We start from the raw sequence: 72,089 nt of genomic DNA on the forward strand, positions 1-72,089 counted from the left end.
AACATAGTAACATAGTTCATAAGGTTGAAAAAAGACCAAAGTCCATCAAGTTCAACCTATATACATATTGTGTCCCTACTGTGTTGATCCAGAGGAAGGCAAAAAAACCCTTATGAAGCAGATGCCAATTGCCCCATACCAGGGGGAAAATTCCTTCCCGACTCCAAATATGGCAATCAGAATAAATCCCTGGATCAACGTTCTGTCCCTATTAATCTAATATCCATAACTTGTAATATTATTGCTTTCAAGAAACACGTCCAGGCTCCTTTTGAACTCTTTTATTGAGTTTGCCATAACCACTTCCTCTGGCAGAGAGTTCCATAATCTCACCGCTCTTACTGTAAAGAACCCCCGTCTGTGCTGGTGTAGAAACCTTCTTTCCTCCAACCGTAGAGGATGTCCCCTTGTTATAGATACAGTCCTGGGTATAAATAGGTCCTGGGAGTGATCTCTGTACTGTCCCCTTATATATTTATACATAGTTATTAAATCCCCCCTAAGCCGTCTTTTTTCCAAACTAAATAACCCTAATTCTGATAATCTTTCTGGGTACTGTAGTCCTCCCATTCCCCTTATTACTCTGGTTGCCCGTCTTTGAACCCTCTCCAGCTCCACTATATCTTTCTTGTACACTGGTGCCCAGTACTGTACACAGTATTCCATGTGTGGTCTGACTAGTGACTTGTACAGTGGTAGAATTATTTCCTTGTCGTGGGCATCTATGCCCCTTTTGATGCACCCCATGATTTTATTTGCCTTAGCAGCAGCTGCCTGACACTGGTCGCTACAGGTAAATTTACTGTTAACTAAAACTCCTAAGTCCTTTTCCATGTCAGTCGTCCCCAGTGTTTTCCCATTTAATACATATTCCCAGCCTGGATTTTTCTTCCCCATGTGCATAACCCTACATTTATCTGTGTTGAACCTCATCTGCCACATCCCAGCCCAAGCCTCCAACCTATGCAGATCCATTTGTAATCGTGCACTGTCCTCTATTGTGTTAACCACGTTACAGAGCTTAGTATCGTCTGCAAAGATTGATACTTTACTATACAATCCCTCTACAAGGTCATTAATAAATATATTAAAAAGAATAGGACCCAAAACTGACCCCTGTGGTACCCCACTAGCAACAGTAACCCACTCAGAGTATGTACCATTAATAACCACCCTCTGTTTCCTATCACTGAGCCAGTTACTTACCCACATACACACATTCTCCCCCAGCCCAAGCATTCTCATTTTATGTACCAGCCTTTTATGTGGCACCGTATCAAATGCTTTGGAAAAATCAAGATATACGACATCCAGCGATTCACCCCGATCCAGTCTTGAGCTCACCTCCTCATAAAAGCTGATCAGGTTAGTTTGACAGGACCGATCCCTTGTAAACCCATGCTGATATGGAGTCATACACTTATTTTCATTGAGATACTCCAAAATAGCATCTCTTAGGAAACCCTCAAACAGTTTACACACAACAGAAGTTAAACTAACAGGCCTGTAATTCCCCGGGTCACTTTTTGTCCCCTTTTTGAATATTGGCACAACATTTGCTATGCGCCAGTCCTGGGGAACAGACCCTGTCACTATAGAGTCCTTGAATATTAGAAATAGGGGTCTGTCTATTACATTACTTAACTCCCTTAGAACGCGGGGGTGAATGCCATCTGGACCTGGTGATTTGTCTATTTTGATTTTTTTTAGGCGGCACTGCACTTCTTCCTGGGTTAGACAGGCGACATGTACTGGGGCAGTTATCTCATCCTGCTGTATTTTACCTGGCATTTCATTTTCCTCTGTGAATACAGCAGAGAAGAATATATTTAATAGATTAGCTTTTTCCTGATCCCCGTCTATAACTTCTCCCTCATTACTTTTTAAGGGGCCAACGCTTTCATTTTTAACCTTTTTACTATTTATATAGTTAAAGAACATTTTGGGGTTTGTCTTACTCTCTTTGGCAATGAGTCTTTCTGTCTCCACTTTTGCTGCTTTTATCTGATTTTTACATATTTTATTTTTTTCCCGATAGCTTTTTAGTGCTTCCTCACTGCCTTCCTGTTTTAGTAGCTTAAATGCCTTTTTTTTGCCATTTATTACCCCCTTTACATTTTTATTTATCCACATTGGTTTTCTTTTGTTCCTGACTCTTTTATTCCCATACGGTATGTACCTTTCACAGTGAGAATTTAAGATATCCTTAAAAATCTCCCATTGAGTGTCTGTACTCTTGTTTTTGAGGACATTTTCCCAATTTACAGTGTTAAGGGCTTCTCTTAGTTGATCAAACTTTGCCTTCCTAAAGTTCATGGTTCTTGTGGCTCCTCTAAGAGTTCCCTTATTGAAGGACAAGTTATAATGTATCATATTGTGATCACTATTTCCTAGATGCCCCCTGACCTGCACATTAGTTACTCTGTCAGGTCTGTTGGTTAATATTAAGTCCAGTAGGGCACCCCCTCTGGTCGGGTCCTGTACCATTTGGGACAGATAATTATCCTTACTTATAGTCAGAAACCGGTTTCCTTTATGAGATTCACAGGTCTCTGTTTCCCAGTTTATGTCGGGATAGTTAAAGTCCCCCATAATAACCACCTCATTGTTATTTGCTGCCTTGTTTATTTGCTTTAATAATTGATCTTCTGCTGCTTCCATTATATTTGGTGGCTTATAGCAAACCCCGATCAGTATTTTATTATTTTTCTTTCCATATATTTCTACCCATAATGACTCCACATTATCATTTCCCTCACATATATTCTCCCGCAGTGTGGCCTTTAGGCTGGACTTTACATAAAGGCAAACTCCTCCCCCTTTTCGTTTTTTTCGATCCTTCCTGAATAGACTATAACCCTGTATGTTAACCGCCCGGTCATAGCTATCATCCAACCATGTCTCTGTTATACCCACTATGTCATAGTTTTCTTCAGACATTATTAACTCCAGTTCGTCAGTTTTATTGGTCAGACTTCTGGCATTAGTAAGCATACAATTTAGAGGTGTATGGTTTTTTTCCCTATGAAGCCTATCCCTATTGACTATTCTAACCCCTCCCTCCGCTCCACCCCAGGTACATTTATAAGCCCCAGCTTTCTATCTACACTATCTTCCCCTTCTATATTGTAGTTTCCCTCCCCCCCTTTACCTAGTTTAAACACTCCTCCACCCTTCTGGCCATCTTATCCCCGAGCACAGCTGCACCCTCCCCATTGAGGTGCAGCCCGTCCCTACCGTAGAGCCTGTATCCGACAGAGAAGTCGGCCCAGTTCTCCATGAACCCAAACCCCTCCTTCCTACACCAGCTTCTGAGCCACTTGTTTAGCTCCCTAATCTCCCGCTGCCTCTCTGGTGTGGCACGTGGTACAGGTAATATTTCAGAAAATACTACCTTGGAGGTCCTTGCCTTAAGCTTGCTACCTAAGTCCCTGAAATCATTTTTAAGGACACTCCGCCTACCTCTCACTTTGTCATTGGTGCCAATGTGCACCATGACTGCTGGGTCTTCTCCAGCCCCCCCCAGTAATCTGTCAGCCCGATCCGCGATGTGCCGAACGCGAGCGCCAGGCAGACAACACACTGTTCGGCGATCCCGGTCTTTGTGACAGATCGCCCTGTCTGTCCCCCTAATAATTGAGTCCCCCACTACCAGCACCTGTCTGGCCTGCCCTGCGCTCCTCCTTCCCTCCTTACTGGAGCAGACACCCCTCTGGTGGTCAGAGGCAGTGACTTGCTGCAGTACTGCTAACTCTGAACTAACATCCCCCTCATCTGCCAACCGGGCAAACTTGTTGGGGTGTGCTAGATCAGGACTAGCTTCCCTGGCGCTTTTTCCCCTACCCCGCCTTCTAACTGTAACCCAGCTAGCTGCCTGACTGTCCTATACCTCCATCCCGCTATCCTCCCCCACCTCTACCCCCGAGAGAGCTTGCTCAGTGAGCAGCAGACTCCTCTCCAAGTTGTCAATAGATCTCATTGTTGCCAGTTGCTCCTCTAGACTCAGGATTTGTGCTTCCAAATGAGCAACCCGCACACATCTCGCACAGCAATATGCACCCTCGAAGCGCTGATCAAGGATTGCATACATTGAGCAAGATGTACACCTGACCGCATTGTCAAACATGGAGGACATCTTGGCAATGGGGATAGCTCAAATAACTGGCAAAAACAGACAGTAAGGTGCAATATATATATATATATATATATATATATATATATATAAATATATGGAATCACAAGGATTTATACTTTACCCTCCTTCTTGCTTTTTATCTCCTTCTTTGCTTGTAACTCCTCACTTAGAGATGTCACTTAGGAGATTCGCCCCAGCTCAGGATTCGCTTGTGTGTCCAAGCTAAATGCAACTGCAAAAGCCAAGCAGAACTCACAGAGACTTAATTACTTAATTAGCAACACACCTGAAAATGTAATTGGTGATGTGAGGCTTGCATGTAGCTGCTTGGCCATGTAAACCCATTTCATGAAGCTCCTGCCACAGAGTTTGTTTGCTGATATTAACGCCAGTGGAAGTTTGGCACTCTTTAGCTATGGAATTAGCAGATCATTGGCGACTTTTGTGCACCATGCGCCTCAACACTCGGTGACCCCGCTCTGTGACTTCACGCGGCCTTCCGCTTTGTAGCTCCTGTTTTTAAATGCTTCCACTTTTCAATAATTCCACTTATACTTGACCGTGGAATATCTAGCATCCTATGACAGCATCATGCTTAAATTCACTGAGCTCTTTGTAAATGCAAACTACATGGCTACGTGCTTGATTTTATACACCTGTGGCAATGGGTCTGATTAAAAACACCTGAATTCAATAATTAAGAGGAGTGTCACAATACTTTTGTCCATATAGTGTGTGTGTATGTATATATATATTTATATATATATATATATATTTTTATATATATATATATATATATATATATATATATATATATATATATATATATATATATATACAGTGGATATATAAAGTCTACACACCCCTGTCTCATGAGTTGTTTTTTTTCACCCTCAAAGATTTCGGTTTGTTTTGCTGGTGAGATGAGTGATAACATCTCAACTTAGCAACCTTCCTATGCTGTATTTAAAGGGACGCTCCAACTATCATATGCACATTAATGTAAATACATGCATAGATATTTTTCCCTTTCCCTAACCCTCAGCTATTTTGCCATGCACAATTGCGTCTTGCCAACACACACTTTCTGCCACGTGATATAAATACACCGATCAGCTTGCGCTAGTCTAGTGAGGATTGTTGGGGGACTAACAAGACCCCACTGCCCTGTGATTTCAATAGGAGTGCTCTCCTGCCACTGACTGGCTGCTCCAATCAGCCAATCAGTGGGGTGAAACATCAGATCACGGAGGAAGCATATCAAAGGGTTTGAAAATTGTTTGGTGTGGCTTTCTGGAACATAAGTCTGTACCTGTAAAAAACAAAAAACAAAGCGATTGTCCCACTTTTTACTCAATAATACCAGAATGTTTTAAGTTTTATGTCCCCTAAGCAAAGCTCGTACAAAACTTTTTTTTTCCGGCCACTAGATGGAGCTCTAGGTTTAACTTCTAGACTAACTCACACAAGAGTATGAAAGCAAATACCTCATCTAAAGAGAACACAGGGTAAAGTAACAGCATGTGAGAAAACCACAAGATGGCCTTCTGCAGTACAACACACTCCTGCATGTTTCCAAATACGATTGTCTAAATGAGTCATTATCTTCTGTTAACAAACATATTCCAGTTTGTGGCAGAGCCTGCTTTAATGTTGTTGGACCCGCACCAATTCTGTGCTTTAAGGCCCTCAGTTATGAGCTTTTTAGAGAAAAACAGATTGCAAATCTTCAGGTGTGCCCCAAAGAGCTTACTATCTTAAAACACTAATTCTTTTTTTTTTTTTTTAGACATGACCTCCCGGTGAACTTCTGCAAAAATGGCAGTTGCTGAAGGTCACAGAAGGTTATCTTTGGGCAAAATGGTGGAGCTTCGGGGCACACCCTCTCCCTGATTCTCCCTCCAATCAAGGGAAAGGATGTCAACAGAAGGGCAACCATTTTTGCAGAGGTTCATCAGGAGGTCATGTTCGCAGGGATGTGGACAAAGAAAAAAGACAGAAGACAGAAGAACAAGGAGGTGAGAAGAAGAGAAACTGTGAGACATGGAAAGGGGTGTTAGAGTGAATGACAATAAGAGTGTGAGAGAATGTGAATGAGCATGTGAGTGAATGAGGCCACAACATTCAAATGAAAATTCTAAACTTTTTGCTCAGTTTTCATTTGTTTTTTGAGGATTTTGCCTCATTTTTAGAGATTTGTACAAATTGACGAAATATGCCAATTAAGTAAAATTTGCAATCCGTACAAATCCGAATGCACACGTCTACTAAAATGGAGATGGCATTTTATGAAGACTTTCATTTAATACACCTGTTTGCAAAATGTGTGGCTGAAACATTTAAGTCAGTAGTCTGGAGGCGTGTCCTCTAGATTTGCACGGCAAGCAAAATCAATTTGGACAAAAGTTTTCTGATTTTTCAGTTGGAGGGGTATTTCCAAAGGGGGAGGCCCCTGTCACATTTTGGACAAGTGATCCAGATTCAGTTTTACTTTGCAGAACCACCAGCAACAGCAACACAAAATAACCTACTCAAAATAACCTACTGAAGGCATGGTGCAGAGGAACTGTGTCGCTACGGACATCTTTTGTCCCACCACCTCACTCTTTTGAGGTGACATTAAACTTATGGTGGGCATCACTCGGTGGTGGTTACAGAGAGGGGGCTAATTTGGGAACCCTGGTTTTATTACCAATCTTTAGGACCAGGGTTTAACCAGCTGCGGCTATGGGACTCTGGCCTGGCTACTGTCGGGTGGGAATTGCTCGCCATAGAACTATATGGAGGGGCCAGGCTGTCTGGTTGTTGATGAGATTATACCCCTAATCCTATCATGTGTTGTGTAGAAAATATCTTTGTTGTCTTCAATAAAGATGAATATGAAGGGTTAATCCCTTGAGCAATTGAGCATTTACAGCAAGGAGGATTTCTAAATTGGAGCCACTCAGTCTGAGTACGGGTCTATGTCATAGGAACAATTAGAATAATATTGAAATAATTGATCCCCCAGAGTAATTTAGTACATTGAGCCCCAGCAGCAGAGGTAGGGCACATTGTTGATGACCATATCCCTCTTGACCTTTCTTCTTCTTCCCACTTTCTTCTAGCCAAAACATAGATCTGCTGCAATCATCTGACAGTCCCTGCTCATCTTTAATCTGGAGAGTTAGAAACATTCCAGTGATGTCAGAGCTTGTGCTAGTGGTGGCACCAGTGACTACTAGTTGTTTTATTCCATGTTTCATCATAGAATATTTTACAAGGTATCCTCATAATCCCACAGAGGCACCTGAACACGACCCCTCTGTGAGTCTTTGATAGGTGTATCTGAAATTGATTTACCACTGTTACAGCCAGGATGTCCTCTAGTACTGCTGTTGCATGCAGCTGGTTGTATTTATGACTGTGGGCAAGAAGGATTCAGCTTACTTGGGACTGGTATAACAGGGGTCATCTGACTACTTTTTTGTACACACCTAAGACTCAGTTTCCAGACTCAGATTGTAGTCACTGGTAAAAATGGAGAAAAAATATCCCTTGCCTTACCACCAATATTTTCTAATTTATTGTCCACAAACTTAAACCCTACTCAGAAACAGTATTTAGTAGTATTTTGGCTGTTTCTAGTGTGAGGAAAAAACTATTCCGGCCTCTCTGAGTACTTCCACAAAGGTGTGTCCCTTTGCAGAAGTGCTCCGGAAGGCCTGGTTAGCAGAGCTGATATTGGGGAGAAGTGGACAAAGACAGAAGAACTAGAAGGGGCAAGAGAATATGTGGAGTGACTGAAAAGGAGACAGGGACACGGAAGCGGTTGGGGAGAAGGTAGCAAGTTATAGAGAAAGAGTGTGAGAGAGTGAGGGAGAGAGCATGAGTGAGAGTGTAGTGTGAGAGAAAAAAGCATTGAAATGCAAGCAAAAATGCAATTTTTTTACATTTGTACACATTAACAAAAAGAAAATTTGCATGGGTCAAGATGCAAAAGTCTTTTACCCTGTATATTCCTCTAGGCTTAAAATAGTCAAGCCCATTAAAGGCATTCTATTGAATTTTATAGCACAACATCTGTGGGTAGTGAATTTATTGTAGACATATTTATTGTTATATATTTTTCACTGCGTTAAGTGAAAATTCCTTTCTTGAAGCCTGAATGGATGGCCTATTGCTCATTGTACGGTCCTGTTAATGAACAGGTCATCAGAGAGCAGCAGGTATTGTTCCCATATGCATTTGTATAATTATATCATATCCCCTCAAATACATATTTTTTCTTGTATAAATAAACTCTATTTTTTATTTTATGCAAGATGTTCCATTCCTCTTATTAACTTTGAAGCATGCCCCCACACTTGTTCACGCTCCATAATGTCCTTTTTAAGAACAGGTGCCAAGACTTGGACTGTATATTCAAATATTCAAGTATTAACTTATACACGAGACAGGGGCGGGTTGGCCTAAGGATGTGGTGAAGGAGTAAGGATGTTTAAGTGTGTGCTAGGGTGAGTGTGTATGTGTAAGCTGGAATCAATGTGAGCGTATATGAAGAGAGGTTCAGCTTGCCACTATGCAAGTGGAGGTGACAGGTACAGTTGGGGACAATGAACAAATCTCCATATTCAAATAAAGGATTAGGGAATAGATTTGTGAATTGACTTGTACCATGTCTCAATACAGGAGTAGCAAATTGATCTAACATCAATTAAAAAAAGGCATGCATTGGTTTACATGCAGTGAAATATACTGGAGTCCATCTAAATATACTATAATGAGTATTTTGCTATAGATCAGGGCTGGAGTGTTCCATTAAAACTAAACTTACTGGTCATGAATCTGTATGCCCATATTGCCTCCTGTTTTATCACATAAGCCAATACACATACCTTCCAAAAGTCCTGGTTTCACAGGACATTTTTTAAGAACTGATAGCTGCCCCACTGTCTCACTTTTTCATCTCTGTCTCTTGCCACACAACCAACACAGGGGTCCTCTGTTTGTAACTTAAGTGATACCAGAAAAATATCAAGTCTGCATTTACACATCTGCTAATTAATAAGTCAGCACAACATAATATATAGATGCACTGCATGATCCCTTCCTATATATGCATCCAACAATTTTACAAATTATGTATTTTTGTGCAAACATAAAACTCTCGTAAGGAGCGAAGCTGAATTGAAACTCCCTGTTTAACCGCTAGAGAGTGAATGTGCTCATCGTGTTAATATATACACTTAATAGACAGCAATCTGTTTTAAGACCTAGTCCGCAGGTAGTCTCAATATATCAGACCCTAACTGCCTGGCCACAGAACTCTCCTCCACTCTATTTATAAATATTTTTGATTATTTCATCTGTTTATACACAAAAGCTATCAGTTCTCTATTGTGTATTTTTTCACCATTAGCGCACTGACAATATCAGTATCTGTATTCATTCTTTTGAAAGCTTTCTGTACCCTTCAAGGGACGGCTCTCTATCATGTGGTTTTGTTTGCATAAATAAGTTCTCTGGATAATACTATTTTATGACAGCATTGTTTGCTGAAGAGGTTTTATTCTTCCTTAATGCTGCAGCTTTAATTAAATATACAATGTTTATTTGTCCTTTTCATTTTCTTCTAAGTTTTTACATATTACACTGTTTTTGTGCTTCTTTTTATTATTTTTTTATTCTTTAGGTAATATCCATTTATTCACACTGATTGGATGTGAAATAAGCGCAGTCATCCAATCAAAGTGAATAAATGGATACTACCTAAAGAATTTGTAGAGAGATGTCTCAAGGGAAATATCTGGATCTCATATGAAAAATACAAAAAAGAAGCACAAAAATAGTGTAATATGTAAAAACGTAGAAGAAAATGAAAAGGACCGTTGGACTTCCCCAAGCCCATATATTGCACATGTATCGGAACCAGGACGCTTTCTCCTTTCCAAAACTTAACCCTTTCAGGTCAGCAAATAATGATGAGGGTTAGGGATCGTAGATGGTGAATTTAATGCAACTTCTTTGCAAATGAAAACCAGGAATACTGTCAGGAAGTGGGTCTATACAGACGACTAATGACCCAGAGCACCCAAAGATGGTGTTCAGGAGTTATTGCGAAGTAGCGGAGTTGGACAGGGCCGGGTGCAGGGCGACTGCACTCACCGGGTGGGCATCTGGGGTTGTGCAGCCACGTACCAGCACCCTGACATAGCAGCGGATGATGTCAGAACAGAGCAGAACTTGGAGATATCCTGCAGGCACCCTGGAGCAGGCATGAGACATAGCACTAGAATCATGTACAGGATGTTGCAGGCTGGGAGTAGGAAACAGGAGGAGAAACATAGCAAGCAAGGGGGGCGGAGCAAAGAGCATAACAGACAAGGCATACATAAATACAGGACTAGCCTAGGACTATGCGATAATAATTGGAGATTCCGTCACATCTTATGGCCATAGTATGCTTAGTCCACCACTATGCCAAAGTACTCCAATTTTCGGTGGGTCCTAATGCTAATCGTGTATTTTTACAATATCATGTTTTTATTGATTTATTATCACCTTTTGCACACCTGAATATAGCTTTTTAAACATATAGATGATTAAAAGTTTTCTAATGTTTCTTTTAATGCATGTTTTTTATGAAATGAGTCTGCATGGGGCCTCATAAATAAGATTTTTTGTCTCAAAATAGATTGTATTGGCATAAATAAAATACCACATTGTATTGGCTACAGGGTGATGCAGTATTCCCCAAATGCATTTGCAGACCACCGTTCAGCTTGACCATGAGACCCCAGGTGTGGATGGTTGGTGCTCCCTTTATTTCAAATGCCACTTTTCGGCCACTGGTTGGCTGCTTAAATTAATAATTGGACCACAGAAAAGATAAGGCAATTTTTTTTACAAAAAACATTTTAAAGAATACATAATAAAGTACTAACAACATACTTCTTCTTCTTGGGACTTTAAACTTAGCTTGATGGGTTTGGAATTCAGTCTGTCCACCTGAATAGACTAGCATGTGTATATGGGCAGTTATGTCTTCAGTGTTTGTGTGTATGTCACATCAAGTAAACATCTAAAAAAGTACATTTCACTTGTTTCATGTTTAAAATCATTATTTTATATTTTTGGTTTGCAAAACTCACATACTGTCCTCTTGTTCAAATTAGTTTATTTTTAGGGAATTGCTTAGCAGCTGCTAACCGGGGCTAATATGCAGCTGCCTCCTATAGGAGCAGATGTTCTTATGATTTTTTTTCCTGGAATTTCTCTTAATTAATTTCTATATAACACCACATACCAAAAGGATTATGGTGGGTTTACAAGATATGTAGCAGCGCAAAAATCTTTATTTAGGTATAATCTATAAATCTGTCCTTGGAACAACAACTTAACTAGGAATAGATAGTTATGAATATTTCATGTACCGGTATGTTTTTTAAATACAAATAATCAGTATTTCACAAAAAAGTGAAGTACATTGACATGAAATAAACCCTATAAAAAAAAGGTTGTGGTCAGTGACGTACTTAAGCTGGGTGCCTCGTGCCTCATGTTCCCTTTTCTCGCACTGTGTGTCCCCTCTGCAAAATGTTGAGAGCATCCTCTTAAGGTTGGAAAGCATGGGGAAAAGCACTGATCTAGGTAGTGTAGTTGGGCCAGTTACATTATGCTGTGACCCACCAAAGACCCTGATTGCCACTGGTAATAAGGAACATGGGCTGCTGCTCCCTTGGATCTGCTGTTTTATGCCTAATTAGCCTTGGACACGATCCAGCAATAGCCTTGGATATCAAAGACCCCAAGGGTGCAAAAGTAAAAATAAAGCAAAAAAAACATCTGAATGCTTATTTGGAGAGATTTATCCCATCAAGATAGAAATGAAAATACCCTGGTATTATTTTGTGGATACAATTGAACACAGTGCTATCTGTAAATCTAGGTGATTAGTGATGTTCAGTCCAAGAGATAGAAATAAAAATGAACAAACCAATATAATTTAGACATAAAGTCTAGAGTTCCTTAGTTAACCCAGTGATTTTAAGTGATTTCTCTGATCTATTCCAAACATAGGTCTTCAAAAAAGCATACAGAACACTGTGAGAGCCTTCGCAATCATTAGTCATGGCAGGAATATTTTCATACCAACCAAACTGTAGGGGCAGTCAAATATGGCAAAATCTCCAGCCTATTCTCTTTTATGGGGAGAGCCCATCACCTTCAATCTCTCCGCATGGGATAAATACCTGTACGTGGTCACGTGCCCATTGTAAATGCTTTCAGTACTAGACAGGGATCAGCATGGGTGGCTACGCAGCCCCATATGCAAAAACTGTGATTCACTGTGTGTTCTGACACTTTTTTTTATCAGAACCAGCATCAACTTTTTCAGCAGTTTGAGCTACAGAAGCTCATCTGTTGGATTTGACTACACGGGCCAGCCTTTGCCCACCCCCCAACGTGTAGCCCATGACTTTAAGGAAGCAAAGCTTTTTATCCTACATAGATTAGCTATAAGTAAATAACCCTGTCGCCGGTTCACCACTTTTCCTTCCTTGGACCACTTTTGATAGGTACTGACCATTGCAGACTGTGGCAACTGATGCTGTGCGTCGGGATTTGATGTCAGATCCCGGCGCACAGCACTGAAACCACACCCAGGGCCGGCCCGACAATGGAGCCGAGTGGGGCAACCGCTCCAGGCGGCACTCTTGAAGGGGCGGCACTTCGCCGCCCCAAGCCCTTTTTTTTTTTTTTTTAAGCGAAAGAGAGAGAAAGGGGCGCCGAGTGGTTTTCGCTTACCAAGCTGTCAGTACCCGCTTGGCGCCCCTCGCTCTCTCCTCTGCAATGAGTCTCCCTGTTCGGTCTCGGTGCTGGCTTGTAATGCTGAGTGCCGGAAGATTTCCGGCACTCAGCATTACAAGCCGGCACCGAGACCGAACAGGGAGACTCGCCGCAGGACTGCTGAAAGGTAAGTACAAGAAGGGGGGGGGCGGCAAGGACGGAGGGAGAGGAAGGGTAGATAAGGGGGGGGAGCCGCAGGGACGGAGGGAGAGGAAGGGTAGATAAGGGGGGCGGCATTTTAAAATTCGCCCCAGGTGGCATTTTGCCTTGGGCCAGCCCTGGCCACGCCCACCGTCTTTACTGCACCGGAAGGACAGGACACAGAAGAAGAAGACACTCTGAAGCGAGACACGACAAGGTGGGCAGGTGGCCCCTCACTACCTTTTGCCACACACCCCAATACAGGTGTCCTAATCGTAAACCCCCAGAATGTTGGAGGTATATAATTTTATTATGGAACCAGAAAATTATAATTTATTTAGGACTAAAACATATACATTTAAAAAAAAAAAAAAATTTTAAACAAATAGACCACACATCAGTATTTTGAAAATGAACTGAATATGCATGTCAGTCTTTACGGTACATTATGCAAGGCAGAGAAACCACTGTGTAAGGCTGTGCCCATTCCCTGGCTTACATTCTGTCAGCTTTTTCCAGGGTTGTTTGTACTTGGTATGGGATAATATTTGTCTTCCATTGTTGTATAAAGCTAACTCCTCAGATAAACAGATTCCTCCCATTGCTCTCTGATTTAGCACCATTTGCTTATAGCTAGAGCTAATCTAGGTAGGATAAAAAAACTTTGCTTCCTTAAAATAAAGCAACACAGGTAGCTATGTTATATATTCTAAATGGTGTTTTGTAGATGCTCAGACAGTATTAAGATCTCACAACCATGAAAGATTAACTCTGGTGCTTTGCTGAGGTACATTATCTGGATCCAGTGCCCCATATAGAATCGACAATGAAGACAATTTAACAAATGTAGGATGTACTATGAAGAAATCCAATCCAAAGGATCCTTTCATAGATGATCTATCCAGACCTTGCTGGAACCTCTGATGACCTTCACTGCAGGCTGATCACTGGTATGGTGATTAGCAGTGCAGGGCTATAGAGCACTTCTTGCTCATCAGTCGATGATCACCTGTAGTGGTGATCAATGTGGAAAAAATGTGTTCCTCATCAAAAACTTATTATATATATAATATAAAATATATTAAACAAAACTATTTACCATATTTGCGCGATTATAAGATGACCCTGATTATAAGACGACCCCCCAAAATCTGAATATTAATTTAGGAAAAAAAGAAAAAGTCTGAATATAAGACGACCCTATAGGAAAAAAAGTTCTACTAGTAAATGTTAATTCACGTAAACTATGTAAACTATTTTTTTTAATAGAATACAAGTAAAAAATGCTCAATAAGCAATATGTAGCCAGAGGAGCAGCGCAGCTTAGCGGAGCAGGCCTTGACAGAGCTAGGAAGAGGGCTTTAAGGGTTGTAATCGGTTGGGATTGGTGGTAGTCTCTGTAGGTGGGGTTTTCCTGGTTAGGTATATATAGGCGGACATTTTAGATCCTGCCACAATTAATTTGAACCACTTACCTGTTTTTGTCCCACCCTCCCTCCCTGTTTTTGGCTTTTTCTTTTTTGCCTCGCTTGGTCACAGCGGCGGGGCTGGATTGGTTAGGTGGGGGGTAGAATGGGGATGTTTTGGTTGGTTATGGTTGTCTGGTTGGTATGGTTGGTTCGTTTGGTAGGTTTCGAGCTGGTCTGTGGCTCAGAACCTGGGGTGGTAGGGGTATCTCGGTATGCCCCTACTGTTGGTTTGGTGTTAGTGTGCACCTTCACTCGTATGGTGAGGTTTATGTGTTATAATTTGGGGGTCATTGTCTATGTGTTGACATGTTGGGGATGTGTGACGGTTATACTGTGTGTTATTTGTTGTGGACAATGACTTATTGTATGGTATGTTGTATATATGTTTACATCATACATATATATGTTAATATATTTATTTTGTTATGGTTTATAATAAATCTGTGGACAATTATTTTCCAACATATCTGTGTGGTCTCCGTTATTGGGTACGGTGGGGGGAGAATATTTTGGTGTCCTTCCCAAGCCCTATCTCGACGATGCGCCTGTCATGATTATAAATAGCCTAATAAAACGGAAATTGCAGAGAAAATATTACATTCTAGGGCATTTGTCTAAATTCACTCCACTCAATGTCATGAAATAGATGACCTGGGTCAGACTACTTGGTCTTTAAGGGGCATGAGTTTATTTTCAGATATAATGTCCCAAAATAAGCGTCAGCCCTTTTTAAACTTACATGAAGAATTTAAGCTGACCCTTAAAGAGGTTTTCCTACTTAAGAATAAAAAAAATTTCTGATCACAAAAAGATTCATTAGCAATCATCTATTATTAACCTTGTTGACAAATCTCTAGAATACTTAAAATATTAAATGATTTGGAAATATATCCCACAAAACACTGTTTCTTTCAAAATGGGAAATACTTTAGGTTACTCGCTATCCCTAGATGAACCATATCATTGATAGTGCCAACGATAGATTATTTTGTAATGAAGTTCTATGTTCCCACTAAGCTTAATAAAATGCATAGTTTAAATAAAGCTATTTTCATATTTGGGGGGAATGTAGCAAACTAGATTAAATGAAATTACTTCAGAAAAATTTAGAAATAACACCAATTCTGTTTTTGTTTCATATGAATCTTCACATTAGAAACAAATTATTTTAGAAATTACTAATTCAAATCTTAATGACCGTAAAAATTACAATGTCTTGAAATTGGAAAAAAAGCTATATCTATTCCATAGCCAGAGGTAATAAATCATATTGAATATCAATATAAAATGGATTTTTTTTTGCTTCTACTAGCCAAATAAAGACTTATTGTATCTGTTGACCCTGGACAAACAATTTAAGCCAAAGTATTGACAGTTTCCTCTTACCTTAGTCCCCAAATGGGAAGGTTCTTCTCTGCCTCCATGGTTTTTTGTCACTTTGTATGTGTGCTGGTATGAATGTTTAACTGATTTGCACTTAATAAAAACCTTAGCAAATAGATAATAGTACCAACTAAAATAAAATATTGAAAGTTATAAATAAAAAACATATTAGGTATGAATTTTGAAATTTACATAATGTTTTTTGAAGAATGTATTAAGTATTATACTTATTTTTATATAATAAGTTTTTATTGGAGAGTTTTGATTAAAGATTTTTTTTGCATGTATATCAAACTCTGTTACAGAATAAAGAAATGTGTTGGTTAATGACAAAGATATTACAAGGTCAAGGGAACACCGAGATCATTTCATTCTATGAGACCTCGATACTCCGTTTACAGAGTTAATACATAATAATGCCAAAAATACAACACAACATAAATATTGAATATTTCAAGATAATCAGTTGCGAAGATAAAAGGAACAAAATTATAAGAAAGTGTAAAAGAAAACCAAAGGAAAAAATAAAGTATAACAAAAACAACCATTATGGTGAAAGTTGTGTATGTTTTCAGATATTTATGGATTGATCCTAAACATGAGTATGGATAAATTATACATATATATATATATATATATATATATATATATATATATATATATATATATATATACCGTATTTGCTCGATTATAAGACGAGGTTTTTTTCAGAGCAAATGCTCTGAAAAATACCCCTCGTCTTCTAATCGGGGTCGTCTTCTAATCAGACCTCAAATAGAGTCTGATTAGGAGACTAAGATCCAGATCCCCCGCACCGCTGCAGGGGACCTGGATCCTCCTGTCTCACCCCCCCCCCCCCATCATACACACTTACCGGTGCTTCCTGCTGTATTGCCGGGGCAGCGGGTTGACGTCTACGCGATCCGCGTAGACAACATCCGCTGCAGCCGGAAGGAGGTGTGGCTAGCAGCGGGGGTTGTCTGCGTCCGTCGCGTAGACCTTCCCCGACTGTCAGAGATCTCTGATCTCTGACAGCCGGGGAAAGTATACGCGACGGACGCATACAAACCCCCGCTGCCAACTCCACCTCCTTCCGGCTGCAGCAGAAGGCGACATCAACCCGCTGCCCCGGCTGGAAGCACCGGTAAGAGAGGGCTGAGAGGGGAGAGAGGGGAGAGGGGAGAGAGGAGAGAGGAGAGAGGAGAGAGGAGAGAGGAGAGGGGAGGGGAGGGGGGGAGAGAGTGTGTGTGTGTGTGTGTGTGTTAGTTAAATGGGGGCATAGGGCATTTCTGGAGTGGCGTTAAGGGGGCATTTAATAGAGCACTCTGCCTCCTGAAATGCCTTATACCTCCCTATATGCCACTCTGCCCCATAATATGCCTTTTAACCCCCTAAATGCCAGAGTGGCATATAGGGGTATAAGGCATTTCTGGAGGCAGAGTGCTCTATACAATGCCTTTTAACTCCCTTAATGCCACTCTGCCTCCTGAAATGCCTTATACCTCCCTATATGCCACTCTGCCCCATAATATGCATTTTAACCCCCTAAATGCCAGAATGGGATATAGGGGTATAAGGCATTTCTGGAGGCAGAGTGGCATATAGGGGGTCAAAAGGCATACCATGGGGCACAGTGGCATATAGAGGGTTAAAAGGCATATCATGGGCCACAGTGCCATATTGGTGTGGCAAGCCTGGGGGCAGATGTGCGTAACTGGGGGACAGGCTGGAAAATACAAGAAATAAAAACAAAAAAAATATTTTTCTCAATCATAGCTTTTATTAAAAAAAATAGTTTACATGAATTAACATTTACTGGTAAAACTTTTTTCCTTTAGGGTCGTCTTATATTCAGGCTTTTTCTTTTTTCCTAAGTTAATATTCAGATTTTGGGGGGTCGTCTTATAATCAGGGTCGTCTTATAATCGAGCAAATACGGTATATATTTATTAAAATATTCTCCTTTTTTAATTCTGAATTTTTTATAATGTTTTGTCGAATGTTCTTTTGTATTATGTATTATACATTTACGTATATATATTTATATATGTATTGACTTAAACATTTCTTTTTTCCCCATACCTAATAACGACTTTTTCCTTTCTCTCTTTTTTTTGTACATTATCCATTGCTTGTATAAATAAAATAAATAAAAAAGAAGGCCCTATTTGTCCTCAAAAACAGAATATAAATTATATAGGTATACTAAACATAAAAATGGAGAATCATGATAGAACAAACATAGATAAATGGAACAGCAAGAGTGAAATACTATGCTTCTAGCAAAAAAACATAGACCACTAAGGCAGAGGCGTATCTAAGGTATGGCACCTATGGATTGTGCCATAGGCACCATTTGAAAGGGGCGCCAGTGAGCGGCTTTTAAACTCCGTCTTTTTTTTTTTTGATGGCAACCGCTCGGCGCCCCTTATTCTCCTCCATGAAGCCTCTACCTCCGTCCCGGTGCCGGCATTTCATGCTGAGCGCCGGAATATGACGTCATATTTCGACGCTCAGCAGTGAAGCAGCGGGCACCAGCGAGCGGCTTTTTAACGCAGTCTTTAAAAAAACGCCTAGCAACCGCTCGGTGCCCCTCGTTCTCCCCCGCATAAAAAAAACAAACCAAAAGAGCACAGGAATGACAGAAAGAAAAGCCACAAACTATCCTGGGGTTCAAAAGCAGGCAGTGGTTTAATGGAGCAAATTACACCAAGGTAGGGCAGGTAAACATAAAAGCAAAGTCCAGGTGGAAGCCGATGTCAGGGTAATAGAGTAACACAAAGTCCAGGTACTTAGCCAAGGTTGGGTTAATAGAATCTCACGAAGTCCAGGAACAAGCCAAGGTCAGAAGCCAGGAGGTCAAATGGTAAATAAGGATACAAAAGGGACTGTAGCTTTAAGGGAACAACTGTGGTGACACAGAAACGAATGTCTAATGCAATCTCCAGCAAATTCTGTTATACAAAAGGAAAATAACTAGGATTACCTAGACATTCTGGAGTTCCAAAAAAAGATGCTGGGTGATTACAATTTTAAAATATATAGTATATATGCCTTGAGACCCTCTCTGTCATCTGACTCTGTGCCAATCATCCATGTAGAGGAAGCCTAAAACATCTGCAGAAAAAAAGATGCCCTCCAAGCCTAGGAGAAAGGGTTACCAACACTGTTGACCACATAGGCCAAGCAAACCTGAATCCCTCCCCTTTACCCTAGGGGGGGGCATCATTATGCTGCTACATCCTTTAGGAAGATAAAAAGTTATATTTATGTGGAAGTGGTGAATAAAGGCAAGATGCCTTCTAAATTTATGCAAGGTATAATTAAGATCTTAAATAACTGCTTTCCCATATCCTTCCTTACAGCTAAGGTACTAGCAACCAGGTTGCATGTTAGTCATCATCCACCCTTACAGGATCCGTGGAATTCCTGGTCAAAAAATACAAACAAATTACCGTATTTGCTCGATTATAAGACGACCCTGATTATAAGACGACCCCCCAAAATCTGAATATTAACTTAGGAAAAAAGAAAAAGCCTGAATATAAGACGACCCTAAAGGAAAAAAGTTTTACCAGTAAATGTTAATTCATGTAAACTATTTTTTTTAATAAAAGCTATGATTGAGAAAAATATTTTTTTTGTTTTTATTTCTTGTATTTTCCAGCCTGTCCCCCAGTTACGCACATCTGCCCCCAGGCTTGCCACACCAATATGGCACTGTGGCCCATGATATGCCTTTTAACCCTCTATATGCCACTGTGCCCCATGGTATGCCTTTTGACCCCCTATATGCCACTCTGCCTCCAGAAATGCCTTATACCCCTATATCCCATTCTGGCATTTAGGGGGTTAAAATGCATATTATGGGGCAGAGTGGCATATAGGGAGGTATAAGGCATTTCAGGAGGCAGAGTGGCATTAAGGGAGTTAAAAGGCATTGTATAGAGCACTCTGCCTCCAGAAATGCCTTATACCCCTATATGCCACTCTGGCATTTAGGGGGTTAAAAGGCATATTATGGGGCAGAGTGGCATATAGGGAGGTATAAGGCATTTCAGGAGGCAGAGTGCTCTATTAAATGCCCCCTTAACGCCACTCCAGAAATGCCCTATGCCCCCATTTAACTAACACACACACACACACTCTCTCCCCCCCCCTCCCCTCCCCTCCCCTCTCCTCTCTCCTCTCTCCCCTCTCTCCCCTCTCAGCCCTCTCTTACCGGTGCTTCCAGCCGGGGCAGCGGGTTGACGTCGCCTTCTGCTGCAGCCGGAAGGAGGTGGAGTTGGCAGCGGGGGTTTGTATGCGTCCGTCGCGTATACTTTCCCCGGCTGTCAGAGATCAGAGATCTCTGACAGTCGGGGAAGGTCTACGCGACGGACGCAGACAACCCCCGCTGCTAGCCACACCTCCTTCCGGCTGCAGCGGACGTTGTCTATGCGGATCGCGTAGACGTCAACCCGCTGCCCCGGCAATACAGCAGGAAGCACCGGTAAGTGTGTATGATGGGGGGGGGGGTGAGACAGGAGGATCCAGGTCCCCTGCAGCGGTGCGGGGGATCTGGATCTTAGTCTCCTAATCAGACTCTATTTGAGGTCTGATTAGAAGACGACCCCGATTAGAAGACGAGGGGTATTTTTCAGAGCATTTGCTCTGAAAAAAACCTCGTCTTATAATCGAGCAAATACGGTAAGTCCTTGCCAGGGACTCAATCCATTACATCAAAGACTGCAAAGTCCAGGCTCTCACTCTCAGTCTTGGCCAAAAAAAACTTTCATGTTGGCCTTTTGTTATCTGAACTGTGAAATTTGGTTAGTGAGGATAGAGAAAAGGCAGATATTTAAAAAAAAAAAATTCTAGTGTTTACACCAAGGGAACCCCTGCTGGCTGATTTTATGGAACCCTTGTAACATATGATTGCATGGCACAGGTACAAATGTGTTTAAGCAATTAAAGACAGTTAAGGTGAACAAGGGTACTTAATGAGTTGAAGGGTTGCTAAAAGCTTACTTTAAAAAAAATACATTTTGAAACAGAATATAATTAGTAGAAGTCGGCATAGTTTTGTGAAAGACAGGTCTTGTCAACCCAACTTAATAGCATTCTTTAAAGAAATTGGTAAAAATATAGATTTCAGTGTGGCCGTAGATTTGATCTCTTTGGACTTTGCTAAGGCATTTAATACGGTTCCACATAAAAGGTTATTGTTCAAATTGTCAGAAATCGGCAAATGTATGTACAAAGAACAAGAGGTCATCCTCCGAGACTGGAAGAGCAATGTTTTCGTAGGCAACAAAGGAAAGGATTCTTTATAGTAAGGACAATAAAGGTATGGAATTCACTGTCAATAGAGGTGGTTCTATAAATAATAATGGATGCCCTCAAAAAGCAGAATATAGGGGGGCGTGGCCGGACTCCAACCAGCATGGACGTGTGAGTGTTGAGCTCCTGAGCACCCTGCCCGAAATAAGCTTCGGTACTGCTGCAAACCGCCGACATGGGCAAACACAATAAGGTTCCTGCTACCCCTAAAGCTGCGGGTTCGAAAGAAAAGACCCTTACCTCGGTCCGAGCATTTTTTCAGCCATCTTCGGACCAGGACTCCCGCGACTCCTTTCCCAGGCCTGCCTCTGCTCCGGCCAGCCCGGGTAGTGATGTGACGGGAGAACTCCCTTTGGTCTCGACTGATTCTGACCCGGTGCCTTCGAGTCGCGTGTGGCAGTCGAAATTGGAGTCCTTACCTACAAAGGAAGACATCTCTGCCATTATCGAGCGTGCTACACTCGGCATTCGTGCGACTCTCTCGGCTATTCAGGTGGACATCCGCCATATTGGCGACCGCGTGGCTGCCCTGGAGGACGAGCACCCGAAAATTTGCCAATCTGTGGATGCTCTCACGGCTCAAGTGCGTGACCACTCGACTGTTATCACCCATCTCTCACGAAAACTGGAAGATCTCGATAATAGGGGCAGACGAAACAACTTACGGATCCGAGGCCTTCCAGAGTCCGTTTCCCATGCGGATCTTGTGCCGGTTCTGCGAGAGATTTTTAACAAACTCCTACAGCGGCCGGTGGACTCTGCTGTCGAATTTGACAGGGCCCATAGGGCCTTACGTCAGAAGCCGTCGGGTACTGCTCCGCCACGGGATGTTGTGTGCTGTCTGAGGAGCTACCCCTTGAAGGAGGAGATCATCAGGCGAGCCAGGGATGCTTCGACGCTCCGTTGGGATACCCATACCCTCGCTATCTACCAGGATCTCTCCCCTGCGACCTTGCGGGCTCGGCGCTTTTTACGACCGGTCACACAGGCACTCCGAGACGCCAACATCCCATATCAATGGGGCTTTCCGTTCGCGCTCATAGTGCGGCGGGGCCCGGACTCTTTTGTGATTCGGCACCCCGGAGATGTGCGGCCCTTTGTTGATGCCTTGGGCCTCCCGTCCTGCGAGGTGGATGATTGGGAACCATCTTTCCTGGTGCCACCTTCGGTGGCGGAATCCTCGGAAGACTGGTCGTCGAAGACGGGACGGAGGAAGAGACATCGTCCGGTGGATGACACTCGCGCTTGAACTTGCCCGGTCCTCGGGAACAGTCCGTCAGCCTTATGATTTCGACGCGTTCGTTTTTGTTTTGCACCCGTGCGTAACCTTATCTGCGACGTTTTGATTTACTTTTGTTCGTTTCCGTCCGGCGATTTTATTTTTGTTGTCAGACTTTTCACCATGGCTGGACAGTTCGAGCTGCTTTCATCGGAGGCGCATCACGATGGGGCTGGGGCGGGTGGATGGTTTTTGCCATTTCGCTGAGTATCTGCCATCGGTCATTTCTATCCCGCGCCTGGAATTATTTTTACATGTGGTCCATGTATCGTCCACTTACCTGCTGCTTCTTGGTCCTATGACCGCTTACCGTTTAGATGGCGCAGCTCTCTGTATGTTCTGTTTTTTTTTTTTTTTTTTTTTTTTTGCTCACTGCTAGCCGTATGGGGTCTGTGTTGTGCGGTGTGGGGCGCTGTCCCTGCTTTATTGTGCCTGGGTAGGGTGCGGAGACCTTCCTCGCTCGCTCTCCAGGTTGATGGTCTGCTATATATACATTCCTGCATAGCATGTTTGGATTGTTGTTCCCCCCAGGGCCTTTCTGCTCCGCTCCTGATGGAGTGCTGCAGCAGTTTTCGACCTCTCCTGAGGTCTTTGGCCAAATATTTGATGCCATGGCATCCAGAGTCTTTACTTTTGTTTTGTTGCTATGTTTAAGACTCTATTCATGGTTCTTTGGTTTTGTTACTTTGTTTTATATTCTGACGCTCCGAGACTGTCCATTCAGCTGTGGGTTTCCCCAGATGTCCACTAAATGGTGCCTGACCTGATCCGTGTCACTTCCCTGAATGTCAGGGGTTTAAACAAGCCTCAACAACGGTCCAAAGTATTACACGTACTGAAGTCTTCTAAAACACATATAGCATTTTTACAAGAAACACATTTTAAGTTGTCCAAAGAATTCAAACTCACAGACAAGCACTTCACGCTTGCGTACCTTTCTAGTTCTGCGGTTTCTAAGACCAAGGGAGTCGCCATTCTCCTTCATAAATCCTTACCTTTTCGGCCTCTGGACATCTGGAGGGACTCAGAGGGCAGAGCAATTTTTTTAAAGGGTTGGATAGGCAACCATAAGGTCACCCTTGGTAATGTGTATACTCCTAATATAAACCAGCCTTCCTTCCTCAGTTCTATGTTGTCGAAATTGAGTGATTTCCGTGACGGCATTACTATCTTTGGGGGGGATCTCAACATGATGCTTGATCCGGTTAGGGACTCCTCAGCACGTACTTCTCACATACCTTTCTCCAAAATTCGGAAAGTTAAGAAGTGGTTGCATCTCAACCAGCTGGTAGATGTCTGGCGGTCCCAACACCCCACATCCCGTGATTATACCTTCTACTCTCACCCGCATGATAGGTATACTAGAATTGACGCTCTGTTCCTCTCCCACCAACATTTACTTCAGCTCCACACGTCCTCGATTGGTATCCAGTCGCTAAGTGACCATGCCCCTGTACATTTTGCCTTGAAACTTACCTCCTCCCCCTCGCGGCCGTGGTCTTGGAGGCTTAACGAGAATATTCTTAATGACCCTACCTTCTTGTCGGACCTCTCTTCACATATTCGTAATTACTTTTTGGAGAATTCCTCGGACTCCTTGTCCTTCCCGGTGGTTTGGGAAGCACATAAGGCGGTCCTTAGGGGTCACCTAATCACAATCGGTACCCACCTTAAACGCTTGAAAAGGGCGCACGCCCTCTCTTTGACAACTCAGATTTATAGTTTGGAACAATCCCACAAGTCTACTCTGGACCCCAACGTGCTCCTGCAATTGCAAGCCCTGCGGGAGCAACTCGCCTCCCTTTTAGATACCACGACTAAACGTAATTTTCTGCGGACCAGGTCGCTATTTTATGAACTGGGTGACAAACCCGGAAAACTTCTGGCGCGGGCGCTCAGGGCTAAAAGAGCTTCCACTTTTATTTCTAAAATTAAGGACCAGAAGGGGGCTACTCATTTTGAATCGAATAAGATAGCTGAGTGTTTCCATTCCTATTATAAGTCCCTCTATAGTTTACCTTCATTGGCGAGTTCGGATCCCACTTACCTTGACTCCATTGATGCGTACCTAGCCAAGAATTTGCCGTGCCGTCTCCCGGCGGCGGCTACGGAATCTCTTAATGCCCCGGTAACAGAGGGGGAGGTAGCGGCAGCCTTAAAGTTAACTCCTAATGGCAAATCCCCAGGCCCTGATGGTTTCACCGTGTGCTATTATAAACGCTTTGCCTCCCTATTGGGCCCTCAATTGGCGACCCTGTTTAACTCCTTAGCCTCCAATGCTGCTTTGGACCCGCAAACTAACTTGGCATACATCTCTGTCATCCCCAAGCCGGGTAAAGATCCAGAGCAATGCCCGAGCTATCGTCCTATTTCATTGATCAACACGGACATCAAATTGTTAGCTAAGGTCATGGCCATGCGCCTGCAAACTTACATCCCCTGGTTGATACACAAAGATCAGGTGGGCTTTGTCCCGGGGAGGGAGGCTAGGGACAACACAATTCGGCTGCTTAATTTATTAGCATATGCACAGGGGCGCAAGCTCCCTTTGGCTCTCGTCTCCATGGACGCCGAAAAGGCGTTCGATAGAGTGGCTTGGCCTTTTCTGTTTAGGGTCCTGGAGACTGTTGGTATTTCGGGCCATTTCTTGAATCAGGTGAAAGCCTTGTACGCCGCCCCTTCTGCCCAAATTAGGGTTAATGGGGTACTCTCGCGTCAATTCCGGCTTGAAAACGGCACTAGACAGGGGTGCCCGCTGTCCCCCCTCCTTTTTATCCTGGCGATGGAGCCCCTGGCGCATGCGATCCGCTCCAATAAGGACGTTGTTGGGTGTGAGGTGTCTAAAGTCACTCATAAATTGGCCATCTATGCGGATGATTTATTATGCATAACCCGCAATCCTCTTCATTCTCTTAAGTATATTACGGCGGAACTGTCTGCCTTTGGTGCGTTGTCCAATTTTAAAATTAATTTGCAGAAGTCGGAGATCCTGGGGGTTAATATTTCGGACACTATGAGGGCTGCGATAACTAGGGCCTTTCCGTTTCGTTGGCAAGTTACGGCGATCAAGTATCTGGGTCTGTGGCTTCCCGCGGATCTCTCCAAACTTACTCCCCTTAACTATGGCTCGTTGTTACAGTCAGTGACTGGCGATCTGCGCCGTTGGTCAGTCCCCCATGTCTCTTGGTTTGGCCGTGTAGGGGTTTTGAAGATGAACGTTCTCCCGAGATTCTTGTACCTATTTCAATCCCTGCCGGTCTTTTTGCCGCGGTCGTACTTCGCCTCCTGTCGTAGGCTTTTCTCGAACTATGTTTGGGGTTCACGGGCTCCGAGGCTCGCCTACCAGCATCTCATCAGACATAAGTCCAGGGGCGGTTTGGGACTACCCTGTTTGGAGAGCTACTGGATGGCTTCTCACCTGCGTAGGGTAGTTGAGTGGTCCTTAGGGGCTCCTAAGCAGTGGATCTCGCTGGAGAGCTTCTTCCTGGGGTGTCATGTTTCGGCGGCGCCTTGGCTCCCGGCCAGTTATGGTACGCCTCTGTCGCGTTGCCACCCCACAATATCCCCGACCCTTAAGGTCCTTCGACGATTAGCCGCCAAGCAGGTGCTGACCTCGATCCCGGGCCCTTTGTTCCCTCTTACGCATAATCCCGCCCTATCTCTTCACGTCAGTCAGGATCTCTTACTTTCGCTAGTGCCCAAACGCTTGAAATGTCTTCGGGTATGTCAGATCCTACAGGGTGATTCCTTTCGACCCCTGGGTGCTCTAGTCCCTCAGGACTCGCACCCCTTTCGTTTGACTTTCCTTTATCACCGATTAAAACATTATGTGCAGACGTTGTTGCCGAATCCTCAGCTCAGTCGGGATCTGACTGAGTTTGAACGATTCTGTATAGCGGATACTGAGCCTCCACACCTCCTCTCTAGACTATATACACTCTTATTGAACATCCAGGGGTCTACGAAGCCGTTCTTTCTTAGCCTATGGGAGAGAGATCTCCGATCCTCTATTGCTGAGTCTGATTGGGACACAATGATAGGCCTGGTTCATAAAGGTTCGGTCTCAACCAGAATACAGGAATGTTCTTATAAACTGCTCTCTCGGTGGTATAAAGTGCCTGCGGAACTTCATATGTTCTTACCGCAGATTTCCCCACTGTGTTGGAGGTGTGGGCTGGCGGAGGGCTCTTACATTCATTTATGGTGGGACTGTGCTGATATCCGCAGTTTTTGGCACATGGTGGTCCGGGTGATAAGGGAGGTCTCGGATCCTGGCTTCGTGGCATCCCCGGGTGCCCTATTATTGCATCAGGTTCAATCCTCTCCTGGTGTTTACAGGAAGTCGTTGACGATCCATCTCGTCCAGGCGGCAAAGGCAATGATCCCTCGGTTTTGGAAGGTGGCGGGCCCCCCTCCTATCAGTGCGTGGGTGTCTCGGGTCAATTGTGTGGCGCGATTGGAGGATATGGTGGCCTCCTCCACAGGTCAGGAATACCATAACACCCTCAAATGGCTCCCGTGGTATTTCTGGGTTGCCTCACCAGGCTTTATTGCTGTATGTCCGTAGGGCGGAGGGGGGTCGTTGGTAGTTATGGGGCCTCTCTTTGTCCTCCCTGATGTTTTCTAGGGTTATTTCCTTATCTGCATATGTGCTTTTGCTAACGGCATCGGTCAGCGTGTCTTTCGCATGACTTTAGCGTGGACATCTTGGAGTATCTCTTGTTTCTGTTCTTGATTTGTTGTTTTTGGGTGTCGCCTCCCGTGCTGTGCGTTCTGCTCGACGGCAATGTACGGGCATACTATCCGTCTCTGTTATTACACAATGTTTCTTCTTTCTGTTGGAGTCTCTCGGACCCTGGTATGCTTATTGTATAAGGTTGTGTCTGATTACCTTCTTTATTATTGTATTATCAGGGATGACTCTGCCTATTTACATGCATGTAAGATATGTGATGTTTTTCTTATTATGCTTTTCCTGAATAAACGGAGATTTGAAGTAAAAAGCAGAATATACAGTTCTATAAATTATAGCATAAACATTAATAGAGTTTATTGATCCTAGGAAAAATCTGATTGGAGTCAAGAAGGAATTTTTCCTTTTTTTTCTGCCTTTGTTTGGATCAAAACCTATGTTACCATGTGGTTTGCCCCACCGGTTTATTGATATGGCCCTGTATAGTTGCGGCTTACGGGATATTTATTGATCTCACCTTGACCTAATTTACCAAGTCATTTAAAACCTGGTATTGCTCAACTACTGAAAAACGGACTCGTTGTTGCGGGGTCAGACAAGGATGTCCTCTTTCACTTCTTTTCACAAAAATAAGCACATATATACTGTGTTAATCTGACCCTGCATGTCGAGATAGGTGATAATTGAAACCCATATTATTTGTTACATTATTTTCATGTCTGTTTTGTGAATAAATGCCCTGGAACAAGCAACTTTCTTTAGGGAAACTCAATAGTGCCTATATGAATTATGCATTTTGGTCTCTGCAAGCATTAAGGTAACATTGTTGTCGTTGATTACATGTTACATAGAAACATATGGGACATTTAATAAGGTAATTAAGGTGTATTGCTTATCTTTCGGTTTCAGTGGCGTCGCTACAGGGGGGCAAGGGGGGGCAATTGCCCCCCCTAGGTTAATCCTTGCCCCTGTTGCCCCCCTGCCGAATTTGGAAAAAAGTCGCAATGCGACTTTAAATCCCGTCTTTTTTTATTTTATTTATTTTTTAATGCGGAGGAGAAAGAGGGGTGCCTAGCAACCGCTCGGCGCCCCTTATTCTCCTCCACGAAGCCTCTACCTCCGTCGCGGTGCCGGCATTTCATCCTGAGCACCGAAATATGACGTCATATTTCGGCGCTCAGCAGTGAAGCAGCGGCCACCGCAGCAGAGAACGAAGACAGAAGCCTTGTGCTCCCGTCGCTGGACCTAAAGGTGAGAGAACTACAAAGGGGGAGGGTAGATAGTGAGTAGGGAGAGGGGTTAGAAAGTGATAAGGGAGGGAGAGGGGGTTAGAAAGTGATAAGGGAGGGAGAGGAGGTTAGAAAGTGATAAGGGAGGGAGAGGGGGTTAGAAAGTGATAAGGCAGGGGTGTCCAACATGCGGCCTGCGGGCCAAATGCGGCCCGCGAGACCTCGAGGTGCAGCCCGCGTAAGATCGCCAGCCAGTGCAACCGATTTTACGCGGGCCGCACCTCGAGCATATACTGGCTGACTTGGCATGATAGGAGTGTGATTGCTAACAGCAACCACAGCAATCACAGTCCCATCATGCCTAGGTACCAGCATTTACTGGTTGCCTGGGTATGATAGGAGTGTGATTGCAGTGTGGACGCCAGGGCTGGCTTTGGGGTATGCAACCTGTGATCTATGCGTGTAATTTAGGGGGTTTTAAATATACCTTTTAATGACGTGTTTTTTTGTGAATTCCAATTGATATATACCTGCAAAGCTGGGGTTGTGTGTTATTCTGTAGATCCATATCTGCTATGCTATGTTTCCATACATTATTTATGTATACCTGCAAATACAGGGTTAATATGTCTTATTCAGTTGATTAATACCTGCAATGCTGTTTCCATGTATTTATTTGATCTATACCTGCAATGCTACGTTTCATATACTATTGTATACCTGCAAATACAGGATTTGTATGTCTGATTCTGTTTATTTGAGATCACAAGTGAATTTCAGTTGATCTATACATGCAAAGCTTGGTTTGTGTGTTAATGTGTTGATCTATACCTGCTATCGGCAACTGGGGCTAAAAATAGACAAGGGGCAAAAACACTAAGGGGGGTATAAACGACAATGCAGTGTGAAAAATCCATCCTGATGTAGACGTCTGTGACGTAGATTGTGTCCTGCTGTTTGTGTGTTTTTGGTTATCAGTGTAGCAGAGCCTGTCTTCGGTGTGTGTGTATAGGTGTTGGTGTGTCAGAGCCTGTCCTGATGTGTGTGGGTGTCTGTGTGGCAGAGCCTGTCCTGGTGTGTGTGTTTGGTTGTTGGTGTGGCAGAGCCTGTCCTGGTGTGTGTGTCTGGGTGTCGGTGTGACAGAGCCTGTCCTGGTGTGTGTGTCTGGGTGTCGGTGTGACAGAGCCTGTCCTGGTGTGTGTGTCTGGGTGTCGGTGTGACAGAGCCTGTCCTGGTGTGTGTGTCGGTGTGACAGAGCCTGTCCTGGTGTGTGTCTGGGTGTCGGTGTGACAGAGCCTGTCGTGGTGTGTGTGTCTGTGTCACAGAGCCTGTCCTGGTGTGTGTCTCTGGGTGTCTGTGTGGCAGAGCCTGTCCTGGTGTGTGTGTCTGGGTGTCGGTGTGACAGAGCCTGTGTTGGTGTGTGTGTTTGGTCATCTGTTTCCTGGCACTTAACTTACAGTAGGAATTATTTAATTTATATTTATCCAGAGATAAAATGCCCTCCTGAAGTTGTAGTGACTTCAGGGGACAAAACGTTCAAGGCCCTGAAATCATTTAGTGGAAAAGTTATTTATTGCGTTATAATATTTTTTTCAAGGATTAGTCGCACTCAATTGTGGCTTCAGGCTTCCCATGTTGAATGATCAAGTATTATTTTAGCCCAATAACAAAAGTATAATTCCATAGCACATTACTTTTCGAAATTATTAATGCCCCCCCAGTTTGACTGTGGTATCTTGTGTGCCCCCCCTATATATTGTTTCTAGAGTCGCCACTGTTCGGTTTTATGGACATTTCTGAACTTTATACTTCTATGACAGCACTTACTGTGCCTCCGCATTAAAACTACATCTGTTAGCACCATGTAAATAACAATTTGCATATACAAATATACATATGTTCTGAAAGCGACAGAGTTTTATCCTGAAGGATATTTGAGTTAGACTAGCCCACTATGATTGAAATCAAAATGTTCAGCAAACAGCAATGCAAAAAAAATAAGTAAAGTACAATGGTTTGTAGGGGGTTAAGTGGATCCAGCCATCTCGTAACAATAATATAAGAATATTCAGTGTTTTTCTATAAATGTGTACTCCCTTGTCTTAATTTTTGAACTGTAGATCCTTCATTGTCACGGCAGCTATGTTTAAATTCTATAAAATATTTAAGATTTTTTTGGTCATGAATTGGAATATTTTGATACTAACATTTTAGTGCCAACAGAGAGACATATATCCTACAGCAACATTGTGTCATACTTGTTAATGTGTGTAATTTTACTCAGATAAATCGATCCTATGAGGTAAATTCTTAAATGAGCAATTTTCTAATTTTAACAGAGTTTAGGGAGTGGACAAAAATGGTGTTAAACCTGTTTCGGTTCGCACACTTGTGGTACTGATTAAGCAAGCTTTACCACAACTGATTTACTAGACTGTGAGGAGATTGAGACACGTATTCCTTTTTTAAGTTAAAACAACTAAAGGGGGGGGTGTTTAAAGAAATTTCTGTTCAGAAGTATAATATTTTTTCTAAATGCATATTGGACTCCATCTTGTTAGAGTCCCCAATTCAGTTTTTTAAACTTTATTTGGTAAGACAATCTAATTTTTACATTTATTTTAGCTCAAGAGGATGTAGCTTCCCCAAAACGACTTGCTTTAGCAAACTTGCTAATGCTAACAGTATGATTAGGGGGAAAATGCAAACATTTTACAGTAAGCATAGAAATATAGAAACATAGAAAGTGACGGCAGATAAGAACCATTAGGCCCATCCAGTCTGCCCAACCTCTGAGTACTTTCCTTTAGTACCTGCCCTTATCCTATATCTAGCTTGGCTTTATGCCTATCCCATGCTTGCTTAAATGACTTTACTGTATTAACATCTACCACTTCTGCTGGAAGGCTATTCCATGCATCCATACCCTTTCCGTAAAGTAATATTTTCTGAAGTACCTGGGAACTTCTCGGCTTCGGCTACCAGGACAGCATACTGACGTCGGCGGCGTTCCCCCATTTAAAGGAAAAAATGGACGGGGATTCGGGTCTTGACCCGGAGAACCGGAGGAGCAGTGCCCACCTGGCAATCCCTGGGTCAAACACGGAGAGTTCCCGGGTATGACAGTAAGTAAAATTAAAAGAGAAAAGCATGTAAAACATATTGGGTCATATGCAAGATGAACTTTTAACACGTTTCGTTATTCTATATTTTCATTACCAATTCAGGAGCGTAAGGAGGTAATTTTCCATTAATGGAGGGACCTGGTTCTTTTGCGGCAGCACCAATGTAAGTATTACCGGTATGTGATCACCTACATTAATTTCCACTGCTGGTCAGGATGGGAGGTAAATATGCCACAGTCCTGTCCTACAAAACTACCAGGATAAGAGAGAGGCTCAAAGCGGAACAAAGTATTTAAAGGTTCTGATGTCAAGCTGTGCTTTGTACCTGACCCAGATCACATTGTTATATTTCCGCTTCAAGATATCCTCACACAATTGGATTTCGTAGAATCACAAACCATCTACATAGCAAACACCTATATGATGTTAAGAGAAAAGCAGCACATCATTCTATGGTGAAAAATTCTATAATTCCATAATTTGTAATAGTGCTTTATGGAAAAGAATGAGGGTATCAGCAGAATTGCTGAAGGTCAGAATTTTGGAATGTTCTAATGAAGAGTTAGTTAGCTTTGCTGTTTAGGTATGTGGAACCTGAAAAATGTGGCCAGACCAATTCTTCACGTACCCCTGGGCCATTTTGCAATAAACAACCTTGTTCAACACACTTTGTAACCTTACCAATGCTTTCCTTATGCTTACAAAAACTGAGATATACATCAAGCGTAGACATAATGTTATACAAGTAATTTATTTACGTGTACATTCTAAAAGATCTTCATCTGAAAGAGAGTAAAAATAGACCATGATCTGTGAATTAGCCTGGATATCCGTAATTCATTGACCACTTCTTGTTTTACTGCACTATAAAGTTTTCTGGTGAAACTGCATGCATACACGTTAAGACTTTATCTTCACCCCTGTAATGTCTTCACTTTATATATGTTCGCTGCAAAGTTGTTCTTCAGTGAAAGGTTTATTGGAGTATGCCTTTATTGTTTGTATCCTACAGGAACCATTTGTTGACTATTTTATTGACGGAGAATTCTACATTGCCCCAACCCTGGGGTTTTAAAGTTTAAATGATGGCTCTATGTACAGTTTTGCATATACATACATACATATATATATATATATATATATATATATATATATATATATATATATATAGCTCCACAATTACAGAGGGGATCAAATTGGCAGCCTTTATCTGACTTTGCCAAATAACTTGTATTGTTCTTTGTAACTTGATATGAAACTTGATTCCTACATTATGCCCTGCACTAGTCATCCATGACTGCTATCTGCAACTGTCATAGCAAATAATGCCGTAGCATTGACAACTGGCCATTTATAAAACCGTTTAATGTGTTTTTTTCTATAAACCATTAGCAAACTGTGTGACTTAAGCCAAATATGTAAACATACTTTGTTTTCTGGATTGCATTCATGTACGTCTTGTATAGTTTTAGCGGTTTGTGTTTTTATCATACATCTGACATACTTGATGTAATTCATAAGGCACTGTAATGAAATTAATTATAGCTGGTGCCACTGGCACTTTTAATCAGTGGTTTGTGAAACTAAAAATCCCTTTTTGTTTTCCATGGCAAAGCTTATCCTGTTAAAGTTCCTGGTGGTTTATCATCTCCTGCTTGCAAATAAGTCAACTGATCTGTATAAGTTGAGAACGTTTCCTGGTTGCCAGAGGTACGCTGCATGACCTGCTCTGGTGTGTCTTGTGTGTCTGGCATTATGACAGGAAGAACAAAGGAAAGGATAATACAGCAGGTGGAGAGAAGCAAGTCGGAGAAAGCCAGCCTCTGGGAACAGCCCAGCAACCTTTCTCACCTGCTTTCTTAGTTAGGGATATACACATTTCATGCTTGTGCAATGAAAATGGGACAGTGGGTCGCAGGGGCTTTGCGACAGTAAGTATTTCCTATTGTAGACTTGACAGCTATTTTTGTTGCAACTGTTTAAAGGAAGACATACAACAGAACAGAGAAAAAGGACACAAAGGGATTGCGATGACATGGAAGGTGATCCTTACTATGCAATTACAAATTTGAGATTTACAAGATCCAAATGTGGACGATCCTGAAAGCTGATTCTGCATTTACCGAAAGGTCCAATTTTTTACATTTGTACCACCCAGCGCACAAATCACTTTTTATTGTAGATCCTGAAAGCTGCTTAAACAATGAAGAGGACGCTTTAACAGGTATTACCTTGCATTATTAAGCCATTATAATCATGCCTTACTTGCAGCAGGCATCATACACTACACTAATGTAATTTCACTTTTATGTAAAGAATGCTCTTCTGCACCTAAAGTTGATAAAAGAACTAAGTCCATACCTAAAGCTTTTATTATCTAACACAACATTATTTAACCTATGATTTAGTACATAAAACAGAGTCCTAGATGGGTGTTTAGCAGCAAAGGTAGTGTTGAACCTCATCTAACAGTGTTAAAATTATGTTATAAGCTGTGTACAGAGTGTCTGCTTTAATCCAGATCAGTTGTCATGTTATTCATTTCATAGTTTCTTGTAATTTTTTTTATTCGGCTAGCATTTTATGTTTAATGTGCTCTGACCATTGTTAATTATTCATGAAAAGCATTACATGGATATTATCTGCCATAAGAAGACAGTGAATTGGCATTTTCAGGAAACATAATTATTATAGTGCTCAGACATTTGGTTGTATGTTACTTCTTTGATAGTTTAGGCTCCAAAAAAAGCCAGCAGTTTTAATTTTATGAATGTCACCCAGTTAAACAAGCCAATAAAAAAAGCAAGTCTGAGGCTTGCTTCTTAAAATTTAAAAGGGAAAAGCATAACATGGAACACCCTGTAAGCAGAGCACACCATGGCTGCATTTGGAGTGTTAACTAATATAGAAATTTCCCTCAAGCAAAATGGGGTAAAACCGGCCGTTGCAGCCATACAGTGCCAGAAAACTTTTTTCCAAAAGTTTCCAAATGTTTGAGAAAGCAGCTCATACTTTGCAAGTTGCAAGCTGCTTTTTAAGAACAGCATAGACTGTCTGCTTGCAGGCAGTAAATAAGCAAATGGCAGTAGTTCACTGCTCCTGTAGTAAGCACTATGATCCTTACTACATAACAGCAAGACACTCAAGTATTAATATGCACTTGAATGCATGTAATAACTGAGTATCCCCTTTAAATGAAAGTTTCTTCCTTCTCACAAATACATGGATAGATACATTTGTCTCTTTCCCTTCCCTCACGTTCCTTGGCTTGCATGCCATACTCACTGTCATCCCCATTGCATGTGCAGAAAACGCTCCCATTGATTTCAATTGGAGGGCTTTGCTGCCCCTTGTTGGCATTTAACATGAGGCATGTTCAGAAATATGATGGACAGGTACATGAGTTGTGTCTCAGTAGATATTCATTGTTTGCTGGAAATTCCTAAAAGGGAATAAAAACATCTGTGGCTTCTATCAAGAAACCAAAAGTTATTTCAAAAGCTTACAATCAGGCACAGCCATCTATATCCAAGGTACGATACATACCTCGACATGAAGCCCTGAAGAGCAGTTTACAGAGGCCTCAAACATTTGGTGTTAACACCACAAACCCTCATAATGTTACGGCACTCTGGTTAGTCTAGTGGATTATAGGAGTTATCGGTGCCATTGGCGCATGACCAGTAAAGGTACAACATGGATCACACATCTGTACTCTTGTTGTATGTTGTAGAGCTCCAGACATCATATATATGGACTTATGATGGCTCAGTGTCACCCTCAAATTATCATTCTTTGCAAAAATGCATGGAGCAACCCAAAGTATTTTGCTAGGGTTATTTTAACACTTTTTATGGAACCATTTTAACTCCCCATCTGTGCCAAACATTTCAAAAAAATTCAACACATTGCAGCATTTTCTGGAGTAGTACAAGTACTGAAAAAACTTATGATTTGTATTCACCTTGTATTCACCTTCAGGAAATGAGTACAGCAATACTCCACATGCATACAAACTTCTGAATACCCACTTTGTTAGGTCCAGGTCTCAATTTGTACCCCAGAAAAATTTAATTTTTTACATATATGCCGTTTCACTGTGGTTTTTTCTGGATGGCTATGTGAAAGAACAAAAAGTCCTAGATTTGTATTCCGCAATGCCTCCTGAGTACAACAACATGCCACATGCATTGTTATGTCATGTTTCTCAGAGGTTGTGGGGTCTCACATGCTGTGGAACATGCAACATTTTAGTTTTCAAACTTGGAATTTTGACAGATCACTTTATTGGGCCCACAGTAGAGGTCCCATCTTTCAAGTTTCCCTAAAAGCACACCCCTTGAAGATTTCACAGACGAGTGTGAGTTTTTCGCTTTTCAACTTTCAGTCATGCTTTGGGATAAATGCTTCGGATTGGGCTACATGGGACAAAAAAAACACAAAAAAATAATGTCACGTCTTCTGAGCACAGGAAATAAAACAGAAAAACACCATAACTACAAATCTAACGGGAGACTTACTCTTTAAACTTACTCTTTAACACATATAGTGTGTGTGTATATGGTACATCGCAAGCATAAAAGAGCTACATTGCCCAGTATGTGGCATGCTACAAATATTTCCTGAGAAAATACTTCTGTAGTGTAGGGGTGGCTGCTGATCAGCTCCTGAGGCAACCGGCAACCATCTTATATCCTCTAGGCAGAAATCTTGTGAGTTTAACAGTACATGTTAGACCGGTAAGGAGTAATGCTGCACGTTTACAGTAAAAAGCACTGGCTTCCTTGTTCGTTCGGTAAATGCAGATCAGCCATAGACCAATCAAAACATTCTCTAACAATAAAAAAGTAAAATAACAGCCACATTGCTGCCTTTAGGCAATAATATGGCTGCATGCTACCATGGGGAAAAAAAATTAAAATGCCCTAGGATGCTGATCTTTTGTGATGTCAGTTTGCCAGCATGCTGAGGAAAAAAGCTTGATCCCTAAAAAATTTAAAATAGTGGGTGAGCCAGAGGTGCGAAAAGGTTGGCATAGTTGTGGGTATATGTATTTTTAACCTAGAGTTTGTGTCTTTTTCTATATGCATACTCTCTGCTATATTGCATACTTGCCATCTTTTGCTCCAGGTGTACTGGGACATAAAGGTGGTGGAGCCTAAAGTAGGCGGTGATATGTGGAGCTGCATGACTCCACTTTCTTTAGGCTCCACCCTCTGCAGGCCCGGGTTTCTGGAGCGTTTAGGCTGTGTGTCTCTCAGACATACACAGCTTAAACTCAATGCTGCCTGTGCACAGTGTAAGGCATGGTGCATAGGCAGTATTTTTATGACCTGAATTTGATGGAACAAGACCCCAAAAATGTATTCTGTGACATTCATGGGATGCATGTGTAATCTGCGAGTATGTGCAACCCCACCTATGAAATAAATAAATAAAGGGGGTGGGGAGCTCTTAAGAAACTGATTAATCTGAAGTACATTTAATATTTCACTTATGATCTACCTAGCCTTTTAATGTAGTTCTCAAATGTGGTATAGGTCGTCATCATCCTGGCTCTGGCTACCAGGAGATCCTTTTGTGGGATGCAGGCAGGAAGTCCCGCTTAGGTCAGTGAGTGATCTGGCTGACATTGTGGGTGGTCCCACTGACCTCAAGGCCAGTCCTACTGAGGGAAATGGGCGGGGAGTGGGGCGTGTCATAATGGTTCTCTTGTGATGCAGAGTTTTCTGGTGGTGACCCAAAAATTTGGAGTAGGACCCAGAGAGTTCCCAGGTGTGGTCATCATATGGCATAGAAAGTTTACAGAGAGAAAGTATTTTTTATTGTTGTAAAAATGTAAAATTGTTTGTTAAAAAGCTAACTTATGTTTCCTCTATTTTAGTGATCAATTTACAACACTCTATACATTGAAGATAGTCCTAAGCTTTTTTTTTTAAACGTGAAGAAAACACATGCGAATACATGTGAATAAACATACTTTTTCATAATAAATTTTCATTAGTGACAATTGTATAAAATATGGCTAATTCTCAGCTACAATGCTTGGAAGAAGATCAGGAGTTTGTTGACCTGACTGAGGGAAACCCTGATTTTTATTACTCTGAAAAACAAAGGACGGCCTTAGAAACACTGCTATCTTCTGGTGCACAAGCTTTCCAAAACTGTATCAAACAGGAAGGAATTCGGCATTTTTTGTCTAAAGAAGAAATAATTTTAATTGAAAGTTCTGCTACTGATTCTGAGTTGGGGAAGATAGAACTGGAGAATGATTCGGAACTTGATGATGATGGAAGCATTAGTTATTGGCCAGGAAAATCTGATGTGCCAACACCTATGCTGGATCTTGGTTGGCCTGAAGGAGGCAACTGGAAGGGGATAACACGGGCAGAAGTATACACTCATCCTCCTTCTAATAATGCTCCACATATCAAGGTGATTGTGCGGAGGACTATACAGAATGCAACTAAGGTATGTTTTTAGTTTGGTTTTCTTCATAGTGTTTGTAAAGTGCAGTGATGTAACACAATGCATGGGCTTTTTGGTATGAAAAGATGTTGGCCTCCTACAATAGATGCATTTTTTTTGTTTTGTATTGCACAATTGTAGCTTCCATTATTCATACTATCAAATTGAAGAGGATTTAAGGCACGGGTTCTGGCTGATTGATAGTGTTATTCAATACACTATACTACACCTTACAGAATTTTAAAGCAGAAAAGCACTGCTTAAATAAAAACTTCAGTGTTGAACTGGGCTATCATTACATAAGAAAGTGTATTGCGCAGATCTATCAGATTGGTTTAGATGTATCAGACCATATGAGTACATGTAGATCGTGTAGGCAATAGGCAGTGGGTAATGTCTTTTTGTGCCAATTGTTATTTTTTAATGTAGCTATTTATTTAAAATGATGTATAAAAATGATAACACTGTATTTTAATCATCACTGAATGTCAAAAAAACATTACACAAAGCAACTCATTGTGTAGGGTCGTGTTTGGTATGGAACAGGGTTTCCACACTGCTTTCCTAAAGGTACAAAACAGTCAGTCAGTGTTGACATAATTCTTGTAGATTACCATGCCACCTGGTCCAAAATAAGTTACCAATGTGAAATCCTTCATGACCTCATGCTTACATCTACCCGTAAACTGAGTTTAGCATGTATCACTCAATAATGTTTGCTGTCGCCCATGACACATTACTCCACTATGCCATGGACCTTAACCAGTAAAAAGAGTTTGCTTAACGGTGATCCACCCAACAATCATCCATACCAGATAGATCCATTGCTAAGTATAAACCGCCATGGCAGCCCCTATGCCCATATGCACACAGCCAAGATGGATAAAAGGTCAAGGATGATATATAATACTCAGGATAAACCTTCTTGCAGGCATTTACATTTAAAAAAAAAAAACAAGCATTTTTAAATGAATGTCCATGCCTACACAAGGTACCTTTTCTGGGTTTACAAATAGGTATAGAAAATGTGTGTTAGATATATCCACTGACGCATATATAATGGTTATATATCCCCTCCTACACAGACAGGGCAGGTCCCAGGATCTGTAGGGATCAATATCAAGATAAATTGTGGGGCTATTGATTTTTCGTAAAATAAGTATATAAATAGACAAGTGATTCAAACATTTGTTTTCCTATTAAAGCAAGCAAACATATATAAATTATCAAACACACACCAGTGGTATTTAAGGGGGTGGCACTTCCTCAAGCTGCAACCCTACCCAAGTCATACCTTAAGCTTAAATAAAAATAATTTAAAAAAATATATATATATTTTTTTCAATACATTTTACTTTTGGGCTATTTAGAAAGGCGCACAATTAGTGGCTAATTATTTTGAGTACTGGATCACTTATTTGACAACAATTTAGTTATAGTTGTAAATAATATAAATGATCTGGAAATAAGGGGATAGTCGCTTTTTCCATTGTATAGATGTTTACCAGGACTGAATGTGATATGTGTGGCTGACAGTGATGTATGTATGAGTTGTTATCATTTGACTTGTGTATTGTGTGCATTAGTCTGAAAGTGGTATGAGTGTTTAAATACATAAATACATAAAAACACTTACCATAAATACGTAAACACACATACCACATAATATATAAGGTATATGCTTGCTAGAAACTCATTTACCTATGGATGAATACATAACACCTGACCTACTGTTTTTTTCTTTTTAACATGGCTATGAACCAATTGTGCAGACATCTCATGTACATTTGTGGTTCTTAAGGTTGTGTGATCGGTACACGCCATAGGTTCCCTTGTATTATGTGATTAACCCCTTCGGTCCCCTATGGACGTACCGGTACGTCCATAAATCTCAAGAAACCCTTATGGACGTACCGGATGGATGCATCCCTACCGCTACACGGGAGAGCAGGCTGTCTGTAACAGCTGGTGGCACGAGCGCCGGAAAACTGTTACTGTTCTAAATGCCCAATCACGTGATCGGACATTCCATTCTGGGTCGCATCACTGCTGACGTCACCCGGAAGGTCATCGGAGGACAGGATATCCCATGCAGGGTCTGTCTAGACCCTGCTGGTATATCCGATCGCTCCAATGAGGCACTGATCACAGACACTGTGATCTCTATTGAAGTCTATAGGGACTTGCATAGGAGATCACAGTGTGATCAGTACAGGGGGATTGCAGGGGGATCGCATGTTTCTCAATCTTCTCACATGCTGAAACACAAATCAAAAAAAGAAAAAAGTGTTAGTGATTTTTTTTAACAATAAAAAAATCACTAAAATAATAAAATAATAATAAAAAGAAACAATAAAGTGAGCTACGTGATGTCATTGTGACATCACTGGCATTAGTATCATGTTCAAGAGGTCCCTAAGAGGACTTCTAGCCATACTGCACTGATAACAGTGCAAATTTGTTCTAAAAAAATAAAAAAAATACACAATTTTTTTTATAAAAAATATAATAATAAAAAAAAAATCATACATCCCGTTATAACCCTCCTGCCCCCTATAGGGTACTATATGTAAAGGAAGACTATAGCCCTCTAGAAAGAAAAAAAAACTAAGGATGTGGGGTATTTTCCATAACCAGGAGATGCAGCTAAACAATTTTGGCCGGGGTTCTCTGCCGTAACACATATCCTGTGCAAAAAAAATCTAAGCAACACAGAAGTGTTGGTGAAAAAAAGCACAGGAAATATTTTTTGCGGCCACCTTTTACAGTGATTGGTGGCCAAATAGCTGCATGAAGAATGCCCAAATACCCCTGATACATTAGTAGTGGGTATTTTTTATTTGGCTAAAATTAAAGTTCAAATCCCATTATACCTAATGTAAACATTGTACGGCTTTCTAAAGAATAATGTACACTTTATAGTATGTTCCCTAGAAGTGCTGGGAAAGTATGGAAATTCAGGTATTTCTGAAATCATGACACCTGAATTGATAAATTTGGAGGGGATTTTCCATCACTTGACCTAATTTTGTGAGGATTCAGAGGGAAAAATATATAAAAGTTTTTTTAAAATATTTTATATTTGTTTCTTTTCGCTAGCTTTTACTAAATTTCTCATCCTACATATATATAGTTTACGTGGGTACATTGTCATGGAGCTGGATAGTCCGACCAACTACCTCCGCTGGGTCATAGGTTACATACAGTAAATTAATTGATTGGAATTATTAATCCTAGCAATTTATTAATCTTAATAAACTACATGCATCACATATTGCCAACTTTGAGACTCAGATATCAGCATTTCTTGACTTACAAAATGTTCTATTTTTTACTCATAGAAATGATGGACACAAACACAAAAACCTAGTACAATGTGACCTTGTATATTGAGAGTATGGGCAATTTGTCATTTAATTCAGCACACCTTACACAGAAATTACTTCATGTTAAAACATCTTACTGAACCTGTTCCCGTGCCTTCCAGGTTATTGCTGTTGTCATGGATGTATTTACAGATCCAGATATTTTCCTTGACTTACACGAAGCAGCCACAAGACGTATGATTCCAGTTTACATAGTCCTAAATTTCCATCATCTACCTTCTTTTCTGCAAATGGTAGAAACCCTTGGAATCAATGTTCGATACATGGAGGTGCGTATGCTAAAAACATTAAACTGTACTTAATTATATTTGTTCACTAAGTTAACTTAGATATAATAACAGGAAACTATAATCCTATATGTTAGTTCATGTTTACATTAATATCTGCATATATGCTAAGACTAATTTACATAATGAATCATATAGAATATCATATATAAATAGATATGTGTAATTTGGACATCACATTGTAGGAAATACAGTATCTCACAAAAGTGATTACACCCCTCACATGTGATAACACTGAAGAAATGACACTCTGCTACAATGTAAAGTAGTGAGTGTACAGCCTGTATAACAGTGTAAATTTGCTGTCTCCTCAAAATAACAACAGACAGCCATTAATGTCTAAATCTTGGCAATAAAAGTGAGTACATCCCTAAGTGGAAATGTCCAAATTGGGCCCAATTAGCCATTTTTCCTCCCCGGTGTCATGTGACTCGTTAGTGTTAGATGGTCTCAGGTGTGAATGGGGAGCAGGTGTGTAAAATTTGGTGTTATCACTCTCACACTCTCTCATACTGGTCACTGGAAGTTCAACATGGCACCTCATGGCAAAGAACTCTTTGAAGATCTGAAAAAAGAATTGTTGCTCTACATAAAGATGGCCGAGGCTATAAGAAGATTGCCAAGAACCTTAAACTGAGCTGTAGCACGGTGGTCAAGACCATGCAGCGGTTTCACAGGACAGGTTCCACTCAGAACCCCATAGTCGACCAAAGAGGTTGAGTGCACATGCTCAGCGTCATATCCAGAGGTTGTCTTTGTCAGGAGCCAGAAACCAGATGGAGACAGAAATGCAGTGCAATCACCTTTATTGAATATACAAAAATAATAATAATAATTAATGCAGAGAAAATAATGTCCATAAGACGTAGTCAAAAATCCAAGCCAGGGGTTGAGAGACAAATCAGGAAGTCAAACAAGCCGAGGTCAGGATACCAGAGGTCAAACGGAGTCAGGGATGTAAGCAGCATTCAGGGGCCGCAGAGGAAATCAGCCAAGCCAGGAGTCATACACAGGAAAATGCAGGAACACTGGAGAATGCACTTGGAGAGTCTGAGACCAACACAAGGACAATGAGACATTGAAGTGTTGCTGTTTAAATAGCCAGACTCTAGCAGGGAAGGGCTGGCTAATCAGCAGGAAACCAGGGAAGTAATTAAGAGGAAATTACTTCATCTGAGATGAGGCTGAGTGTGAGAAGCAAGAGGAGCGGGGGAAGGGTAAAAACCCTGACAGTCTTTGGGAAATAGATGTATGAGTGCTGCCAGCATTGCTGCAGAGGTTGAAGGGGTGGGGGGTCAGCCTGCCAGTGCTCAGACCATACGTCGCACACTGTATGAAATTGGTCTGCATGGCCCAGAAGGAAGCATCTTTTAAAGATGATGCACAAGAAACAGTTTGGTGAAGGCAAGCAAACTAATGACTGGATTACTGGAACCGTGTCTTTTGGTCCGATGACACCAAGATAAACTTATTTGGTTCAGATAGTGTCAAGCGTATGTGGCGGCAACCAGGTGACAAAGACAAGTGTGTCTTGTCTACAGTCAAGCATGGTGGTGGGAGTGTCATGGTGTCCCCTTCGGAGGCTGGGTCGCAGGGCAGTATTCCAACATGATAACGACCCCAAACACACCTCCAAGACGACCACTTCCTTGCTAAAGAAGCTGAGGGTAAAGGTGATGGACTGGCCAAGCATGTCTCCAGACCTAAACCCTATTGAGCATCTGTGGGGCATCCTCAAACGGAAGGTGGGGGAGCGCAAGGTCTCTAACATTCACCAGCTCCGTGATGTGGTCACGGAGAAGTGGAGGACTCCAGTGGCAACCTGTGAAGCTCTGGTGAACTCCATGCCCAAGAGGTTTAAGGCAGTGCTGGAAAAAAATGGTAGTCACACAAAATATTGATACTTTGGGCCCAATTTGGACATTTCCACTTAGGGGTGTACTCACTTTTGTTGCCAAGGTTTAGACATTCTTGGCTGTGTGTTGAGTTATTTTGAGGGGACAGCAAATGTACACTGTTATACAGACTGTACACTCACTACTTTACATTGTAGAAGTGTGTCATTTCTACAGTGTTGTCACATCAAAAGATATAATAAAATATTTACAAAAATGTGAGGGGTGTACTCACTTTTGTGAGAGACTGTACATTATGTATAGATCATGCAACTGGTGTGGCAATGCCCTGATTTTACCTGAAAGTTTTTCATTTCACATAACCTATGATAAGTTTTCTAAAAATTAGGAAAAGGGGTTATACTAAAAATCTCGCATCACATGGTAAAATGTTTTAGGGGTGCTATGACAAATTAAAAATACGCAACTGGGTAAGATATTTTGAAAGCTAACATATTTTATTTGCATATTTTCTGTTGTATATAAACACTTGTGACATTTAGGGGATTTAGAACATGGTTTGTTTATATACAGATACTTAGCTTTCAGTGCTTCCGAAAAGAGAGACATCATTGGAGGGAAGAAGTACATGTGGAATAGGGCTTCAAAGAGTGAGTGTACCTCCTAAAGAAAGATCCTTGGGATATATGAGTAATGACTGTTAGGGACCACTTGGTACACAACCCACATCATCTTAGTTTGCGCTAACCTGTGCGCTCTGGTTACTCAGTTGATAGAAATGGAGAGTTCCCCTTTCTACAACTTCTCTATAATATGTGTATTAAAATAAAGTCGCTGTCCATTTTGTTTGATATGAAAAAATTTAATCTGTTACTTTTCCTATTCTTGTATCATTTTGTTATGTGGCAACCCCCATAGCCTCATCAAGCCAGAGAATAATACCTCCAAAATAAATACTGTATATACTTGAAGATAAGCCGATATTAAAAATTTCAAGCAAAATAACATTAACAAGTGCAAGCTGCCACACCACTACTCCGGAGTCACACAACGTTACATGACTTCGCTTGACCCTCTTTGATGCAGCCATAGTATGTGTAGTTAAGCTGAACACAATTTTAGGTGTATTTTTAACTTAGAATTCTCTTTACGGTGAACTCCAATTCCTCCACCCCAAAAAGGAGGACACCAGGCAAGACAATGTGTGTTGTAGGTATTGTATATGCACGTTCCCTCATAATATAGGGGGACATAGTCACATGTTTCTTCCTTACTGATGTCTTGTATCCTAAGGTTATTTTGCTTGAAATGGGCCAGGCTTAGGACATTGGTGACTTTAATGCCCTAGGATTTTCTCCCACCCTACACTACACATAAGGTTGGGGAAAGAGTGTACTTGTCTGCCCATCCAAATTTTCACTTATAAAAGGAACACTGCTTGTTTACTTACTTCTTGAGAGACTCCAGACTGATTCTGTAAAGTATCTTGGTCAATAAGGAGCATTAGGTCATTGTGCTTATGCACACTTAACATCCTAGATGAAATGCATCTGATGTATTGGTTCAGAACAGAACACAATGCCTCCCATCCATGCTTTTGCATAAAGAATGCTGCGTGACATGCTAGGGTGTTGACATATGTAATGGTGAGGTATTATAAACTATTTGCATAGTATTTCTCTTAGAAACACTATGCAGACTAGGCAGAGAGTAACAAATGGTTGTCCCTTTTAGGAAAAAAAACATGTTCATTAGTGGCCTATACATGAACAGCATGCAGGCAGACCTGGACAGGCCTTCTGGCACACTGAACTAATGCCCGGTGGGCCAGTGCCCAGTAGGGCCACATACTTACCAATACTGCTGCTCCAGCACTGACTGCATACAGTATGTGCTTCTGCATGAGTATGAAAACATAATGTGCAGCCACGAATACCCAGCAGGCAGCCATACATATGTCATTTGGAGGCTGCTGGCTTTAAAGTGCCAGGGCAGCCTATTCAATCCCAGTCCAGCCCTGGAGTTAGGTGTAATTTCTCATATTAGTATGGCAACAGGTGTGGCTGTTTACCACTAAAAAAAACTATACTAGGAAGGAAAAACTATTTAAAATCTCTTAATAATTAGTAAACAAAAAAGAGGCAGAATGTTTACATGCCAAGTTCACTTTAAGCTACATACCTTGACAATGTCTTTGCTCCTTACAAACACTACTTTGTATCTAAAACACAATAAAAATACCTGTTTGACCGGGCAAGACTTTTGTTTCGCAAGCACAACTGAATGCCTTCCAAATATAAAGACCCATTGTTTTAAAATAAATTAGCCTTGATAATAGTTTTGCCTTGCTGGCCTCCCCTTTCTCTAAGGGTGTCTCACTTACATTTAAGTACTTTAATTTATATAATTTAACGCATACCACTACTACTTTCTTACATACATTTTGTTTAATTCTACCATTTGAACCCATATTACCCTGTCATTCAGTGAACATATACAAGCATTAATTCTCAGCTTTATTTTGGGTCTCTACCCATGCTCTTGTTTTAAAAGTATTTATATAATCATTTCATCACCATTTTTAGTAAACATATTTACAGTTATTATAGCACATTTCCATATTGATTTTTATCAACATTCTTTTAGAGGTATTGTTACATGACTCAGGTATGTCAAAAATATAAAAAATAGATGAAATCCTGAAGGGGTCAAATACTTTTTCACTGCAATGTACAGTCATGTGAAAATAAAGTACACCTTCTGTGAATTATGTGGTTTTACATGGCAGGACATGTTCCTTAGCAGGTCTAAAAATTAGATAAATACAACCTCAGATGAACAACCACACACACACACACACACACATATTACACTGTGTCATGATTTATTGAACAAAAATAAAGCCAAAATGGAGAAGCCATGTGTGCAAAACTAAGTACATTTAGACTCTACAGGCCTTAGTGAGCATGTTAAATGTTAAAGTTCATGACAGTACATAAAAAGACTGAACAAGTATGGTTTGTTTGGAAGGGTTACCAGTAGAAAGCCTCCAATCTTGAAAAAGAACAGGGAAGCACGGCAAAAGTTGAACAAACCACAATGCTTCTGGAACAATGTCCTTTGGACAGACAGACCACAGTGGAGATGGTTGGCCATAATGCACAGCGCCATGTTTGGTGAAAACCAAACACAGCATATTAACACAAATAGCTCATACCAACTGTCAAGCACAGTGGTGGAGGGGTAATGAAGTGGGCTAGTTTTGCAGCCACAGGACCTGGGAACCTTGCAGTCATTTAGTTGACCATGAACTCCTCTATATAAAAAAGTATTCTAGAGTCAAAGATGAGGCCATCTGTCCAACAGCTAAAGTTTGGGAGAAATTGGGTCATGCAACAAGACAATGATACCAAGCACACCAGCAAATCTACAACAGAATGGCTAAAAATGAAAAGAATCAAGGTGTTGAAATGGCCCAGTTAAAGTACAGAGCTCAACGCGATTGACATGCTGTGGTGAGACCTTAAGAGAGCTAAGCATAAAAAATGCCTGCAAACCATAATGAACTGAAGCAACGTTGTAAAGAAGAGCGAGACAAAATTCCTCCACAACGATGTGAGAGACTGATAAAGTCATACAGAAAAAAACTATTTCAAGTTATTGGTGTTTAATGTTGGTTCTACAAGCTGTCGAATCACACAAGGCTTCTCTATTTTGGCTTCATTATTGTTGAATAAATCATGACACAGTGTAATATGTCATGTATTGTTGTTCATCTGAGGTTGTATTTTAGACCTGCTTAGGAGCAGATGATTGTTATTATGTCCTGTTATGTAAAACCATAGAATTCAAAGAGGGTGTACTTTCTTTTTCACACAACAGTTGAAAAACATACAATGTATGTTAAAGTGTATGTGTGTGTGTTAGTATGAATGTGTATTTGTGCGTGAGTCTATTAGAGTGTGTAGCATGAGTGTGTGTAACGATGTGTTAGTTTGAGAGTGTGTGTAAATACGTGTTCCAATGTGTATGTTAGTTACTAGGGGGTCAAGGCTTTACATTCCCCCCTGGGCCAAAATATGCCAGCCCTCCCCTGACCATTTTGATAGAGTAGACATATTTAAGTGTTAATGCTGGAATTAAATGTTAAAAAGTTTACAAATATGTGTTATACATGTTGCACATCCTTGATGTCAGGATAAAAATGTAAAGAATACTACAATTTTTTTTTTTTTTTTATTTTCCTATAGAACATGCGTGTAAGAGTAATTTCAGGATGCACCTTCAACACCCGACATTTGAGACAAGTAACAGGAAAGCTAAAAGAAAAATTCCTTTTAGTAGATGGTGAATCTGTAATCACAGGAACATACAGGTATGTACATTCTGTTTATTCCATAAGAGAGTGGTATATAGGTACACAATATAATTATTTATTAAGGCCTGCACTAACTGTATGGTACCCTTTAAAAATGTTTCTATAATGACGATTAAATATTTGGACTGTAACATAGACATAGACATTCATGAAAAAGAATATGATTTGAATGGTAGATGTTCAAATTTTAATGCAGTTTATTAATACCAACAACTCTACATAGGATTTAATTTTATTTATAAACTTGTGGATAGATAAAATAAACTGATACCATGTGATATTTCTTAATTATTGGCATTTTAAAAGGAAAGTCCTATGGAAAAAATATTTTTCCCTAAGCATAAAAATAGTTTTATGGAATTTTGCTCCAAAAGACCTCCATTTTCTGCAAAATATAGACTGCCATCATTGTCAGCCATGTGATATTATCAGTTACTTCCCATGATCAAACATCAAACTAAGACGATTCTTTATGGGAATGCTAATCTAATTTGTTCCTCTATAGACTTTCATTAGTCACAGTGTCCGATCGAGTGACTAACAATGAGCCATTGCATAAGGTGTCAGGGTGTATGTCTAGTAGATTGGGCTAAAATAAAATAGCGAGAACACATTTAAATCGCTAAAATGCAGCTTCTGGAAAACATTCGGCAAACACTACACCTGTTTTAAAAAAGAAAACGGCACAATATTTTGAGAATTTATTTTTAATCTTATACTAGTAATAAAAGAATGGTGGGAGTTCAACTTTAATTAAAAGAAATGCTGCAGAAATAAAATACTATATGTCAAACAGAATAGAAATTATGTTGACTGTACTAATAGATTGTGTATAGAAATGAGACATTATGTTGTTACTGAAATACACAATAAGAATTGCACATAGGTTGTCTCCAACAGGCAAAGTGAAAGAGAAAAGAAAGAAAAATTACACCCCTGCTAATTAAATTAATACATAAATAAATACGGTAAATAAATAATAAATGATTAGGAATGAAGCCCTGCTTTGTGTCCACCGTGTGAGTGGCCCACATTAAGAAGAGAGAGTAACAAAGTTTTTACTGGTAATAAAAAGAAAAGATTTTTAATCCTTATCTCATTTTATATCATATCACAATCTGGTAACTTTATTTCTGCATGTATAGTGTAGTATCTAAGTAGGTCATAGCCCTACACTGATAATTAAAAAAAGCCACTATTGGCAAAGCATAAAAGACACTTTCTCACATTTAATCTTTGATTACTGAAATTGGTGAAACGTATAAAGTTATGACATCGAAAATGTATGTTTGAGATAGGGTCTAAGCCTTGCTTGAAGCGTAAACCTGTAGGTTTTAGTGCAATCACCTAAAATACCTAAAAATGCTAATTAAATGATTGCTATTTTTCATAGCACTCCCTTCTTTTTTTTTTAGTTTCACATGGGGTGACTCACGACTGGAAAGAAACCTTATCACACTGTTAACAGGAGAAATAACTGACACATTTGATAATGAATTCCGAACTCTTTTTGCCGCTTCACGCCCTCTACAAAGATATGATTTTGCCAACAGCAGATCACCAGTTCCTTCACTGGCAATAACTGTGCCCAAGGAGCCTGAAATGGTCAACCACAATTGTCAACCCGTATCAGAAATAGCAGAGATTAATGCAAATGGGTTCTCCTCACCTAAAAAGTTTAACACCAGTGGGATGTTACAACCAACAGATATTCTCTCGGCCCCTTACAAGAGCCCATTAGTTGGGGTTCCGTTATCTAAGAGTGTTAATAAGATAACAGAACGGCGCACAGTAGTACCAGTAATCGAGAAGAACGTGGGCACAAACTCAGAGGTTAACAACGTAACAGGTGCTCCTCTGTTTTCTTCAAATATCACCACAAAAACTGTGAATTTGCCTGACTACACTATCAGGCACCGCCTAGCCGCCTGTCGTAACTTTGAAGGAACTTCCGTAAATGTACGAAATGGACAAGAGTCACATAGTGCTTTAAGTGATATTTTAAAGAATGTACAACGTTCCAGATTGTCTGTTGCCAAAACAACCGGGGGGAGACCGAGCAAGTCCCTATGGGATCTTAGTCAGCTGTCTCAATTGTCTGGCTGCAGCGGAGAGCCTAATCCAAGACAAAACCCACTGGAGCTTGGGGAGGAATCAAAGGTGAGTGAAATTCATCAATGTTTCAGAAGAGCCATACTTCTTTACAGCTGAAATAGTTTACCCCAGTGTCATTACAAAAGCTCTAGATTCCGTTTAATCAACTTAATTTGTGTTAGAAAAGAATATTTTGTCTAGCTTTTCTTCTATTTCTGTTAGTTTGTATAAGCAAAAGTGAGTTTATGTTAATTGTATATTTTACCTTCTCTGGTGTTATAATGAATTGTTGGAGTTTTGAGATGAAAGCTATGATTTCTACTCCATGCACTTTATAAATACATTTTTAGATAGTTATGACTAACTAACATAGCAGCCATTACTATACACACAGACTCCATACGAGCCTGACACAAACAAAATATTATATATACACAATAAACACACATTATACATCCCATACATTTACTTTAGGCCTTCCTATTTCCTTCCCCGGAATCTCAAAGAGGGTTCAGCCTACTAGTTGTATAACCCAACAGCCCGCAGCTTTGATGCATTACTCCCAAATCCCGTTCCTGACAGTAGACTTTACTTTAGTGAATAGACGAGTTGCTGAGTTTTATCCAACACAGTTAAGTTAACACACTCAAACCTTTATAAATAGACCCCATACCCTATGTTGACTGTTTAAAAATAACTTTTACCATGCATGGAGCATAAAGGAGCTGGCAGTGTTTCAGATGAGCTCCACTGTTGGCTGGGGGAAAAGTTTGACATTTTAAACAAGAGAAGGTGACCAACTTAGTTAAACATAACGTCAACAGTGAGATTCAAGAAAGCCCAGGGCAAATTGGTGCAGTATTTAGCACCAAAAAACAAAGAAAAAAAGATCACTTCTAATATGGTATCCCATTCACCACTTAAAGAAAACAAAGACTGTACTCCAAATGTTAAGATCCCAAAAAGGATATCAAATATTTCACTAAGAAATTTAACAGTCAGATAAGAGAGCTGGGAGAGCATGCGGAGAGAGTAGAACAAAAAATAAACAAAGTAATAGAATCCCACAGGAACTTGTTGGAATGAACAAGATGGAGTCCGATTTACTGTTCGACAGGATCCATCGGCTACCGATGCCACAAAACCTTGTGAAGGAGGCACGTAGGGACATTTTTATGAATATGGACTAGTTCCACATAAAGGATGAACTATTGTGGGCCAGCAGAACCTCAGAACCCTTCCCAATCTGGTCCACAGCGGCAATACCAGTGCTCCCACTTAAACAGCAGGGTCTCGAAGGCTGAACAGATGTGTCCCTGGGCCTGGAAGAAATCCCCTGACGAAAATGTAGCGAACACTACGTAGAAGCGCGCGTCGGGTTTTATTAATTTATTTTCTTTTTTTTGCTATTAGGCAGTCTTAGAATCCTTTACAGGCGAGGCAGATCAATAGATTAGAGTCCTTCATTTTCTGTCGGCTGCTGGCTAGTCCCGTTGAATTTTTCATTTGGACTAGATGTGATACAGACTTGCAGTCTATAGAGGAGGAGTTTTATCACATTGTGCTTTTTTTATGACAACAATATTAAAAGTTAAGTTTTAATGGCAGGATTCCAGTTCTGGTGTGTGGGTGTAGGTAATATTCGGGTTTGATTACCTTGAAGAATCCTGCAACTATCTGGATTAATTTGGAGCCTTTCCTATACTGTTTTTTTGAGTTCCTGGAAGAAAAATAAACTAGTGGAGAAGCAGGAGGTCTGCAATAGCAGCTAGCCTGATGAATTATCACACAGGGAGTGAGTTTGGAAGCCTAGAGCATTTCAGCTAGAGGACACTGACCAAGTTCATAGCCATAAAAAAACCCCTCTGTGACGTTCTAGCTCCATGATAAGTATGAACTTGCGCTCTGTTTGAAACTCTGTTTTGTTTTACCTAAGGGCTGATTTGTAATATGTTAGGTCAATACTAGGTACTCATTGGTCATATCAGGGCAAGCTATACACTGTTGAGGATAAAATCCCCCTGGTGGCAGGAGAGATATTATAGATGAGCAATGGTCCGATGTGGTCACCCTAGGGTGACGACTTGATTAAACACCGCACTGAGCTGATTCTTTATGGCAATACAAATGAAGCCCTGCATGTTTAATCAAGTCTTTCACTTGATAGGCTTTCTTGAGTGAGACGGTCCCTCAAGTCCGGTGTTCTTTAAACTGTTTGGTTATGAGATAAGAGTGATTCTGTTGTTTACCATAAGGTAGCATGATAAGCAGTCAGTGTGTTTGTCGGGTAGATTAGGCAAAGATAACCGAGTTAGAACACATTCACATGACATATGTGCTACTAAAAACATGATCCTATGTGAAAACTAGAAATGTTTTAACCTCTTAATGATCATGGAATTTAACGCTTTAAAGGTTTAGCATTTTTTTTTTAATTTTCTCAAATTTTTTATTTATTCATTGTTTGTTGACTATTGACGCCTGATTAGAAGTCACTTGTATAGGAAAATTATGTATTTTGCAAAAGTAAATATTTTTACATAGCACAATTTTGGTTATATCTCCCAAGAGCAACTTGCCAGCTATAACAATGGAAATATTAAATATCCAAGTCACAATATCTTAGTGCTGCTTCAGTAATGATAAGAGAAACAAACCCCAAAATATGCATATTATCTAGATTCATAAGTAAGTTCTCTACTAAAGAAGAAAAATGTTTTGTTTGTTTTTTTAAATCGTTTAATAGCAGTTTGTTCTATTCAGTACTATCTATCCCCTTAGGTGAAACAGAAATCTTGTGACAAACAATTATTGGCTGTAGACATTTTATAAAACTACTCACACATACTCAGTATGGCAAGAATGCAGTCTTGTGAGTACTTTAAATGCATTCTTCAAAAATGTTCATAAAAGAGAAAAACTAAACCACTTACCTTGGTGGAAGCTGCAGCTCCAGAGCTGCAGAAGAATACCACCTCTGTGGTCTGAAGATTCAAACCATTTATTGGCTGCATGAAGCAGACAATCAGTGCCAGGAAAGAGCTTCCATTGAAACCAATGGGAGTCCTTTCTGCTCACGGTGGGAACTGTGATGTTCACCGAGCCAGCATTGGAGCTTACTGGCAGTAAATAAACCATGTGTTAAGAGATGTGTTTACTAAAATGTGTCTCCTACATCTCAAATAGTGGGGAGATAGAAAAGAAGCAAATTCATATGGGTGGATTCTCCACAATCCCTACATATGCAAGGGGGACACCATGTACACTTAAAAGGACCATTTAGCTATCCATTGTATTAAAGTGCATATGACAGCTGGAGTGTCCCTTTAATATTGTTAAAAGAATTTCACAGAGAAAATTAAGTTTATGCTAAAATGGTGGGTTTATTTTTTTTTTTTGCTGCATTTACTCACATAACTTGTCACAAAATGTACAGAGTTTAATTTGGTAAAAATGAAAAATTATATGGTGACCAGATCTAGCGATGGCAATGCTAAGTCACTCAATCAGTCTATAAGGCAGTTCTCTATACAGGAATTCTGACCAACAGTCATCTTTTCATGTTGTTTTACAGTGTGTGTCGTTTCCTCCCTTGTATAATATTTTCTCCACCTTATTTCAATATTTACTCTTCAGGTCCAGGTGATTTGTTAGCATTCCTGTGTAACTCACAGATGGGGTTTAATCTGACCTGCAGAGCACCTAGGGTGACAAGCTTGGGTTACAAAGACGTTTAGGATTCTCACAATTTAACTGTTTGATGGCCCCAGGTTTTAGGGGTTTTAAAAGGACAAACGAAACACATGAAAATACTTACAAAGTAAAAGAAAAGCTACTGGCTTCCAAGTAGAGAGGGAGCAGTAGATATCCAGGCCAGTTCTCAGGTATGCTAATGTACTTTACCAGTCCACAATTATAACCATAATGGACCAATAAGCAGCCAAAATCATGTGTTGGGCTTGGGTTTACTGTGCTTGAACATTATATAGCTATAGTTATAATAATAAAATAGCAATGGATCTGTTGGCACCCCTTTAATCATAAAGTTTATTTAAAACAAAGAAGGTTTGCAGAATTGTTATCTCAAGAGTTTACAGGAAAAATACTTGTCTTACTGGTTGATACCGGCCGCCTTGCCCCTGCATTGGGGTAGGCATAAAGCTGTACAGAATCCAAGACAAGACCAAGGTGCGAGTAAGGTCTGAGTCCTTAAATCAGGAAAAATGTGCAGACCAGATGGTTCCTATCTTTCAAAAAGATTTCATGATGAAGGGGTGCCAACAAATCTATGGCTTTTCGGTTTAATGCCAGTTGAATATGATTTTTGTACATAATATAAATAATTTCTTCGGCGGCTTTGAAGGCTGTGGTTGTCATAGCAGTAACAGCAATTGGACCCCATTTTGCCTCATGGGTAATGTGCCCCTGATCACAAAATCTCATTTTTCGAGTGCATATTGCTGGGGCAGCTGTAGTTGTTTTAGGTGGTTTAGACAAAAAAAGGCTATGTGGGGGCATCTAAAATGGAAAGATGGGGTCTAAATAAAGATCAGAATATTGACTAACACAAAAAAACATTATTATGAGGACTGTACCTAATCTAAGAAGTAAATAGGTTCAACATATGTTTTAGTGAACTCATTTTATTGTATCTTGTTAACATATGGTGTATGGTATAAAATACAAAGTCCACTTTTGCACAGATGCGTCATTTTTATTTTATCTTATCTTCTGCTTTACCTCCTGGTGAGAGGTGGGAGAAAATAAGTTTTGGCCGAGAGAATCGTGAGCCTGCAGTTATATTTTCTTTAGTTGTTTAGCAAGTTTATATATACGTTTTTCTCATAAGCTGCAAGAGGGAAATATATAATACAATTGGTGATATATAAACAGCAGATAGAAACCTTTCGTCCCATCTGGTCTGCCCATTTTGATGTAGAGCCACAGACATCCAGAATTAGTGTTTGGTCTTGTCTTATATTCAGAATAGCCATGTGCTTATCCCATGCATGTTTACATTCCCTCGCTGTATTAGCCTCTACCACTTCTAATGGGAGGTTGTTCCATTTATTTTCCACCGTCTCATAAAGAAAACTTCCTTACATTACAATACATTTTAATCTCTGACTCTCTACTACATTTTCTATGTTCCTGCACAAAAAAGTATTGTGTCCAAAAACAAGTGGTATTATTAACCCCTTAACGCCCAATGACAGCCCAGGCACATCAGACACAAAAGGTCAGGTAACGAGGCATTCGGCAACACCGAACACTCACCCCAGGATGCACTGTGAACGTTCCGGAGAGTGCTAACAACTGCCACTGCAAGTGAGTTTGCCACTTGCAAGATGTCGGTGCGTCCTTTAAAAAAATAAACAAGTTGGGAAAGTTCGCTAGAGGGTCTCCAGACCCTCTTAAGAACTCTGGCTCCACTTGCAGGTTGAATACAGGTACTGCATTCAACCATGCAAGTCAATGGAGCCCAGCTTTCTAATCACAATGTGATTAGTAAAATATTTAAAACATAATAATAAAAAATATGGGGGGGGGAGCTAAAAAAAAGTGGTAATATTTAAAAATAATTATGCATCAGAGGAACCATCCAGTTCCAGCAAAATGTAAAAAAAAGACCAAAAAGAATAAAATAAAATAAAACATTATTATGAACAAGTGCTTCAATTAGCGCTGTATCTTCCCAAAAATCTTAACATGGAAAGAGTTAAAGTAAAAGCATTTCAAATACCCAAGGAGTGTCTAATTAAAAAAAAATTAAAAATGGTTTGACAGACAAGCCAGGAGATGTTGATGAACATATGGGGTTGTTGTGTGACGTATACCTGGAGCTATAAATTTATACCTGAAATACAATTTGTGTGAAAAAAATACAAAAACAATTACTACCACAAACTTTGGCAAATGCTGTTGGTAGAATCTCATAAATGGAAAGACTAGCATTTGAAATACATTGAGGTGTCTCGATGAATCCTAGTGCCATGTAAGCGACCTACATGGACCCTGCGAATCAAAACGTGATTCATCAGATCAGGCCACCTTTTTTCATTGCTCCGTGGTCCAGTTCTTATGCTCACGTGCCCATCGCAGGCACTTTCGGCAGTGGACAGGGGTCAGCATGGGCACACTGACTGGTCTGGTCCCCATACGCAACAAACTGTGATGCACTATGTGTTCTGACATCTTTCTATCAGAACCAGCATTAACGTTTTCAGCAATTTGAGCTACAGTAGCTCATCTGTATGACCGCACGGGCCAGCCTTTGCTCCCACGTGCATCAATGAGCCTAGGCAGCCCATGACCCTGTCACCAGTTCACTGCTTTTCCCTCCTCGGAAACCTCACAAGCGCAGGGCCGGACTGGCCTACCGGGGCCGGCCAAGCAGCACTGGGGCCGCACAGATGTCTGTGGAGCTTGCACACTGTTCAAGGAAACGCTTTTTTCCCACACAGGTTCCTGCTTCTCCTACGCAGGAAACCACAGTGTGTGGCGGCTGTCAAGCTGCATAGACATCAATGAGGCACCAGTGTTGCTCGGCCGGACCGTAAAATCTACAGGTGAGGTAAGGGAGTGCGGAAGATAGAATGGGTGAATAAATGAGTGAGTAAATAAGTGAATGACTGTGTAAGTGTCTAGGAGCAGAAATGGGATAGGCAGGCTGTTAAGTGGGCAGAGGTGGCACAGGCAGGCAGTTTAAGGGGCAGAGATTGCACCGACAAGCTGCTTGTGATGCAAAGATGGCACAGACAAGCTGTTTGGGTGCAAATGTGACACTGTGGGACATGTTACTTGTGAAGTTGGGGTGCCCCTGTGGTTTCTAGCATATGGGCAAATGAGCTCAACCACGCAAAAGAATATATAGGCCTAACGTTCAAATAGTTACAGGGCTGCTTTTCCTTCCCAATCTGGCCCTGCACAAGAGCTACAGTTTTGGAGATGCTCTGTCTAGCCATCACAATTTAGCCCTTGTGAAAGTCACTCAAATCCTTAGGCTTGACCATTTTTCCTGCTTCTAACACATCAACTTTGAGGACAAAATGTTTATTTCCTGCCTAATATATCCCATCCACTGACAGATGCCATGGTAACAAGAGAAAAGAGAAAGAAGAGAGAGAAGAGGAGAGTGAGAGGAGAGAGAGAGGGGAGCGAGAAGTCAGAAACATTGAATAGGAAAAAACAATAAACTTGCATATAACACATTACAATACATTGTCCAAATTGTAATGTTGCAGGTGGAATGAACATGGCAGCTCACCAACTAAGCTCACTAGGGTTGGGCTGGCTGTTTATTTATAGTGGTAAATTAGTGAGCTGACTTCCAAGAAACGGTATATTATGTACAGCCAACTTTGTACAGAAAAAGACACTTAGAAAGTTGGTCCCTTCCAGCGATGAACTGATCTGTAAACTCCCAGTTTACTGAAGAGATGTGAGTATTTCAAAGAAACATATCTGTGTAACTTGTCTTGCAACTGCTTTACACTGGTGAATAGGACAGTAGTAAGTTTTCTTACTACACGGTTTTAAGATTAACCAAAGAACAGTCTAAATAACTTACAGTATATATTTGTGACCAGCAACAATGTTACTTAGACTATAAACTCTACAGGGAAAATACCTCCTTTCTTAATGTATATATACCTATTGTACCCTGATCATAATGTCTGTTTAACTACTATACTATACTACTAAGATTTCCCTCTCTTTACCAACAGAAACCTAGGTGGACTTCTCAAGATACTCCTGCAATGTTATTGATGAGACATAGAGCTTTTCCTACTGATGATGCTAGAGTCCGTGAGCCTTCTAACCCTCATCCGTCAGGATTTAAGCCATCAGCTATAATCTCGCCTATAAGACTGCAAGGACAATTGATACATGGCATGACTTCTACTGCTTTGCCTAGACCTTGGGTCAATCCATCAAGACATATAAGACCACACTACTATTAACCTTTGCCCCTGGTAACAGACAATACTTTTCTCTGCCTACTAGGGGCCTTTTTTTTATCATTGACATATTGCATATATTGCTTTTGTGTTCAAATGTAATGCAAAGTGTTTAACGTGTTTTATTTTGTATGATATTTTCATTTAAGAGCAGATAAGTACATTTACTAAGAAGCTATAAATTTTAATTTCCTAAAAAAATGACAAATCAATGTGAAATACTGTATTTGTATGGCAAGGTTCATGCACTTTTGTTAATGTATCAAAATCCCATTTCAAAGCGCCTTTTCTGTACAGTATTACTGACAGTTGAAATATTGGTCAACATTACAAAAATTTAATAATTGTATACTTTTATCTAGTAAATAAAAATGGCAAAACAGTCTATTGCAATGTTACTGCGAGCTATACAGAAATGCAAGTATTTTAATACTGAAATGTTTGCTAATAATTAAGTTTTTTGTATATAAACTGGAAATTATATCACTATATTTCTGTTTTCAATGGACTTATTGCAGTCGTGAAAGATAGGACTACTAGGTATTATGTGACTTTAACTTAATTACCTCCTTTTAAAGATCCTACTACTACAAAAGAATGTCACTGTCACGCACAGCGTAAGGTAGAACCTGTAATCAGGTAGAACAGCGTGTGCAAGTCCAATAGACAGAACACCAGAGTCCCGTATAGAATAGCCAATGAGCAATCCAGGGTCAGGAAGCCAGAAGTCAGGATCGTTGCAGGGTAAGCCGAGGTCAGGAAGCCAGAAGTCAGGATAGTCGTGAGGTAAGCCGGAGTCAGATGCCAGGAATCGGTAACAGGAACGCGTACTGAGATGACACTATACAAGATAGGTACAACCATCAGAAGGCAAGGCTGGAAGGTTTCAGAGGCTCTTAAATAGAAAGAGGAAGTGCAGACTTCAATTAGCATTTTCCCGCCATGAAGTCAAAATGCCGTTACGTCACTTCCGGTCCGCGGCCATCTTGGGGTTGGCGAGATCTCAAATTTCTAAAAGGACCGGTAGTACCGGCTGGCGCCACTAGGTGGCGTGCAGAAGAGCGTGTACGCTCGGCAGGACCGGACCAGTCTCCAGAAGGCGGCGGCTGCCGTGTGGAGTTGCGGGGTCTTCCCCGTCCTCGCGGCGGCAGAAGCTGTCCTGCGGAGGAGGGGGGTCTTCCTCTCCTCCGCGGCGGTTGAAGCTGCTGTGGTAGGGCGGGGGGTCTCCCCCTTCTCCGCTGCGGCTGTGGCGGTTGCGGTAAGGTGGGGGGTCTCCCCCTCTTCCGTGGCGGCTGAGGCTGCTGCGGCAAGGTGGGGGGTCTCCCCCTCTTCCGTGGCGGCTGATGCCGCTGTGATGAAGCCGGCGGTCTCCCTCTTCTCCGCGGCGGCTGAAGATCCGCGGACCCGGAGGAACCAGCAGTCAGGTACGTTACAGTCACAAGGGATTTGTTCAAATTCCAGATCCTTTTCTGGAGTGAAGTGAATTTTAAGTGGTGTATGTGAGAAGAGTTGCAAATAAGTGCCAAGCCTAGGTAGTTAACACCTAGCTAACATTAAAGTATCCTTCCGATGTCATGATGCCTTCTTGAAAGAAGGCTGCCTTGGATATCATATTAGAGAATGTACAGTACAGATTGTTGTTAGTTAAGTAGAAATCAGCAGAGGTGTCAACTACTCTTAAAAATGGCACCCTTAAGGAATTAATTCTCAGGAAGAAGAAATGGGATCTGCATAGTGAAATAGCTTGGCCATCCCATTCGACTTCAATTCAGGGAAGCTACTAAAGAAACCCAGTAAAAAGTGACCATTAGAGTTCTTAGATGTGGTCCCCACCCTGAACTATTTTTCTTGCACATGAAAATAGAGGCCCAATAGGCTCAGAAGTCTTCAGGAGCTTTAACTGTTTTTTTCCTGTCTTCCTTTCTTCATAATCCCCTGCCTTTACCTTCTTACCCCATCCCAGCACCACCCTTGCATTGTAGGCCTTGAACCTCTTATCCTGTGCCGTACCCCCCTCTTTTATCTTATGTGTTTTCTTTATATATTGCTGCCTATATGGAGTGACATGAAGTTAGCCAACCAGAGGAGTCCTCTATATGTCTTCTTCCCAAGTGAAAATGGCCAATGGGCCTATCAAACTAGTGTAGTAGAAGAGTTTACTTAGAAATATGGCCCCAAGCCCGCTCCTCTAAAATGCAGTACAACTTCCTGTGACCAAAGCAATCAAAGACTGGAGCCAACGTGGTGTAAGTTTCCTCGTCACCACTACTTGGGATGGGTGGAAGAAAACCTCTTGCTCCAGAGGCATGGTTAGCAGGTTTCACTGTTTGAGAAGCTTTGCAGAAAGCGCTTGCTACCTCCTTTTTAAAATAAAGATGACAACTGGAATGAAGTTGAGGCACTACAAAAGGTAAACAACAAGTGTATTGGGCTGCAAATATGCACATTACATATAGTTTTCTAAACACTTTTTACACACAAATAACCTGTATTTTTATTATATGAAAGGGAATGAAATCACATTGAATGCTGCTTATGCTGATGAATGGACTGCCACCTTGTGGTTTCAAATGCTACATTTATTACGTGTAAAGAAAAGCATCATGTATACACATGAGTTTGGGGTAAATAAAATACCGTATTTTGCTCGATTATAAAACGACCCTGATAAGATTTGAATATTAATTTAGAAAAAAAAGCCTGAATATAAGACTATAGGAAAAAAGTTTTACTAGTAAATATGAATTCACATGTAAACTATTTTTCATATTTAATAAAAACTATGATTGAGAAAAATGCATTTTTTGTTTTTATTTCCAACCTGCCCCCCAGATATGCCTTATACCCCCTATATGCCACTCTGCCCTCTCCTCATATGCCTTATACACCCTATATGCCACTCTACCTCCAGGATATGCCACTCTGTCCCCCGTCATATATGCCTTATTCCTCCCTATTTGCCAATCTGCCCTTCTGATATGCTACCCCCCACTTACCAATGGATCCCTAGACTTGTCCCCATGCTCCAGACTCCCTGGTGTCTAGTGGGGGCAGCCAGTGGACGTATGCAAAATGCGCCCAGACATCCCCTGCTGCTGCCGAGACTTCCGCTGGGGCTTCTATGGCTGAGCACCGGAAGGTCATGTGATGCTGGTGCTCCGTCAGAGAAGCCCTAGTGGAAGTGTCGGGTAGCAGTGGAGGTTGTCTGCACACATCGCACAGACATTCACTGGAGGATCCAGGTCCCATGCAGCGTTGTGGGGCATTCTCCTCTCTGGCAGCTGGTGGATGTCTGCGCGATTCGCATAGGCAACCTCCGCTGCTGCTGCTGGCCGATGCATCCTCCGGGACTTCTATGGTGGAGCACCGGAAGGTCATGTGACCAGCAGTAGCGGAGGATGTCTGCGCACATCGTGCAGATGTCCACTGACTGCCAGAGAGGAGTATCCAGGTTCCCTGCAGCGCTGCGGGGGATCTGGATCTTAGTCTTGTAGTCAGAACTCTATTTGAGGTCTGATTATAAGACGACCTCGGATATAAGACAAGGGATATTTTTCTGAAAAAAACCTCGTCTTCGAGGTAATCGAGCAAATACGTTATTACAATTTTTCCGTATATTACAAAATATATGCATTCCTATTCGGGTGAACATGAAAACGAACACAAAGGGTGCGTTTTAGTTTTTCAGCCCGAATACCGAACATGACGGCGGCAAAACGTATACTATGACACACAATAAGAAGAATCTTAGTGTTCGTCTTCGTTTACTAATCTCCCTTGTCCCTTACCCATCTAGCCTACCTTATCTATGCAGCATCGCAGGGGTTAACGGGAGAGCGGAAATCCATGGGTTCGCCGTCAGGAGTGAAAGGGCCGTGCAAATGACTATTGAAGGCCTGCAGGCCACCAATAGACTCACTTGCATGGCCCTTTAACTCCTGACTGCGCAAACTGGCCTGGGGAGACCATGGTCTGCCTGCTCCAAGAGTTTAAGGTCCATACAAACTACTCTATTGGTCATTCGTACGGACCTTTAACTCTTGGAGCAAGGGGACCATGGTCTCCCCAGTACAAGTTGCGGCACCAGAATTTTAAAAGTCTGTACGAGCATCTCTATTGGTCGCCAGCAGGGGGCATTGGTTGATGGCAGAGGAGGTCCCTGCAGACCACCAATAGAGTTGCTCGTACGGACATTTAAAATGATGACGCCAAAGCTGCTCCAATCGTGCGTACCGCGTTAACCCCATATTAACCCCTTCTACAAACAACACGAAGAATGTACATGAATATTTGCCCGAACAGAACACAGGAACAGGCGAATATTCGTGGAGTCCGAAGATTTTTTTCTCCCAAGAAGACGAACACCCCAAGTCTACAAAATATTACAATTGTGATATTGGGAGTGGATACAAAATGTTGGCATTCACCATAAAATCAATAAAATCATAAAATCAATATCGAGGCATGTCAGTAACACAACCCCCCTACCCCAATCGCCTTGTGATTGCTCTGAAGAGCATATTGTCATGGTTTTATTTGCACATTGGCGATCAGTCATCCAAAATAGTAACATTTTGATTGAGTAATATGCCTCCTATATACATTACAGTTGCCCTGTATTGCTTATTATCATATTATGTTGTATGTGATTCATTTATGTTTATGTGATCATGTTACTTACCTATCAGGATCATGTTATTTACTTTTCATTAAATTCCATACTATCTGATTGCCTTTACCAACATGGCGGCCGCCCTCTTTCCCGCTTTTATGAGAGTCAATATTTGCATTGTTGACCCCTCTTTTTCAAGACCTCTGTAATGCTATTGTCAGGACTCGGGTAATCAGGTCAGGTAGGAGCCCATGTGCAGGGGATACTTGGGGTTCGGTCTGTAACCCACGATGCATGATTATACAAAGACACCAAAAGCAGAAATCTAGGTAATGCAATGTATTGTATGTTTAGGACAGGACAAGCAAATAAGGGTTATACAGTCTGTAAGCAAGAAACCGGACGTATGACAGGATACATAAATACTGGTAATAAGTCTTTTGGCAGGGAGCCCACTTGGAAGGGCACGAAAGGCAGACAGCCCACTTGGAAGGGCATGAAAGGCAGAGAGCACACTTGGAAGGGCACAAAAGACAGGGAGCCCACTTGGAAGGGCACGAAAGGTAGAGAGCCCACTTGGAAGGGCATGAAAGGCAGAGAACCCACTTGGAAGGGCATGAAAGGCAGAGAGCCCACTTGGAAGGGCATGAAACCGTTCATGGTTACCTGCTTTGTGTCCTGATCAAGTGGGCTCTCTAGCCCACTTGATCAGGACACAAAGCAGGTAACCATGAACGGTACAGGTGCAGAGCCACAGCAGAAAGGTCCACAGACTTAAATACAAAGGCCCTGACTGAAGGAAAGGGCAGGTTCATAAAGGCAGGGTTATCCAGGTAACAAGGCCCAGCTGCTTGCAATAACGAGGTCTGGGTGCTCCAGAGAGAGAGGGGCGGGCACTACAACTAGTGGTAGTAAAACAACATGAGTGTCTATAAGTAGTGAATAATTAGTGCATAGTCCTGGCAGGCAGGGTGGATCCTGACAGCAATCAATTAATTTCTGGGCCCCATCCTGACTGATGGCAGCCCATTCTTGCATAATCAATGCTAGGAGTTTGTCAGAATTCGGGGGTTTTTGTTTGTCCACCCGCCTCTTGAGGATTTACCACAAGTTCTCAATGGGATTAAGGTCTAGGGAGTTTCCTGGCCATGGACCCAAATTGCCACTTAGTTAACACTTTTGCTTTATGGCAAGGTGCTCCATCATGTTGGAAAAGACATTGTTCGTCACCAAACTGTTCTTGGATGGTTGGGAGAAGTTGCTCTTGAAGAATGTGTTGGTACCATTCTTTATTCATGGCTGTGTTCTTAGGCAAAATTGTGAGTGAGCCCGCTCCCTTGGTTGAGAAGCACCCTACACATGAAGGGGTCTCAGGATGCTTTACTGTTGGCATGACACAAGACTGATGGTAGTGCTCACCTTGTCTTCTCCAGGTATATTTTTTTTCAGGATGCCCCAAACAATCGGAAATGGGATAAATCAGAGAAAATTACTTTACCCTAGTCCTCGGCAGTCCAATCGCTGTACCTTTTGTAGAATATCAGTCTGTTCCTGATGTTTTTCCTGGAGAGAAGTGGCTTCTTTGCTACTCTTCTTAAACCAGGCTGGTTTAAACCCAGTGCTCAGGAGTCCAATCGCTATACCTTTTGCAGGATATCAGTCCAAAGGTCTTTGCCTCACTGTGAGTGTAGATGCACTCACATCTGCTTGCTGCCATTCCTGAGCAAAGCTCTGCTCTGGTGGCACCCAGATCCCGTAGCTAAATCAACTTTAGGAGATGGTCCTGGCACTTGCTGGACTTTCCTGGGTGCCCAGACGCATTCTTCACAACAAGTTAACCTCTCTCCTTGAAGTTTTTGATGATCCAGTAAATGGTTGATTAAGATGTATTCTTACTAGCAGCAATATCCTTGTATGTGAAGCCCTTTTTGTGCAAAGCAATGATGACAGCACATGTTTCCTTGCAGGCAACCATGGTTAACAGAAGAAGAACAATGATGTCAAGCACCACCCTCCTTTTAAAGTTTCCAGTCTGTTATTCTAACTCAATCAGCATAACAGAGTGATCTCCTTACAGCCACGACTGTAGTCTATAGAAACACTTTACATAATAATTAAAGCCAGGGCCATTGCTTGTGCTGAACCCAAAACTCTCGTAGTCTAATCCAGTGATGCTGGACATATTAAGGCCTAATGCTTCTTGTGGTACTAATCATTAATACTACAAGCCTAAAGTGAAAATAAGGGGGTTAGCTTGGAGAATCAGCATTAGGTCAATTAAAGAATTAATCCACATCAATGTTTCATCCTATTTCTCCCACTTTTGTTAATACTTTTGTTTTTTAAACTGAAACCATTGAGTTGGCAAAACAAATTGCCAGATTCACGCACTTCCATAAGCAAATCTGTTACTACAGAATGGAAAAAGCAACACATTTCATAGTTATATTTACTTTATAGTTTATAGCGACTCAGGGACACGGTTAACGGTCTCAATATTGGTGTGGACTCCATGGGTGTGACTTTAACAGGAATATCACATAAATATATTCATGTCATGCCCCTCTCACTCTTACCTGTTCTCCCCAGCTGTCCTCTGTTTCTACAAGTTTCCTAGTAGCTCCACCATCTCAGAGTAGCCCGAAGCCGTGATTTGCAGACCAAAACCACGGCCTAAAGTGACAAGAGGCCCCAGGGAGGACTTCCAGGTGTTGCCCAGATCTTAGCATAATGTTGTATACCTGTGGATAACCAATGATAGTCATACAGAGTAACAGTGAGCCAGGTGCTGTGGAAGCACTCCCCTCTGGTAACCAATCCAGTAAGGAACTTGTCCAGCACAGGGGAGGAGTAGATACCTGCAGCACTATAAAAAACCCTCAGACTGTTACCACTTTGCTCCAGAGCTTTGGTTTCTGTGTGTTCTATGACTCCAGATTCCAGTTCTTCTCTGCTTGCTTTGTTACAGACCCTATATTGGATTATCCGTTACCTGACCTTTGGCTTTTCTGTGGGACTACCCCATTTGTTTATTTCCTAACCCTTGCTTGGATTACGATTTCTTCCTGATCGCCACCTGCCCTGATCTATTGGACTGTTTCTAATTTCCCGTTTGGACTATCCTGCTTCCATTCCTACCAGGGTGTCCTACTTGTTTATCTCTGTGGACCACCTGGTAAGGGTGTTTGGCAAGAGATAGCATCCTCTGCTCTTATGCTCCAAACCCAATCCTGACAATACACTGTAGCCACATATGGAGCTAGCAGGGGTGGTTGAACAGTTTATCACATTATCCCACACGGTACAAGGCATACAAGACAATCAAGCTGCCTTACAAGCCTAGTTCCAGGGACTGCAACCTGCCCCTGTACAACCTCCAGTACCAAATACGGGACCTCCAGCTGCTGATGCTGCTGTTCCAGAACCATATGCCAAACTACCTGTTTGTTTTTCCAGTGACCGAAGCCTATACCGGTCATTCATCACTTCCTGTGAACTGTTGTTTGTAGTGAAATCTAGGACATATGCCATTTCACTGCTCACTGGCGCTCCTCTGTCTTGGGCTCATCACCTATCACATACCCAACAACCCTATTCCCCTTAGTTTGCCCCCCTTTACCTCTAACTGCACCTTAAGTTAACTTTATTAAATTAATCCTCAGTCCTCAGCATTAAATTAACCCTAAAGACCCCATTAACCATAACTGCCCCTAGATTAACCCTAAACACTCCATTAACCATAACTGCCCCTGGTTTGAATGAATGCTATTGCTAACATAACACTTTTGCTTAGAAGCTTTGGTTGTCTAGTTCCATTCCCAATGACACGAATATGAAATAAACAGATGATTATAGTATTTCATTTGGATAATAAACATATTTGTGATACTTAGAATATAATACCACAAAGCAATTGGTGTGTGAGTGTCAGGGTCAATTCAGGCTGCGGAGCTGCTTCTCGCTACAGTTCCCCTGTCTCACTACAGTTCCCCCTTTGCTGTCCTGTACTTCTGACACTGTGTTTCAGACCTGCTCTTAGCTTCAGCTCCGTTTCCTTTATAAGGTGTGCCCCACCCGTTTGTTATGTTTGTCCAGAACAAAGCAGAACTTGGAGATATCCTGCAGGCACCCTGAAGCAGGCATAATACATAGCTCTACAGACGAATGTACAGGATGCTGCAGGCTGGGAGTATGGGAGCTAAGCAGAGTAACAGCTGAAACATAGCAAGCAAGGGGAACAGAGAGAGCAAGGGACAGGAAGACCGAGCAAGAAACATAGCCAGACAAGACATACATAATACAGGACACAACAAAGGACAGAGAACAAGGACCACAAGGGATGGAGTGAGGAGCCGGGATCCTTGGACGCTTCTCGTTTAAGCAAGAACAGGACATCTTAACTGGGACATGGGGAGAGGAACCGAAATCCTTAGATGATTCAGGGAAAATAGGACAAAGGTACATAAGAGATAGACAATACAGGAACTAGCTTAGGACTATGTGATAACAATTGGAGATTCTGTCACATCATATGGCCATAGTATGCTTAACCCACGTCAAAGTACTCCAATATTCGGTGGATCCTAACATTAAACCCTGCCTACTGAATTACGAATAAACTGAAACTTAACATTGAATCTAAACACAGAACAAAGAAGGACATACCTGTAGACTGCTGACAAACATAACAAACGGGTGGGGCACACCTTATAAAGGAAACAGAGCTGAAGCCAAGAGCAGGACTGGAACACAGTGTCAGAAGTACAGGACAGAGCATAAGGAAATCCAGGAATGGATTTCAGCAAGAGGGGAACTGTAGCGAGACAGGGGAACTGTAGTGAGACAGGGGAACTGTATCGAGAAGCAGCTCCGCAGCCTGAATGGACCCTGACAGTGAGCTAGGTTTTGTTAGTCACCAATGTTGTTGTAGTGTTACAGTAAGTATACCCTCTAATACTCCATTCCTTCCTACATACCAGTGAGTGATTTTAATAAATATGGACTATTGTATCCCCTTGCGTCTTTCATGACTTGACAACATCCCAATTTCCTTGGCAGAAAATGCTGATAATGGGCGAGCTTGTTGTTTTTTCAGCAAAGCACAATAATAATTGTGAAATCCACAGTGTATCAACATTTTTAGATACCCTTTATGAGCTAAAATGTGTCACGGTTGGCTGTGAGCTAGGGAACAGGTTGGTCCCTATTGGCAGGAAACAAACACACATGAAAGTCCAGACGAGGTAATAACTGGAAGATCCAAAAGGCAACGCAAGGGTCAAGGCAGGCTGCATGAATCACTGGTTGAAATCACTGAAGAAGGTCTGGTACATGGGTAGAGCACACAACGCTTGGGTATAGGGTAAAGTCAAGGTGATACCTGGTCAAAGGTATCTGGGAGATCAGGGCTTTTATACATTTGAATTTGGCACCAAAATGACGTCATCTGCAGGGAGGAGATGCATCTCCATGGCAACCACTGTGCTCGTTTTCTCTGCGCTGCCACGGAGACCCTGCTCGCTTCTGTGTCAGGAGATGCATCCGCTTGTCGCTGTATCCCGGTAGCGGGTAATAGGTTCATAACAAAATGAAAGGATAAGTCCTATAAATGTATACCCAGCTGCTTTTTTACTTACCTACGTGCTTGCCTACACATCCCAGGGATCCCTATCTAGCGCCGCTGGAAAAGGGGGCACTGAAACATTGCAGACATTAGTACCTGTCTCACTGTTCTCCCTCTCACAGCTCTCCCTCTGCTTCTCAGTTTCCCACTTATAGCTGTCCCTCTCTCACAGCCCCCATAGAATTTCCTCCCTCTTACCCCATGCAAGCCTTTATCTTCAGTGCAGCACTCTGTGAAATAATATTTCTCCCTCTTCCCACAAGTGGAAAAAAGTTTTCTTTTCAGTTACTTAAAAGAAAAACACCAAAAATAAATAAAAAATAAACATTAAAGTGAACTAGATGATGTCATTGTGACATCACTGGCATACAATATTCAAGAGGTCCTTAGAAGAGTCTCTGTCCTTACTGCACCGATAACAGTACAAAAATTAAACCCATTAACCCATTAATGGTACTATGTAAGAGATGTGGCTCTCTATAACATTTGAATTTTTTTTTTTAAATTAGATGATATGATCAAAAATAGTATCTGAGGAACCCTTCTTGTCCTGAAAGTGCCGGCAGCAGCAGCGGAGGTTGTCTCCACCACCACTACACACGAAGCAAGGGGAGAAGTCTAGGGAAGCACTGGCAAGTTAGGGGAGGGTAAGAGTGGCATATGGGGGTGTATAAGGGCTTTCTGGAGGCAGACTGGCAAATAGGGGGTCAAGAGGCATATCTGGTGGCAGAGTGGCATATAGGGGGTATAAGGCATTTCTGGGGGGCAGAGTTGCATATAAGGGGGTAAAAGGCATATCTGGGGGACAGATGTGCATAACTGGGGGCAGGTTGGCAAATAAAAGGAAATAAAAACAAAAAATGCATTTTCTCATAGTTTTTATTAAATATAAATAAATAGTTTACATGTGAATAAATATTTAACAGTAAAACTGTTTTCTCATAGGGTAGTCTTATATTCAGGCCTTTTCTTTTTTTCCGAAATTAATATTCAAATTTTGGGGGGTCATCTTATAATCAAGCAAATATGATAATAAATATGTGTACAATTAAAGGGACACTTAATGTAATGATACTGATGTGAGTAGGTTTTGGAGTCCAGCAGCCAGAAGTAAAAACTCTTTACCCAGGTGGTTGAGCCCCTGAGCTTTGAGTGGCAATCTGGTCTTTGGTCTTCAGGCTGTCCAGAATCGATAACAGGTTAATTGAGATCAGTAGCCTGCTTGACTACAATAATCTGGCTATGATATAGTTACAGGAAGATCGATTTATATTACCTTCATCTTTCAAAATGTTTCACAAAATATGACAATATTCTTTGTGAGTTTGCCAAGATGGCTCCTCGTCCTTTGCAGAGATACCTGTTGTGAAGTCCTCGCTTGTTTGTTGGTGGTTTTTAACTTTTTGACATGGCTTCAAACCTGAAAGCCTTTGTTGCTCGTGACCAATCTGGATTTGAGAGTCATAGTTTTGATGTGTTTTTGAAGATGAGGTTCCTGTTTCTTCGGATGTATTATCAGCGTACGCATTAGCTCCTTTCTCTTGTGACTTTGCCGTTGATATTGCTGATTCTTCAGACTGGTTATGGATGCGACAACTGCCCATTTTCTGGTTTACCTTTGAACATGCAACTTCTGTTTGTTTGTTATCGTTCTGTTGTGAAACTGAAGCTAGAGTCTCTGTTTGCTTAGGTTGTTGTGCCAACACTGTTTGTGGGTTTGTCTGTACTCCAGGCATTAAGGCATTTTGATGTTCCAGAGGTAACTGGTACATCAGTAAGTAGCCCTGTGATGCTTGTAGAAAATGTGATGAGGGTCCCTTCTGTAATAATTGCAAAGGATAGGATTGTGTCTGTACAAGAATGGGTTCAGATGCTTTCAGCTGTGATTGTGACAAGTGTTCTGGTTGTCTAGAAGTATCACTGTGATTGGGATTATGTGCTTTTTGTAGTGACTGTGATAGATGTTCAGTTTGACCAGAATCCAGACAGTTTGTGTGAACATCTTGAGACAGTGATGATTGAGGTTCTTGATGTTTTAAAGACTCCTTTTGAGTGGAGTCAAGTACTTTTTCCTCCAGTTGAAACAATAGGTATTCTTCTGCATTTTTATTATTGGAATATAAAACTTTCCGGTCTGACTGGTGAAAATGCCGTTTTTTCCATAAAAGGTTTTGATGATGAGGCTTTATAAAGATCTAATTCTATTTGCAGGTCTGTCTTGTTTATGTGTTGTCCTGTTTCAGATACTTTCTGTGGCAGTTTTGAAGAATATTTTTGTGAATCTTGCATCTTCTCAGCTTGAGGTTCAGTTTGGACAGGTCTGATGATTTCCTCAGATTGTTTGGCCTGTGACATATGGCGAGTATCAGAGACAGTAGGCCATTCCTCCTTGCCTAGTTGGGCAACTCCAGCTTGATACATTTCTGGAGACATGGTATTACATTTTAAGAGGTTTTTCTTCATAATCTTTGAAGAAGGGTTAGCAAAATTACTGAAACATGATGACTGTGCTGATGCTAGAACAGTAACACTGTTAGTCTTCTCTGCAACAAATTGCTTGTTTTCTGCACCAAACTCTTTCATTACTCTACTGCTTTGTCCATCTGGTGACATCACTTGACCTTTTTTGGATGAAAAAGACATATTGTCTGGTTGAGAATTAGAGGGTTGAATTGAAGGATTGTCCTCATGTATCAAAAATGGAGAATCTAAAGAATATATAAGAGATTTAATAATTATTATTGGCTCCACTTTTTAAGGATTTCAAAGTAAACTGCACATTTAATTTAAAATTTAGCTCAGAATTATTAGGTGGGCTACAAAATATGCTAAATAACGATACATAACAAATATTCCACAGTATATACCATCATATACACACCAAATAACTTTAAAATGAAAGAGTGGTTTAACAGCGAATTCAGGTAAAAAAAAAAAACCTGTGTAGCTTCGATAAAGTCATAAAGAGGGATAAACAGTGGATATAAAAAGTCTACACACCCCTGTTAAAATGCCAGGTTCTTGTGATGCTAAAGAATGGGACAAAGATAAATAATGTCAGAACTTTTTCCACCTTTAATGTGACCCATAACGCAGACAAACAAACTGAAATCTTTGAGGGGGAAAAAAAAAACCTTAAAATAACCTGGTTGCATAAGTGTGCACACCCTCTTATAACTGGGGCTGTGGCGGTGTTCCGAATTAACGAATCACAATCAAAATCATGTTAAATAGAAGTCATTATACACCTGCCATCATTTAAAGTGACTCAGATTAATCACAAATAAAGTTCAGCTATTCTAGTAGGATTTGCCTGACATTTGCTTAGTTGCATCTCAGAGCAAAAGCCATGGTCCGCAGAGAGCTTCCAAAGCATCAGAGGGATCTCATTGTTGAAAGATATCAGTCAGGAGAAGCGTACAAAAGAATTTCCAAAGCATTAGATATACCATGGAAAACAGTGAAGACAATATATCATCATCAAGTGGAGACAATATGGCACAACAGAGACATTACTAAGAACTGCACGTTCCTCCAAAATTGATGAAAAGACGAGAAGAAAACCGGTCAGGGAGGCTTACAAGAGGCCTACTGCACCATTAAAGGAACTGCGGGAATTTCTTGCTGTGTGCTGCATGTGACAACAATCTCCCGTATTCTTCATATGAATGGGCTGTGGGCTAGGGTGGCAAGATGGAAGCCTTTTTAAAAAAAGAAAAACATCCAAGCCCGGCTGAAGATTGCAAAACAAACATCAAGTCCCCCAAAAGCACATGGGAAAACATTCAGTGAGAGTGAATTAGTTTATGTGGATTA

The 72,089-nt window shown here is 41.3% G+C and overlaps 1 protein-coding gene across 1 annotated transcript; it reads left to right on the forward strand.

Moving 5' to 3' along the window:
• The first annotated feature begins 37,629 nt into the window (after window positions 1-37,629).
• Window positions 37,630-58,041, forward strand: LOC149286321 (scaffolding CK1 anchoring protein E-like). The gene is made up of 6 exons (XM_089494230.1): window positions 37,630-38,079; window positions 41,564-41,731; window positions 47,856-47,980; window positions 49,399-49,546; window positions 49,661-50,143; window positions 57,805-58,041. The coding sequence occupies exons 1-6, from the start codon at window positions 37,630-37,632 to the stop codon at window positions 58,039-58,041; spliced, it is 1,611 nt and encodes a 536-aa protein (XP_089350356.1).
• The last annotated feature ends 14,048 nt before the right edge of the window (window positions 58,042-72,089 follow it).

Source organism: Sceloporus occidentalis, unplaced genomic scaffold (assembly GCF_023333645.1).
Source record: "Sceloporus occidentalis isolate IW3139 unplaced genomic scaffold, rSceOcc1.0.p SCAF_70, whole genome shotgun sequence".
NCBI lineage: Eukaryota > Metazoa > Chordata > Lepidosauria > Squamata > Phrynosomatidae > Sceloporus > Sceloporus occidentalis.

Coding starts and splice junctions, on each gene's coding strand:
- LOC149286321 (XM_089494230.1), top strand. CDS start 37,630: ATGGCTAATTCTCAGCTACAATGCTTGGAAGAAGATCAGGAGTTTGTT. Junction 38,080..41,563: donor CTATACAGAATGCAACTAAG/GTATGTTTTTAG, acceptor CGTGCCTTCCAG/GTTATTGCTGTTGTCATGGA. Junction 47,981..49,398: donor GTAATCACAGGAACATACAG/GTATGTACATTC, acceptor TTTTTTTTTTAG/TTTCACATGGGGTGACTCAC.